This window comes from Elaeis guineensis, chromosome 12 (assembly GCF_000442705.2).
Source record: "Elaeis guineensis isolate ETL-2024a chromosome 12, EG11, whole genome shotgun sequence".
Taxonomy (NCBI): Eukaryota; Viridiplantae; Streptophyta; class Magnoliopsida; order Arecales; family Arecaceae; genus Elaeis; species Elaeis guineensis.
Window position 1 is genome coordinate 20,730,983 of NC_026004.2, and position 72,089 is coordinate 20,803,071.

General features: G+C 36.8%; 2 pseudogenes; one reads left to right on the top strand and one right to left on the bottom strand.

The window, feature by feature from the left end:
• Window positions 1-13,064: 13,064 nt before the first annotated feature.
• Window positions 13,065-45,987, top strand: LOC140852828 (vacuolar cation/proton exchanger 5-like; annotated as a pseudogene).
• A 13,235-nt stretch (window positions 45,988-59,222) lies between these two features.
• On the bottom strand, window positions 59,223-66,127 carry LOC105037805 (cytochrome P450 89A2-like; annotated as a pseudogene).
• Between the last annotated feature and the right edge of the window lie 5,962 nt (window positions 66,128-72,089).

The window sequence follows — 72,089 nt, forward strand, 5'->3', positions numbered from 1 at the left end:
AAAACATAGGAGATGTTCAGGTGGTATAATATGTCACTTTACTTTGCAAAGTTACAATCGTGACATTTTTCTTTTTCTTTCATTCCTTCTTATCATAGCTTCAGCCATGACTTCTTTCAAGAAGCACTAAGATAAGCCTGCAGGCCAACCAATTTCTCGCTGATCTCTGATAAGTGGTATATTTTTATATTTATTGTAGGTATTTTTGATAATTTATGGTGCTAATATTTTTTAAAAATCTTAATTTCATGAATTTATTGAATTTTCTTAAAAAATAAGTGATTTTGAAAAAAATATAAAATTAGATATATTTATAAAAAAATAGATGTTAATTTAATTGAGCAATTTAAACACCAAAATGAAGAAAAATTTTTGAAAAATTTAATGCATATTTTTTTCAATTTTTCAGATGAAAATGGGAGTAAAAACGAAGCTAAAATATCCTAAAAAATAAAGAAAATAGCCTTCGATGTACGGTGGACCGGCCGCTCGTCCACAGAGCCAGGACGCGGTCCACAGAAAACTTCACGCGGTCCACAGGCGCGGTTCACAGCGAGAGAAAGATCCTGGGCGCGATCCAATGGTTGAGATTCAATCCGACTTAGATCCAACGGTTGCTGTTCATTGTCGGTTTATAAGAGGACTCTTTTGTGCGATCCGATGGTCCAAAAGTGATCCATCAAGAGATCCAATGGCTGAGGATGCTTCCGACTTTGAATAGAAGATCAGAAGCGCTGATCGATAGTCCAGATCTCATCTGAAGCGCGATCGGACGGTCAGAATCGAATCTGACCCTGATAAGGAGTAAAAGGCTGATTTTTGGACACATCTGAGCGGTCCAATCCAGATCCGATGGCTAGGAATATTCCTAAGGAGATTAATATAATTTTTAAGGTTTTAGGACTCCTTTTTCTATCAAAAAATTATGAAAAATTTATCTATAAACAGGAGATCTGGGAATAAGCTTTGTGAGCAAAAAAATTGAGTAGAAAGTGTAGAAAAAAATAGAGAAAAAATTAAATAGCTTTAGGGATCCAAGAAAAAGAAGGAGAAAAGCCGGTTCGCTCTACGGAGTACGACGGAAGATGGAGAGGTCATCAACCATCTTTCCGACGAGGCATGGCTGATCAACTTCAAATCCTTGTTATATTTTATTTTATTTTATTTTATTGTTCTTTTAAATTTCTTATACTTGAATTTCAATTTCAATTAATGTAAAATTTATTTTTCCGCACTTTAAATTTCTGTCTTTTATTTTTTGCACGTAAATGTTAGGATCTAATTAGTAGATCTTAGTACCAATTTATTTTTATATTTTTTAAATTTTGTTATTTATTTTTATTGTAAGTAGATGCTAGGATATAGTTAGTAGATCTTAGTATCCGATTTATTTTTCGCACTTTTAATTTTTGTTTTCTGACTTAAATTACTTTCTTCAAACTTTTATTTTTTTTTGTAAAATCAAAGATTTCAAATCAAAATCCTGCGGATTCGACTCTGTGGATTCGACTCGACTCATTACTTTCTACATATTTTTATTTTTATTGAAATTGAAATTTGATTGATAATCACAGTGTTCTAACGATAACATCTTGACCCTATTAAATTTTTGGCGCCGTTGTCGGGGAAGGGACCAATTTTAATGTTTGATTTTTTTGATTTTCTTGTGACTATTGCTTACTAACTTTTTTTATCTTTTTGCAGAAAAAAATTCAAAAATTCAAAAAAAAAGAGAGATAGAAAGCTTCCAAGTTGGTGGATCAATCCTAATCTTAGTCTTAACTATTTTTTTTAGTATTAATTACTATTTTTTTAATTAGCCTAAAATTCATCCATATAAACCTAATAAAAATTGCATGACAAGAGTAGAAACTTAATTTTTAGGAGCATTTATCATTGTAGATTTATTTTTGGTGATTGCTGGAGACAAGGTAAGCTTTCAAGTTTTATTAGTTTCATGCATCTAATTTAGTTGTATAGAACTCTTTGTTTGAAATTGGTTGTGCATATTCATCTCAAATCAATTTAAGGGCAACACCCATAATAAGATAAGGTGGGATTTCATCACCCTCCCTTAGTCCAAAAACAACCAACCAGCATTCCACATTAACCTTAGTCTAACTAAAATCAAGTAAACATTAGCCCTAGTATTAATCGAGTTTAGTTCTGAGTATTGTGGTCAAGTCAAGTGCAAAGTAAGTCCGGACTCACTCCTGAAAGTGGTGTCTAAGGCTAGAGGTTATAAAGGCTCAGCCTAAGTGGATTTGTGGTTATTTTATTAGTTTCGTTAGCTTACCTGGCCAATTCAATTGGTATCTAAGGCAAGCAACAGGAGGATCCCCACGATCTCACCTCTTACCTGGCTAGTTGAAGGAAGTGAGAATAAACCTAATTTGCATTTAAGCTAAGCCACTCTACATTGAACTGTTAGGAATAAGAAATCCATAGGTGTCTAAGTTTAATTGTTTGCTAACTTGATTATAATTAACACTAAACCACAACTAATTCTTCCCACCTTACGTATCTAGGTCTAGGACTCTTTCTTTCTTCTCTCTCCTTTTTCTCTTAAAAAAAAAAAATGAAACAAAAACAAAACTTGAATCATACATTAGGGTTTGCACTGGTATATGCAAGGTAGAAGATCTCTCTATCCTGATCTAGTTGAACCCAATCCTGAGATTGAACGGTTGATTCATATTAAATCTGAAAATTAGATGGCTGGAGATCCTAGAGAACCACCTAGGCAGATGAAGGAATATTTTATTCCTTCCATCTATAACCCATCGACTTGTATCCACTTACCTGATATCTCTGCAAGCCACTATGAGATCAAGTCGATCACAATCCAGATGCTCCCGTCTTTCTATGGGAATACTAATGAAGATTCTTACAAGCATCTGGATGAGTTCTTAGAAATTTGTTCCACGGTGAAAATTTAAAATTTTACTGATGATGCACTTAGATTGACCTTATTCTCCTTCTCACTTAAAGACAAAGCCAAGTACTGACTTGGCACAATAGGGAGACCAATCCAAACTTGGACTGGAATGCAGCATGAGTTTCTTAAGAAATTCTATCCCATAGGTCGAACCAACACTATGAGGCGAGCCATCACTAGATTTGCTCAGTTTCAGGAGAACAAATTCATGAATCATGGGAGAGACTTAAGGAACTTCTTAGAAAATGCCCACACCATGGTCTATCTAAGTGGCAAATTGTTCAAGCTTTTTATGAGGGTTTAGGTGACCAATACAGACAGATGGTAGATGCATCTTGTGGGGGTGCATTCATGAGTAAAAGTAAGGATGAAGCCTACATTTTATTTGAAACTTTGAGTGAAAATTCAATCAATCATGCTTCATTATCCTCTTACGAAAGATCAATTCCTCACCAAAAGCGGACAGAAATTTTTGAGATCAAGCAAACAGACTCTAGTCCTAAAGTCGATCTGAACCTAATAGTCCAAAGATTAGATAAAGTTGACCTTTTTGCCCAGAAATTTGATCAGTTCTTAGCATTAGGTCAACAATCTCCTGCACAATACACACCACCTAATTATCAGGAGATTTGTTCTATCTGTGCTAGTCTGGCCCATCATGTGAGCGAATGTCCCACCGCTGTACAGTGTCCATCTTTCATTCAAGAAGAAGTTCAAGCTGTCCAAGGTTACTCCAAACCTGTCAATGATCCATTCTCTAACACATATAATTCAGGCTGGAGGAACCATCCTAATTTTTCTTGGAGACCCCAACAGACTCAGGTTCAGATCCAAATTCTTCTTTTGCAAAATTTTCAGAGTAGGCCTTTATACCAGAATATGCCTATAATAGAGGTCAGCCTACTCAGCCATCCTGTTACAATTAGCCGTTATACCCACCTCCTCAACAGACCAATCTAGCTGATGATAAGTTTAGCCAACTTCAACAAATGATTATGATCCAACAGCAATCCCTCGTTAGGCTAGAAGCACAAATAGATCAATTAACTGAATTTACAATGAGGAGAGAACTAGGTCAATTGCCAAACGAATCAATACCAAATTTTGAAATAACCCACCTATCCACCAATCACCTAGACCTAGTCATCAATCCAATGTCTAACCTAAGAATCCTCAATTTGAAAATGACAAAGTAATCTTTGAGCTTAGAAGTAATAGGATTTTAAGGATCCATATTCAAATCAGGTGAGAGAGGCTAGTACTAATGCTAGTCAAAATAAAAATTTAGAAAAAGAGGTTAGTACTGAAGCTAACTCAATTGAAGAATCTGAGCCCGAAATTGATATTGAGAAGAGAGCTGATGAGCTATCCGAGATATATCCACCAAAAGTTTCATTTTCTTCAACCCTAGAAGTCAGTTTTTCTTCTTTAGAATCATCATCCCCTTCAAAATTGAAATCGTCCTCAGTCACACTTGAGAATACATGTTTAGAATCAAATGATATCCTTTCAGTGCCTATTTCTTCAAATTTAGTTCCTAACCCAAAAACTCAATTCATGAGCATTTTAGAAGAACAAATAGGAGAAATTCTCGATAAACAAGGGTCTGTGAATGGGTTTGTGAACTATCTTTCTAAAATTAAAAATGGAGATGTGAAATATTTTTTGAAGATTGATAATAAAATATTGAAATTTATCAAAGACCATCTTCTTGAGATTGGCAATCCAAAACCATTAGAATTTATCAATCCAATATTCGACACGGGATAGGTGAGAGAATCGGCATGGTCTGGCTGAAAATGGTAAACTTAGCGCTTTTTGGGAGGCAACCCAGTTTTCAAGTTTTCAATTTTTGTTTTTGTCTTTGCTTTCTTTTGCATTTTGTTTAGGATAATCGAGTCTTGCTTTGTGTCTTTTGTAGGGATCTGAAAATAATTTTAGCTAAGTTGGGGGGAGAATCAGTTTTGAAAAGACGTATGGATCAGGTGATATCTCTCATTTTCTTTCTCTTTGCATGCACCCTTCATTTTTCCTACTCTATTGAGGACAATGTCGATTAAGTTGGGAGGGAGAATAAAATTTTTTTTTTAAGTCCTCAATTAAGTTAGTATTTAGTATTTAGTATTTAAGTATCTGATTACACTTAAGAATCAAGTTAAACCAAGCATTTTTAAAAGAAAATTGATGTACAGATCAGAGAGTTTGTAAGATATTGAGGAATCAAGTATTAAGAAAACTCAATAAAGAGTTAAGTTTAGAACTTAAATAGTTTTCTTTGAACATTTCTAAATTTTTCTACCAGCATCAAAGAAGAGTTTACTTTTTATGGACTTGTGTAAAGTAACTATACATTTCTTCATATATTCAATTTTTTTTTTTTTAAGTACTTCATGCTGAGTAATCGGACCTCTTTGCCTAAGTAAGCATTGAGTTTTGCGTCAAAAAGTATGAAGGACAAAGAAGTTTGTTGTAAAGTTAGTTTTAACTCGTAGCCTGTTTGATTCGAGCAAGTAGGTTCGAGGGGTATTTTATACCTAGTATCCTAAAGCCATCTGGTTTGGGAGTCATTGACCGAAAACTCATTACATGGGTCAAAAAGAAAGCTTAAGGGATTAAGACACTCAATAGCAGTACAACGTTAAAAAAAAAAATCAATCAATAAATGAAGGACGGAAGTAACAATATACTCATCCATATGAAGGTGAATGATTTGAAGATAAAGGTAGGGATAATTTGAAAAAGTTCAGAAAAAAATTAGTGTTCTTAGTTTAACTCTCATATTGACTAGTATTAATACCCCAATGACATATCTCATTCACACTCTACTAAACATTAGTGGTTCTTTTGAAAATTATTTGGTGAAATTTGAAACTTTAAGTTAAACGGTACTTAATTCTAAATTCTTTCTTTACTCGAGGACGAGCAAAGTTCAAGTTGGAGAGTGTGATAAGTGGTATATTTTTACATTTATTGTAGGTATTTTTGATAATTTATGATGCTAATATTTTCTTAAAAATTCTAATTTCATGAATTTATTGAATTTTCTTAAAAAATAAGCGAATTTGAAAAAAAAATGAAATTAGATATATTTATAAAAAAATAGATGTTAATTTAATTGAGCAATTTAAACATCAAAATGAAGAGAAATTTTTGAGAAATTTAATGTATATATTTTTTTAATTTTTCAGGTGAAAATCGAAGCAAAAACGAAGCTAAAATATCCTAAAAAATAAAAAAAATAGCCTTCGGTGTACGGTGGACCGGCCACTCGATCCACAGAGTCAGGGTGCAGTCTACAGGAAACTTCACGCGGTCCACAAGCGCGGTTCACAACAAGAGAAAGATCTTAGGTGCGATCCAATAGCTGAGATTCAATCCGACTTAAATCCAACGGTTGCTGTTCATTGCCGGTTTATAAGAGGACTCTTTTACGCGATCCGACGGTCCAGAAGTGATCCATTAAGAGATCCAACGGCTGAAGACGCTTCCGACTTTGAATAGGAGATCAGAAGCGCTGATCGATGGCCCAGATCTCATCTGAAGCGCGATCGGACGGTCAGAATCAAATCCGACCCTGATAAGGAGTAAAAGGCTGATTTTTGGGCAGATCTGAACGGTCCAATCCAGATCCGACGGTCAGGAATATTCCTAAGGGTTAATATGATTTCTAAGGGTTTTAGGACTCTTTTTCTTACCAAAAAAATTATGAAAAATTCATCTATAAATAGGGGGTCCGGGAATAAGCTTTATGAGCCGAAAAATTGAGTAGAAAGTGTAGAAAAAAATAAAGAAAAAAATTAAATAGCTTTAGGGACCCAAGGAAAAGGAGGAAAAAAATCGGTTCGCTCTACGGAGTATGACGGAAGATGGAGAAGTCATCAACCATCTTTCCGATGAGACTTGGCTGATCAACTTCAGATCTTTATTACAGTTTTATTTTTATTTTATTTTATTGTTCTTTTTAAATTTCTTGTATTTGAATTTCAATTTCAATTAATGTAAAATTTATTTTTCCTACACTTTAAATTCCTGTCTTTTATTTTTTGCACGTAGATGCTAGGATCTAATTAGTAGATCTTAGTACCAATTTATTTTTATACTTTTTAAATTTTTGTTATTTATTTTTATTACAAGTAGATGCTAGGATCTAGTTAGTAGATCTTAGTATCCGATTTATTTTTCGCACTTTTAATTTTTATTTTTCGACTTAAATTATTTTCTCCAAAATTTTATTTTTTTTTGTAAAATCAAAGATTTCAAATCAAAATCCTGTCTTCTCTGTGGATTCGATCCGACTCACTACTTTCTATATGTTTTTAATTTTTATTGAAGTCGGAATTTGATTGATAATCACGGTATCCTAACGACAACATCTTAACCCTATCAATCTCCCACACCCTTCGAGCCTTTTCAGGATTGCTGATAACAATTTGACAGGATGATGGGGGAAGTTAGAGAGAGAAGCTTTGGCAAAGGGTCCAGAGATTTTAGAGAGAGAAACCAATCGACACTAATCACCAACGTCACACTACCGTCTCTGATCTCATCTACTCCATCCCACTATCCTTCGCAGAAAGGGCAACCTCCCATCGGGTTTCAGAGTTTCAGAGGAGAAGGCCTTGGAGTTTCAGAAAGAGAAACTCCTCATCTCTCCCCTTCAATCTGCCATCTGATGAGGCCTCCCAACCCCAACACCCCCCCCCCCCCCCCCCCCTCCCCCACTGGGTTCCTATTCATTCCAACATAGCCGCCCTCTTTACTTGCAACCCAACCTACAACCTTTATAACTACCCTCCCTCTTTCCAGTCTTCAGATCATTCTAAATCTTTTCACTCAAAAATCTGCAACATCTCTCTGATTGGTGCTAACGCCAACCCCCTTGGATGGAGGGTTTGTCTTGGTAATGAGGATGGTATACCGGGGGCAGCACCATTAGAAACTGCCAAAAAAAGACATCATCTATCTGTTCCCATAACCAATCCATAAAAGTTTGTTCGGCCTCCTCGCCCACCTTCTGACAGAAGTTGGCTTGAAGCCAAACCTTGGATACAACGTCGTCTTCATTCTCTTCCTGGAGAGGATCCTTTTGCTAAGCGTCAGCGGCGTTGGGCTGCATGCGCCTCTGCATATCATTGCAACCTGCCTTCTGCCGTCTACAATACTCAATCCACTGCAGTAGGTAATGCTTTCTAAGACCAACCCACTGCTTCGAGGAACCTACTGGCGTTGGAGCCTACGCAACAAAATGATGCACGGCTTGCCCCTCTATCTAGGACCCTTGTGGAAAGAGTCAGCAAATCTAGTCGTGTTCTCCACACGTCTCCTTCCTCCATATCTTCCAGCTGGTGGTGGAGTCGTGCTTCTGATCTCAAGTTTGATGAGGCTGATCGTAGACATACTAAAAGCTTTTCCTTCTTACCATGCCCAAGCTATGCAGATGTCCTCAAAAGTGAAGGAGATTACTTTAACCTGCAGAGCGGCGCATGCAAGGCAGGCAATCATGAAAATCTCCTCCGAGCCAATGGAAGCTACCAGCTTACCTCCTTCCCTCGGATACAGAATCTCCTTCAGATCCTAGCCAAGCCTTTTAAAAGGGGGGGTTTGCTTCTGATGTGGGAGCTCAGATCACCAAAAGCCTGAGTGTAGAAACCTAGTTAAGCGTTTCCTTTGCTACAGGTTTGGGCATTCTATGAGATCCTGCAGGTTTAACCTCCGTGTTCAACAACATCCCTCCAGACCTGACAAAGCAGAAATCAGTTTTAAAATGCAGACAAGCCATAGCCCTCCACCTCCTTCTCCAAGCTTTCACTCTATCATAAAGGTCTTCCTCCTTCCTGTGAATTGGAGGACATAAATATCTACCTCAGGCGAGGGGCTTTTGTGCATGCTTTTGGGAGGCCGATCAAGACCAACAATGTATCCTCAACTCTAGCCCGCAAAGCAAACCATCCTGGGTCCTGGTTTGCTAAAACTCTATCTCAGAATGTCTTTTATGTTTCATGTCCGGATCTCGAGACTGTGCAAAACCTTATGGCCCTCGATCACATACGTGGAGATGGTTTCATCTTGCTCGTCAACCACTGGGATAGTTACAGGGATGCTATTCAGCATCGGTTGAAGTACAAGGTCCATGCATCACTATTAATCTTCCTCTATAGTACTGGATGGCAGATGCTATACGGATGATCATCTCTAGTTTCGGCTTTAGCTTCCATTGGGAGGATCTATCCAGCTTTGATATCTACTACTGTGAGGAATTTGAGCATGTTCCGGAAGTCATTGAGGTAAATATTGGCCAGCACATTTTTAAGGTTACCGTGTTGTTAAATTTGTTTCGGAGCGGGAACCTATTTTCGACGAGTTCGAGATGAGATCTGAACCGGAAGATGATGAGGACGAAGGGTGGGAGTTTTGGCTAAATGATGATGTTCAATCCCCTCAGAACAGTCCCAGACATTCTCAACAGAATCAGGAGGATAATGATGATGACACTCCAATGTCTCCTAATAACTCTGATGGGAGGCCGAGAGGCGTCTCCAACTCTTCAGCTTCCCAATACTGTAGGTCTCAAAGTGGTTGAGCAAACCCGGCCTGTTGGACCAACTCAATTTGGATTCTTGCAGCAACTGAACTCGACCACTTGTACAATTCTCTTGGAGACTCTTAACCGCATAATGACCTCCATGCTCCTAAACAGGCCTATGGTTCCTATCAAGTGGACTCTCTCAACTCAAATTTCAGACTCATTCTCAACAGACCACGCTCCAAATCTGACAGAAGACAAGACAATACCATGTGCAAAAGATGGCAAGGTAATTAAGGAAATCTCAGATTTAATGGCTACATTGGTCTCAGTCAAAAGTGTGTTTGAAAACATCCGGACTGTGCTCCCACTCACGCCATCACCTGCAATGGCTAATAATCAAAAATCTCTGTAAGATGGAAGTTTGGGAAAGAAAAGCACCCAAACAGGAAAGCTAAGCACTACAACAACCAAGAGAAGCGCAAGATTGAGAGAAAAAAAGGTCAAAATGCTTGATCTGTAGGAGGTTTTCTTACGGCTAGAGGACATCTTTACCATTAACATCCTCACAGCAAATGATATTAGGAACATAGGTTCGAAATGTGGGCTTATCTTTCCCTTAAATGATGATGAACCTATTCAGAAGCTCAAGCAGCTCGAGCTTGCAAGATGCCAGTTCATTGCAGACAAGGTTGCAGGTTAATAAGCGTCTCAGCTCATTTTCTTTCGGATAGAAAATGTTTACTCATTCTGGAAGATGATCAAACCTGAACTTCATTTTCTTTTTTTGGGTTTGGTTCCTAGTAGTTTTCAGTTCATTGTCCTTTTCTTTTATGACACCATTAGATGTAATTCTAGATCTCATCAGTCTGCATTGTAATGCATTAGTTATCAGCAAAATGAAATCAATTAGGATTTGTAGTTTGCTGAATCTTCTGAGGGTTATCCTTCCTTTTATTTGATGGCATTAGTCTACTGGAATGTACATGGCTTGGGCACTTCGGAGAAACATCGATTAGTAAAGGATACAATCATTACATCGAAATGCATGATTGCCTGTCTTCAAGAAACTAAAGTTAACAATGTTATCGACAGATTTCTTTCCTCAGTTTGTGGCAGTCAACTAAGTATCAGAAGCGTGGTGGCTCTAATTGAAACTTCTGGAGGTCTTCTCATATGTTGGAACCCTTGTTTCATAGGAGGGTCAACAAAGCGGCGAGGACAATTCTCCCTTTCCACAATTCATCATCTTATTGCTTCCCCTTCAACTGAGTGAATGCTGACAAATGTGTATGGTCCAACGAATAGAAAATTAAAGGATGAATTCTTGGCAGAACTATATCAAATCCGAAACAGCTGGTCAGGGCCGTGGATTATAGTAGGGGATTTCAACCTCATCAGATACCCCTTGGATGCAACAGGAAGCAAGACTCAATCACCATACTCTTCAAACTTTAAGTCCTTCATTGACTCGTTGATGTTGACAGAAATCAATCTGAACAATCTTAACTTTATCTAGTCGAATCATCGAGACAACCCTACATTATCAAAGCTAGATCGATGCATTGTCTCCCTTGAATGGCTCACTCTTTTTCCAAATATCATTCTCACACCACTGGCCAAGACTACCTCTGACCACACCCCAATCAAACTGGTTTTCAAGCAAAATCTCTCCAATCAAACTGGTTTTCAAGCAAAATCTCTAGAGGAATAAAAGATTCAATTTTGAAGATTTCTGGTATGCAGCCCCTGGCTTTGACGACATGGTGAAACAATGGTGGAACACCACCTTCAAAAATCATGATGCAGCTTCAAACCTGGTTGGCAAATTGAGGTCGCTTAGAGCTAGACTAAAATAATAAAATCGATCAGCAAATGGAAACATCATCAAAAAAAAGGATGAGATCAAGAATCAAATTCAGCAACTCGACATCAAGGAGGACAGCAAAGATTTCTCAAACGAGGAGAAGAGCCAAAGAGACAAGCTTAAGTTGGAATTAGAGCAAGTTCTCGATCAAGAAAAGATTCTCTAGAAGCAGAGATCTAGAGCAAATTGGTTAAAATAGGGGACAAAAATATCAATTTTTTTTATATAACAGCAAGTGCCAGAAAAAAAAAAAAAAAGATCGCTTGGATAGAGGACCAAGGGAGAATCATCGACAATCAACACCAAATTAAAGATACCTCTTTGAAAGACTATTCAAGTTTACTCGACACTGAAAAAAAATCTCTCATTCAACTGAACTGGGAAGCATTATACCTTGAACCTGTTGAGAACCTAAGCGATCTTGAAGCTTCGTTCTCTCAAACAAAAATTAAAAATGCCCTTTTCAGTTTGGCAAAGGACAAATTGCCAGGATAGGAGGGATTTCCAATATCATTTTACCTGCACTTTTGGGACACAATCAAGGTAGATCTGAGCAGATTTTTTTCAGATGTATACAGTAATAAAACAAATTTGCGTAGATTGAACTACTCCTATACTATCTTGGTCCCAAAAAAATCTGAATGCGAATAAGTAAGTGATTATAGACCTATCAATCTACTTCACGGATTTTCACCAAAACTCTAGCGAACAGATTGTCAAAATTTTTAAATCATCTCGTGGACTCTTAAGCAATGTTCATTAGGGGTCGACAAATTTTAGAATGTTACCTAATTGCGATGGAGATCATTTCTCACTGTTGCAAATCTAACTAGAAAGGCTTAGTCTTGAAGATAGACTTCAAAAAGGCATTTGATAAAATCAACTGGTCCTTTCTTATCTCATTGCTAAAATTCAGAGGATTTGGTCCAAAGTGGATATTCTGGATTGAAAATCTTTTGAACTCTTTCAAGACGACTCTCCTCATAAATGGAGAACCGACACATTGGATTCAAACCAGAAGAGGGTTACACCAAGGTGACCCGCTATCCCCGATGCTTTTCATATTGGCTACAGATGCTCTAAGTCAATTGACTAATCTTACGGCATCAAACAACCTCATCTTAGGGATCGGAACAAATGAAATTACCAAAAGAATTATGTGCATTCAATATGTGGATGACACCTTTCTCTTATGCAATGCAAGTCGACAACATGCCTCCACTCTGAAATTTGTTCTCTACTCCTTTGAGCTTGCATCAGCGTTAAACATCAATTTCAAAAAAAGTAATCTCTTCACCCTGAAAACTTTAGAAGGAGAAAGTGATATTATTGTGCAAATTAAGTATTAGTTGTAAGCTAACAATACTGCCCACTACTTACCTGGGACTTCTACTTATCCACCGCAAATTAGCTGTGAGCGACTGGAAATTTCTTGAAGAAAAGATTGAGAGGAGGCTGGCTGCTTTGAAAGGTAAAGTTTTATCTCTAGGGGGTCGTCTAACTCTTGTTAATCATGTTCTCAGTAGTATACCAATATATTGGATGTCTTCCTTACTAATCCCTCAAGAAGTCATTGACAAAATAGATAGAAAAAGGAGGAGCTTTCTATGGAGGGGAGACAACCACTGCAAAGGTATACACCATCTAGTCAATTGGAGACAGGTGTGTAGACCAAAACTCTTTGGGGGCCTGGGGATCTTAAATCTCAAGTTCCTGAACTTGTATCTGTTACGAAAATGATGGTGGAGATTTTACCAAGAACACAGTGCGACATGGAGAATCCTCATTCGCAGCCTACACTATCACAACAGATTGCCAAACAGAATGGAAGGAAGGGCTCCAAAACAGGCCTCTGTAGCCTAGAAAAATGTGATGAAAACAGGCATGATCTTTCATCAAAGCATTTATTTTAATCTGGGTGATGGAACCAATATCTCATTTTGGCACGACCAATGGTTTGGAAGTGTGCCACTGAAATCCAAATTCTCAATTCTTTTTCATCTTTTCTCCACTTAACTTCGTCTGTTCATGAATTCAAAAGAATTCAGAACATTGAGATGACTTTCAAGGAAGATGTACCTTTGAACATGGAGGAAACCTTTCAAAGTTTCTATAAAAATGTTGTCAGTATAACCCTCTTGGAGACACCAGATAACGCCAATTGAAAATGGAGTGCAAGCAGAAAATTCTCTGTTAGAAAATATTATCAATTCTTCAGCGATGGTGGTATCAGGTCTACTTTTGAAAATCTGATGTACACCTGTTCTAGAAAAAATTAAAATTTTCACTTGGTTGCTGCTAAACAACAAGATCCTTACTGCAGAAACTCTTTAGAGAAGGAATGTTCGGACATCCCATGTATATCCAATGTGCTATTTACACCCAGAATCCACAAGCCATCTTTTCACCACCTGCACCTATGCTGAATCCATTTGGTGGAGAATCACTCAGAAGCTAGGCATTTTGGATACCCCGTCTTCGGTCGAAGATCTTTGGGAAAGCTGGCACGATCATCTTCCAACAAGAATTCATAGACAATCTTGGGACACCATCGCCTCAACCATCTATTGGTTGCTCTGGAAGGAAAAGAATAGAAGGCTATTCAAGTTTGAAGCTCTAACAGCAAAGACCCTGATTCCAAGAATTGTTTAAATGCTCACGAGCTGGTCTGCAATCACTGAGGGTAAGCACAAATTTAGTATTCAAAAAATGATTCAACAGGTTTGGTAGCTGCCCTGAGACCAAAACCTTCGAATAGAGAAACTAAAGATGCAGTTTGAAGGAAAAAAAATTATTTCTTCTCGAAAAATTCAGATCGCATCTAAAATTTTTTTTATTTATCTATATGATTAAAGATCAAATCTTTATCTGATTAGTAGCAAAATCAGAGATCAAATCTTAAATTATTTGATATAAATCTTTATGGAGGCCTAGATGTGCAGACTCTCTACTTCACATGTATGTCAGATATCGCAGGAAAGCAGGATAAACTCCAATCCAATTATCTTTGCAACTCAATCAATCGAGAGATGAGATGTGCTGGTGTGAGGTGGCGACTTCACATGTATGTCAGATATCGCAGGAAAGCAGGATAAACTCCAATCCAATTATCTTTGCAACTCAATCAATCGAGAGATGAGATGTGCTGGTGTGAGGTGACAGCAGATGGGATGCCCAAGATGGATCCACACCCAAGGGAAGAGGGGTGGCAACAAGAGGAGAGGGCAAGAGGGAAGAAGGGACCTCTCTCTCTTCTTACGCCTCTCTCTCTCTTTCTCTCTTCTCTCGATCTGATTTGTTTTCTATGCATCTATAGATAGAGACCCTCTCTATTTATAGATGATTCCTATGACCCAATAAGTATAGGAGTCCTAACTCAAATTTGATTTGAATCAGTCCAATACTCATGAAAGAAGGATTCCTACATGAGATAGAATTACCATCACACATGACAACCAATTTGCACCCACTTCCTCACCCACATGGGACACCCCAAATAAGCAAAGCTCTAGGTGTTGGTCGGCCCATAATAGAGGAGAATCTAGTGCAAGTGGGAATACTCATATCTCATCAAAAATGGATCCAATTCGAAGCTGGTTCGAAACAATTTCGAAAGGCTGTTAATCCCAAACTCTTTAGGACTTTTGTACCAAGTCTAACTTAGATTTTGGATCCAATTAAGACTAATTAACTCAGATCTAATTTAAAATTAATCAGTACTTAAATTCAATCTTTCATATACTCCATAGATCATAGATTAGAAACTGTTCATCCTCGAGATTGAACCTGAACCTCATGTGTAGTGCTAGCTAGACATAGTCAACTCTTCAATCCCTTTTGATCCATAATTTAATTCTCAATCAAGCTAGTTTATATGTTCAATCAAGTCAAGTACTTTCAAATTGGATATATAAACATAAGCTAATTCCTTCCTACTTTGTCTAACTTGTGTGCGTGACTCCATAGGTTCAAACACTAAGTCGGTAGTACGGGAACTAATTCCTGCACTAATCGAGATATTATCTAGCAATGATTCTCGACATCTAGATAGGTCAAATTATCGTAAAAAAATATTTCAGAACCCATACACATGATTACCGCATAATTAATCTTTTTGATCCTGAATGTTCTAGGATGGTCTCAAGTTAACTGTCAACCGAGATTGCTTCATCCACGTTGTATTTCAACCTTTCAAATCAATCTCATGGATTATCCTGGCCAAAGCTTTACTAAATTAAAATACAGCAATACATCAACTTCAATAATCTGAGGGGTCAATCCCATCTTGATTCACACACAGATTTTGCAAGTACTTGACTGTACCCAGCAGCCTTCCGTCACTGCATTAGAAATCCAGATAGTCCGGTACCAAAGCACAGTGAGTTGCTTGCAAGTCACTATGGTGTTCTCAGGTCTGAAGCATACTTATACCCATATATTTTATGAGTAGCTTTTGACGGCAGAATACTCAGCAGGTGAGTCACTTGTTCAGTGATGATGTATCCATACATCTTACTTGTATGCCATACCAATGTCACCATACTTCTTGGTTAAGAGGACAACAAACCTATATGGCACACAACAACCTTCACTCAATAAATATCATCGTCTTGTAATGACGTATCATTTGATCACAAACATGTTTAAGAACTATACGATAAATCCTCTCTTTATCGCACACTAACGTAGTTCTAAGGACTTCATTACAGTACAAGAGTTTAAGAAAGATTTAACTTTGTGATAAAAAATATCAGAATAATTTTTATAAAATAATCAATAATTCATATACAAAGATGAACTCAATCGTCACACGATTGATTTTAGGACACAATTTCCAACAACTTCTACTTGGACTAAAGTCAATCGAGACAGTATCTTATACCCATCTTCCATTTGAAATCATCAAACTCTTTGATCTTAAAAGCTTTAGTGAAGAGGTCGGCTAGGTTTTCCTTTCCGTCGATCTTCTGAAGTTTGACGTCACCACAGTTCACGATCTCTCGCACTAGATGATAGTGGTGCAGAACATTACAGTATCCGATGCAGCAATGCATTCCGCTTCGCATACAAAATCGGTTACAGTATGTTGCTTGAAACTCTTCCAGCAAACAAATCCTCCATTCAGAGTAAATACGTAGCCGACATGCTTCTACTGTCATCACAATCTGACTGAAAACTAGATTCAGTATATCCCATAAGTTTCAGATCAGTGTCTCCATAGATAAGTCATTGGTCTTTAGTATTTCTCAAATACTTAAGAATTGCTTTCACAATCTTCCAATACTTCTCATCCGGATCAGACTGGTACTTACTCACTATTCCTAGTGAATAGGCTATATCTGGCCTCGTATATATCATAGCGTTCATGATAGATCCTACTGTCGAAGCATATGGTATTCTACTCATGCGCTCTCTCTCCTTAGGAGTGTCGGACAATCCTTCTTGGAAAGAGTAATTCTATGGCCTATTAGAAGATGGCCTTTCTTAAAATTATCCATGTTGAACCGCTTCAATAGGATGTCGATGTACATGGTTTGGGACAATCCAAGCAACCTTCTAGATCTATCCCTATAGATCTTTATCCCAAAGATGTAGGATGCTTCTCCCAAGTCCTTTATGGAGAACTGTGATGATAACCACAGCTTCACACTCTGTAAAATCGGGATGTCCTTTCCTAGTAACAGTATGTCATCCACATACAGCACCAGAAAGATAATTACAGAATCGGAAGCTCACTTGTAGATGCAAGGCTCTTCTTCATTCCTAACGAAGTCATACATTTTGATCATCTTATCAAAATGCATGTTCCAACTTCTAGATGCCTGCTTAAGTTCATAAATAGACCTTTTCAGCTTGCACACTTTCGAGTCATCTGTGGATGTGAACCCTTCAGGTTGTATCATATACACCTCTTCTTCCAACTCCTTATTAAGGAAAGCGATTTTGACATCCATCTGTCAGATCTTATAATCTAAGTATGCAGCAATAGCAAGCATAATCCGGATGGACTTGAGCATTGCCACAGAAGAGAACATCTCGTCATAGTCAATACCATAATACTGACGGTATCCCTTGGCAACTAGATGGACTTTATAGGTCTCTATCTTCCCATTCGCTCTTTTTTTTTTTGAAAATTCATTTACATCCTATGGGTTTTATCCCTTCAGATGGATCAACTAGTGTCCATACACCATTTCTGAAAGTCGGGCCTTTGCATGGCCTCCATATAGGTGATCGGATCCTCATCGTTCTCATCAAGTTTGATGGGGTCACCATCGCAGATCAGAGAATCATAGTATTTGTCCAGCTGATGCGGTACTCTATCGGATCTCCTTAATGACGCCTCTACTGGTTCCAAATTCGATTCACCAATCAAATTCAATTATGTGTGTGTCGGTCCTTCTACCTTATGAACTTCATCAAGTTCAATTTTACAAGCATTAGCTCCTTCACCAAGAAATTTTTTTTTCAAAAAGACTGTCTAGTTGCTGACAAACACCTTTTGTTTTACAGCGAGGTAGAAGTAGTACCCTTTAGTTTTCTTTGGGTACCCTATGAACAAACATCTATCGGACTTCGGTCCAAGCTTATCTTATTTTTAAACACTTGACATAAGCTGGACACCCTCAGATCCTAAGGTGTGAGAGCACCGGCTTATGCCCAATCCATATCTCATATGGAGTTTTGTCGACAGACTTGCTAGGCACCTTATTCAAAATATAGCAGGTAGTTTTTAGTGCATATCTCCAAAAGAAGATTGATAGACTCGCAAAGCCCATCATGGATCGACCATGTCTAACAAGGTTCGATTCCTCCTCTCCGACATCTCGTAATGTTGTGGTGTTCCAGGAGAGGTCCATTGTGAGAGAATCTCATTCTCTTCTAGATATGTCAGGAACTCACTGGTGAGGTATTCACCTTCTCGATCTGATCGAAGGGTCTTAATACTCTTTTCAGTTTGTTTCTCTGCTTTAGTATGGAATCATTTGAACATTTCAAATGATTCTGACTTATGCTTTGTAAGATAGACATACCCATACCTCGATAGGTCATTTGTAAATACAATGAAATAGTAATATCCTCTTTTGACACTTATGTTCATAAGCCCACATACATCAGTATGTATTAGACTTAGCACATCGCTGACTCTTTCACCTTTTCCTTTAAAAGGTGACTTAGTCATCTTACCAAGTAGACAGGACTCACAGATAGGTAATGATTCATAATCATCTATCTCAAGGATACGTTCTTTGATCAACCTGTCAATCCTATTCTTGTTCACATGACCAAGCCTATAATGCCAAAGGTAAGATTCACTGATATTATCTAATTTAGGATATTTACTGGGTGTATACATTACACTAACAGATCATGATATTATGAATATGCCATGTTTTAATTGTTCATACATAATTATAGTATCATTCATAATGATATCACAAAAATCATCCTTTATAATAAATTTATAATCAAGTTTGGCCAAAAAGCCTACAAAGATGACATTCATTAAAAAAGAGAGATAATAATGATAATCATTTAACATGACACTATTAGACTCAAAGATAAGCTGCAAAGTTTTCAAAGTCAGAACTGGAATAAGACTTTCATCTCCAATGTTAAGGAACCGCTCGTCCTCTCGAACCTTTCTACTTACCTGCAGTCCTTGCAACAAATTGCATATATTAATAGAATTTTCGGTATCTAATATCCAGGTAGTAGTATCACAAATAGAGAAATTATAAGATGTTATCATATAAGTACCTTGTGAAGTAATCATTTGCTTTTTTCTCTTATTTTTAGGCTTGTTTGGGTCAAGAGTGACTATGTAAGCAGGACAATTCTTTTTCCAATGATCCAGCTTCTTGTAGAAGAAGCACTCTGCCTGGTCCTTGTCAACTTTTGATTGTTTGCTCTGCTTGAGATCGACAGCATGGGATTTCTGCACCTTTTTTTTCTTTTCTTTCCTAAAGGATCGATGCCCTGCAGATGAACCTCCCACTAAATTCACTGGCTCCTTTTGGAGCTGGTGATCCTTCTCAAAAGTTTGCTGTAATCCTAGCAAACCATGGTAGTTTACCGCAGGCATTGTCATTCTATACTGACTGAGAAAGGGTAGGTAGGATTTCGATAGCGAATTGAGGATAGCATCCTTGCATAACAATTCATGCAATGAAAAGTCAAGTTTGCTAAGGGTTCAATCTGAGCAATTATGTACAATACATGATCGATGACTGAAGCTCCCTCTCGTATATAGGCATTGAACACCGCGCAGGAGGTTTTGTGTCTCTCCACATTCTCAGAGGTGTCGAAAGACTCATTCAATATTTGAATGATCTCCTCTGGCTACGCATCCTCGAACTTATGACTAAGTTCGTTGTTCAAGACTGCCCTCATCATGTAATGCACATTCGTGCGGTCATTGAGCCACTTTATGTAAGTATCTCTCATGGCACGAGGAGCATTGGCTGTAGGTTCTTTAGGTGCTTGATCCGTAAGGATGTACAAAATCTTCTCGTGCTCCAAGATGATCTTTAACTTTCGTTACTAGCTATCGAAGTTAGATCCGATGAGCCTGTCACTGTCTAACAGCGTACGGAGAGATAGTGTGTTGGTCATAACTGAAAAAAAAAATATTAGCCTGTTAGTATATGAATTATTTTTGGTTCTAAAGATATGGACTTTAGTTTAAAGGTCCTCCCACTATTTTTATGAATTAATAGCCTCTACCTCCAACTCGAAAAATTACACTAATTCTTTAGTGGGTACTAGAATCCACACGGACTGCATTTGGGTCCGAGTGTGGCTTGGCCAACCCTAGTGCATTCATGGGTAGGTTAATAACTAATTGTTTCTCTAAACAACTTCTAGCAATAAGTTTTGCCTCAGGCTTTCTTTCAGTAGGTGTGTGGCACCTCCACTGAAAATTTTGGTTAGGTCCAACCACTAACATGACACACCAAGTGCATCCAACAAACGGATGTTCAGATCCGAGTGTGGCTCGATCAATCTGAGCATTGATCTGAAGGTACATCATGATAGTTATATGATGAATGATAATTTCAATATATAATAGACACTAGGCATGTGGCGCCTCCAATGTCTATTTGGAATATTAGACTCATTATCATGCACTTTAATAGGAGGCAATGATCAAGTTATCTCATAACTTTATCACTTTATAGACCTAATAATTTAGAGGATTTGATTTTATTGATCTGAGAATAAGAGAAGAAGTCGACCTGTAAGCTGCAAATCCTCTCATTGACTTCACCTAGTCATGTAAAGGATTAGACACAAGCTGGTCTAAAGATATCTAAATCAGTCACACTGATTCACCTTAATGGTTTGGGTCTACACGAATCGACTAGTGATCTAATCAAAGCATAATCTATCATGTTGGCCAGATAAGTGAGATCAGTGGGAGGGATATGCCCTTAACTCACCGTAGACGCATCTAGGTGAATAGCTTCCAATTAAAAACTACTTGATCGAATCTGCCAAACTTACCTTAGACACCAACTGGTTAATTAGTTTTGATTTGGTTTACTAGAAGATTCGGGCTCAACCACGAAGCTATGATCATGGTCCATTTATTAGGGTCAAACACATGGACTTGATCAAACTAGAACTATTGAGATTGATTTAGAAAAATACTGATCTGATCTAATTCAACACTTGATTAGATTTAATCAATTTCTCTACATAGTCTATATATGTTTCTAACCCTAGGTCTAACCTATTAGAAGGACCTGATTCATGTTAATCCTGTGCCCATCATTTTATGTGGTATCTTAATAATTTTTAATTCTCAAATCTAGATCATTCAAAATTTAATTCATAATTAAGTGTGTGAAACATGTATTTCAGTCTATAGAACTATTCTACAAAAATTTTAGGTGAAGTATACCATATGTTTCAATACATGAAAATAAATTTTCATAATATATTTAACAATTAAACATACATAGGTATGATCTAAACTTCATGCATACATCTCATGTATCATGACAATCTTTAGATCAATATCGATTACATCATATATAACATGTAATTCAGATCTAAAATAATTTTATATCTGAACTTTTTTCTATTGTAATGAATTATAAATCACTTTAGATCTAATCTAAACATATTTATAATTAAAATAATATATAAAGATCTATTCACTTTTTTTCTTCCTGAAATCGGATCGCAATGACATCCATACACATCATAAGAGAACCCATCGAATAGACAAAAGAGAGATTAATCTCTTTAATCTCCTATGATCAGATGGTCTGGTGATCTTATCAATCCGAGTACTAGGCTACTAAGATCTAAAATCTAATTTCATATATAATTACATTAACATGCAATTATTGATAAAACTATTTTATGTCATGAACATATCCTTGATCTTATTGATTATGTTCTTCATCTAATTTAATTAGATTTAATATATCATATACATCATATCAGATCTGAAATACATCTTATATTGATTATAAAACATCAATTTCAGATTTGATATCATATAAAAAATTAATTAGATGCAAATATGAATGCATAAGGAATAAATTTTTGGTAAAATCTATTTTTGTGCAGTGCTAAATTTTGAAAGAATTCAGATCTAAATATCTATCAAAATGGATTTAATTTAGATCTAAAATAAATCTCACTTTATAAAAAAAAAATAATATTAAAATTTTATTAAAATAAATTTAAAATAGATTTTAATTTATATTGTTATTCTATCAAAAATTTAGCAACAGCAGAATTTTGTTATAGCAGACTTATAACAACCTCAATCAACTTTTGATTAGGCACATCTAATCCGATCAAAATCAGATAAAAATTATATAAATAAATTTAAATTAAATTTAATGTCTCACAAAAAATTTTAATTACATCTTATGTAATTAATCTCAAAAAATTCTGTTATGCATGCATATATTTCAGATCTGCTCTGATACCAATTGAAGGGAAAGAAACTGTTTCTCTTTGAAAAGCCCATGTTGCACTTAAATTTTTTTTTATTCATCTATATGATTAAGGATCAAATTTTTACCGGATTAGTAGTAGAATAAGAGATCAAATCTTAAATTATCTGATATAAATCTTCGCGGAGACCTGGATATGTAGACCTTCTACTCTGCATGCACGTCAGATGCCGCAGGAAAGTAGGATGAACTCCAATCTAATTGCCTTTGTAACTCAATCAATCAAGAGATGAGATATACTGGTGTGACACCTCACACTAGTAGGTGGGATGCCCAAGATGGATCCACACCCAAGGGAAGAGGGGCGGCAACAAGAGGAGAGGGCAAGGGGGAAGAAGGGACCTCTCTCTCTTCTCACACCTCTCTCTCTTTCTCTCTTCTTTCGATCTGATTTCTTTTCTATGCATCTATAGGTAGAGACACTTTCTATTTATAGATAATTTTTATGATCCAATAAGTATAGGAGTCCTAACTCAAATCTGATTTGAATCAGTCCAATACTCATGAAAGAAGGATTCCTACAAAAGATAGAATTGCCATCATATATGACAACCAATTTGCACCCACTCCTTCACCCACATGGGACACCCCAGAGCAAAGTTTCAGATGTTGGTCAGCCCATAATAGAGAAAAATCCCAGTGTAAGTGAGAATACTCATATCTCATAAAAAACAGATCCGATTCGAATCCAATTCGAAGTTGGTTTGAAATAATTTTGAAAGACTGTCAATCACAAACTCTTTAGGACTTTTGCACCGAGTCTAACTGGAATTTTAAATCCAATTAAGACTAATTAATTCAGATTTAATCTAAAATTAATCAGCACTTAAATTCAATCTTTTATATGCTCCATAGATCATAGATCAGAAACTGTTTATCTTCGGGATCGAACCTGAATCTCATGTGTAGTGCTAGTTAGACATAGTCAACTCTTCAATCTCATTTGGTCTATAACTTAATTCTCAATTAAGCTAGCTTATATGTTCAATCAAGTCAAATACTTCCAAATTGGACATATAAATATAGACCAATTCCTTCCTACTTTGTTTGATTTATGTGCGTGACTCCATAGGTTCAAATACTAAGCTGGTAGTACAAGAATCAATTTTTACACTAATCGAGATACTATCTAGCAATGATTTTCGATATTCAGATAGATCAAATTATCGCAAAAAAAATTTCAGAACCCATACACATGGTTACCATATAATTAATCCTTTTGACCCTAAATGCTCTAGGATAGTCTCAGGTTAATTGTCAACCAAGATTACTTTATTCGCATTGTATTTCAACCTTTCAAATCTATCTCATGGATTATCCTGGCCAAGGCTTTGCTAAATTGAAATACAGTGTACATCAACTTCAATAATCTAGAGGGGTCAATTTCATCTTGATTCATACACAGACTTCGCAAGTATTTGACTGTACCCAGTAGCCTTCCGTTACTACATTAGAAATTTAAATAGTCCGGCACCAAAGCACAGTGAGTTGCTTGCAAGTCATTATGATGATCTGAGGTCTGAAGGATACTTATACCCATATATTTCGCGAGCAGCTCTTGACAGCAGAACGTTCAGCAGGTGAGTCACTTGTTCTGTGATGATGTACCCCTATATCTCATCTGTATGCTATACCAGTGTCACCATACTTTTTAGTTAAGAAGACAATCAACCCATATGGCATACAATGACCTCCACTCGATAAACGTCATCGTCCTATAATGACATATCATTTGGTCGCGAACATGTTTACGAACTATACGATAAATCCTCTCTTTATTGCACATTAGTATAGTTCTAAGGACTTCATCACAGTACAAGAGTTCAAAGAAGATATAACTTTATGATGAAAAATATCAAAATAATTTTTATACAATAATCAATAATTCATATACAAGAATGAACTCAATCATCACATGATAGGTTTTAGAACACAATTTTCAACACTGTTCTCATCCCATTTGGTTCGCTTTTTGATCAGCTGTAAACTATTTTGGTTTACTGAAGTCATGTAAACCTATAAGGCTATTCTGAATTTTTCATCTAAAAACTTGTAAATGACATCTGAAAATCTATAAAACCTATAAACCGCCAACCTAAAACTATGTCCTTTTCTAGTTAAATTTGGTCAACCAACTGCTCTAATCATTAATAGTAATGGGTGGTAATACCTCCCCTTCTATCAAAAAAAAAATGATAAGTCAGCATTCTCTGGCAAATTGATAATTTTGGATGCCCATCGATTTAGTTGGTGGGACTATATGGAGACTTGGTCTGGAAAATGTACTTACTGCTGATCTTCATTCCACTCATATTGGCAAGGATGTAAGGACCTTAAAATGTAATGAAATTACGGTCTAAGAAATTTTTTTATAGATATCCAAAAGCTTTTATATAAATCTAATAAGTTCTATCAAAAACTTATTATACATGTGATTGTGCTTTGGATCTCAAGCTTCTCCATTATATGCAATTGTCATTATCCTTTAATTCTATTTAATTGTCTTCGGAGGCAAGGCAATCTCTTTCTTTTAATGTGAAGTTATAGCTTTTGAGTTTAATAGTGTAGCTGCAATTGCTTTTTCATATATTTTAACTTGTTGTATTTTCCATGATTTATCCTTTACTCATTTTGCAGACTAATTATTTTGATGATGAGGTGTGTGTAAGCATGCAGCCATGTGATGATGTAATCATCCTAGTGCGATGTCCTACTATAAATAATCATTGCTAGCAAATTCTCCTCAATTTTTTATAGTATCAAGGAGCTGGGTTCTTTGCAAACAGGGCCTAAGCGATCATATCTATCCTGATTTGGTGACTTGTGAGGCCTCTCAACTCTACCTTCCTTACATTCCTTATTTTCACGAAAAGAATGTTCGACACATGCATATTGGACCATTAATTAAATACTTAATATCATCTATTAAGGCCCTATGAAAACCTATTTAACCTTGCTTCTATGGTTTGTGATTTCCTTTTTCCTATTTTTGATTATGGTGAAGTTTTTTTTTTTTTAACCATTTCAAAGTTCCCGATATCCACAACTTAACATCCGTTGATTGTGGTACTGACATGTTTTATACTTTGTGCCCATCAGGCCGCTTTCTTTTTAGACTCCTCTCACTCTTTTCAGTGGTTTCCTTCTGATGGCTTTTTTGTAGGGATCCACATACTGGATTTGCTGATCTGCTGAATCTTAGGTTACATTTGATACCCCATTATTACCTTCTTGTGATCTGTAAATGCCCACTTATTCGATTGTCCCAAATTTGGTGACTGATGCTTTTATGACTAGAGTTGTCTGGTTTTGTGTTTTATGGTTATCCTGCTGAATCAATTGCCTGTCTAGTTGTTACAGTTCCAAATATTAATCAGATATCTATTAACTTTATGCTTAGGATATGTAGTTTCTTTTTATTATAGTTTCCTATCATTTAGCTGGTTTTTTACTAATTTATTAGATTTTGATATATGATTTTACTATTAAGGTAACATGATGAAACACATGGAACACAATACTATTTTTACATTGTCAAACATGCAACGGAATTGATAATACCAATCTTTGCACTAAAAAGTGGAATGATACGTGTTGTTCAACAGTCACTTTTGGGATCTATATTGTCAAACATGCTGCTGGTACTTGGGTGTGCACTCTTCAGTGGAGGGATTGTTTTTGTCAAAAAGGAGCAGGTTTTTAATAAGGTATTTACTTTCATATCTGGTGGGCATATTGTGACTTTGTGTCGTAAAGGTTACTGAGTGCTATTTTTATGGAGAGGCAGCTGCTGCAGTGAACTCTGGTTAATTAGTTTCGATTTGGTTTACTAGAAGATTTGGGCTCAACCACGAAGCTATGATCATGGTCCATTTATTAGGGTCAAACACATGGACTTGATCAAACTACAACTATTGAGATTGATTTAGAAAAATACTGATCTGATCTAATTCAACACTTGATTAGATTTAATCAATTTCTCTACATGGTCTACATATATTTCTAACCTTAGGTCTAACCCATTAGAAGGACCTAATTCATTCTAACCCTGTGCCCATCATTTTATGTGGTGTCTTAATGATTTTTAATTCTCAAATCTAGATCATTCAAAACTTAATTCATAATTAAGTGTGTGAAACGTGTATTTCAGTCTGTAGAACTATTCTACAAAGATTTTAGGTGAAGTATACCATATAGTTTAACATATGAAAATAAATTTTTATAATATATTTAACAATTAAATATACATAGGTATGATCTAAACTTCATACATACATCTCATGTATCATGACAATCTTTAGATCAATACCGATTACATCATATATAATATGTAATTCAGATCTAAAATAATTTTATATCTGAATTTTTTTCTATTGTAATGAATTATAAATCACTTTAGATCTAATCTAAACATATTTATAATCAAAATAATACATAAAGATCTATTTGTTTTTTTTTCTTCATAAAATCAGATCGCAATGACATCCATACACATCATAAGAGAACCCATCGAATAGACAAAAGAGAGATTAATCTCTTTAATCTCCTATGACCGAATGGTCTGGTGATCTTATCAATTCGAGTACTAGGCTACTAAGATCTAAAATCTAATTTCATATATAATTACATTAACATGCAATTATTGACAAAACTATTTTATGTCATGAACATATCCTTGATCTTATTGATTATGTTCTTCATCTAATTTAATTAGATTTAATGTATCATATACATCATATCAGATATGAAATACATCTTATATTGATTATAAAACATCAATTTCAGATTTGATATTATATAAAAAATTAATTAGATGTAAATATGAATACATAAGGAATAAATTTTTGGTAAAATCTATTTTCGTGCAGTGCTAAATTTCGAAAGAATTCAGATCTAAATATCTATCAAAACGGATTTAATTTAGATCTAAAATAAATTTTACTTTATAAAAGAAATAATAATATTAAAATTTTATTAAAATAAATTTAAAATAAATTTTAATTCATATTGTTATTCCATCAAAAATTCAGCAATAGCAGAATTCTGTTATAGCAGATTTATAACAACCTCAATCAACTATTGATTAGGCACATCTAATCCGATCAAAATCAGATAAAAAATTTTATATAAATAAATTTAAATCAAATTTAATGTCTCACAAAAAAATTTAATTACATCTTATGTAATTAATCTCAAAAAATTTTGTTATGCATGCATATATTTCAGACCTGCTCTGATACCAATTGAAGGGAAAGAAACTATTTCTCCTTGAAAAGCCCATGTTGCACTTAAAACTTTTTTTATTCATCTACATGATTAAGGATCAAATTTTTATCAGATTAGCAGTAGAACCAGAGATCAAATCTTAAATTATCTGATATAAACCTTCGCAGAGATCTGGATATGCAGACCTTCTACTCTGCATGCACGTCAGATGCCGCAGGAAAGCAGGATGAACTCCAATCTAATTGCCTTTGTAACTCAATCAATCAAGAGATGAGATATACTGGTCTGACACCTCACACCAATAGGTGGGATGCCCAAGATGGATCCACATCCAAGGGAAGAGGGGCGGCAACAAGAGGAGAGGGCAAGGGGGAAGAAGGGACCTCTCTCTCTTCTCACACCTCTCTCTCTTTCTCTCTTCTTTCGATCTGATTTATTTTTTATGCATCCATAGGTAGAGATACTTTCTATTTATAGATAATTTTCATGACCCAATAAGTATAGGAGTCCTAACTCAAATCTGATTTGAATCAGTCCAATACTCATGAAAGAAGGATTCCTACAAAAGATAGAATTGCCATCATATATGACAACCAATTTGTACCCACTCCTTCACCCACATGGGATGCCCCAGAGCAAAGCTCCAGATGTTGGTCAGCCCATAATAGAGGAAAATCCCAGTGTAAGTGAGAATATTCATATCTCATCAAAAACAGATCCGATTCGAATACAATTCGAAGCTGGTTCGAAATAACTTCGAAAGACTGTCAATCACAAACACTTTAGGACTTTTGCACCGAGTCTAACTTAAATTTTAAACTCAATTAAGATTAATTAATTCAGATTTAATCTAAAATTAATCAGCACTTAAATTCAATCTTTTATATGCTCCATAGATCATAGATCAGAAACTGTTCATCTTCAGGATCGAACCTGAATCTCATGTGTAGTGCTAGCTAGACATAGTCAACTCTTCAATCTCATTTGGCCTATAACTTAATTCTCAATTAAGCTAGCTTATATGTTCAATCAAGTCAAATACTTTCAAATTGGACATATAAACATAGGCCAATTCCTTTCTACTTTGTTTGATTTATGTGCGTGACTTCATAGGTTCAAATACTAAGCTGGTAGTACAAGAATCAATTTCTGCACTAATCGAGATACTGTCTAGCAATGATTTTCGACATTCAGATAGATCAAATTATTATAAAAAAATATTTCAGAACCCATACACATGGTTACCATATAATTAATCCTTTTGACCCTAAATGCTCTAGGATGGTCTCAGGTTAATTGTCAACCAAGATTACTTTATTTGCATTGTATTTCAACCTTTCAAATCTATCTCATGGATTATCCTGGTCAAGACTTTACTAAATTGAAATACAGTGATACATCAACTTCAATAATCTAGAGGGGTCAATTCCATCTTGATTCACACACAGACTTCGCAAGTACTTGACTGTACCCAGTAGCCTTCCGTCACTGCATTAGAAATTTAAATAGTCCGACACCAAAGCACAGTGAGTTGCTTGCAAGTCATTATGATGATCTCAGGTCTGAAGGATACTTATACCCATATGTTTCGCGAGCAGCTCTTGACAGCAGAACGCTCAGCAGGTGAGTCACTTGTTCAGTGATGATGTACCTCTATATCTTATCTGTATGCCATACCAGTGTCACCATACTTCTTAGTTAAGAAGACAATCAACCCATATGACATACAACGATCTCCACTCGATAAACGTCATCGTCCTATAATGACATATCATTTGGTCGCGAACATGTTTACGAACTATACGATAAATTCTCTCTTTATTGCACACTAGCATAGTTCTAAGGACTTCATCACAGTATAAGAGTTCAAAGAAGATATAACTTTGTGATGAAAAATATCAAAATAACTTTTATTCAATAATCAATAATTCATATACAAGAATGAACTCAATCATCACATGATTGATTTTAGAACACAATTCCCAACACTATTCTCATCCCATTTGATTCACTTTTTGATAAGCTGTAAACTATTTTGGTTTACTGAAGTCATGTAAACCTATAAGGCTATTCTGAATTTTTCATCTAAAAACTTGTAAATGACATATGAAAATCTGAAAATCTGTAAAACCTATAAACCGCCAGCCTAAAACTATGTCCTTTTCTAGTTAAATTTGGTCAACCAACTGCTCTAATCATTAATAGTAATGGGTGGTAATACCTCCCCTTCTATCAAAAAAAAAAAAAAAATGATAAGTCAGCATTCTCTGGCAAATTGATAATTTTGGATGCCCATCGATTTAGTTGGTGGGACTATATGGAGACTTGGTCTGGAAAATGTACTTACTGCTGATCTTAATTCCACTCATATTGGCAAGGATGTAAGGACCTTAAAATGTAATGAAATTACAGTCTAAGAAATTTTTTTATAGATATCCAAAAGCTTTTATATAAATCTAATAAGTTCTATCAAAAACTTATTATACATGTGATTGTGCTTTGGATCTCAAGCTTCTCCATTATATGCAATTGTCATTATCCTTTAATTCTATTTAATTGTCTTTGGAGGCAAGGCAATCTCTTTCTTTTAATGTGAAGTTATAGCTTTTGAGTTTAATAGTGTAGCTGCAATTGCTTTTTCATATATTTTAACTTGTTGTATTTTCCATGATTTGTCCTTTACTCATTTTGCAGACTAATTATTTTGATGATGAGGTGTGTGTAAGCATGCAGCCATGTGATGATGTAATCATCCTAGTGCGATGTCCTACTATAAATAATCATTACTAGCAAATTCTCCTCAATTTTTTATAGTATCAAGGAGCTGGGTTCTTTGCAAACAGGGCCTAAGCGATCATATCTATCCTGATTTGGTGACTTGTGAGGCCTCTCAACTCTTCCTTCCTTACATTCCTTATTTTCACGAAAAGAATGTTCGACACATGCATATTGGACCATTAATTAAATACTTAATATCATCTATTAAGGCCCTATGAAAACCTATTTAACCTTGCTTCTATGGTTTGTGATTTCCTTTTTCCTATTTTTGATTATGGTGAAGTTTTTTTTTTTTAACCATTTCAAAGTTCCCGATATCCACAACTTAACATCCGTTGATTGTGGTACTGACATGTTTTATACTTTGTGCCCATCAGGCCGCTTTCTTTTTAGACTCCTCTCACTCATTTCAGTGGTTTCCTTCTGATGGCTTTTTTGTAGGGATCCACATACTGGATTTGCTGATCTGCTGAATCTTAGGTTACATTTGATACCCCATTATTACCTTCTTGTGATCTGTAAATGCCCACTTATTCGATTGTCCCAAATTTGGTGACTGATGCTTTTATGACTAGAGTTGTCTGGTTTTGTGTTTTATGGTTATCCTGCTGAATCAACTGCCTGTCTAGTTGTTACAGTTCCAAATATTAATCAGATATCTATTAACTTTATGCTTAGGATATGTAGTTTCTTTTTATTATAGTTTCCTATCATTTAGCTGGTTTTTTACTAATTCATTAAATTTTGATATATGATTTTACTATTAAGGTAACATGATGAAACGCATGGAACACAGTACTATTTTTACATTGTCAAACATGCAACGGAATTGATAATACCAATCTTTGCACTAAAAAGTGGAATAATACGTGTTGTTCAACAGTCACTTTCGGGATCTATATTGTCAAACATGCTGCTGGTACTTGGGTGTGCACTCTTCAGTGGAGGGATTGTTTTTGTCAAAAAGCAGGGGCGGCTCAATATATTTGGAGGTCTAATGTGGAGCATGCAGGCGGGATCGAAACCGGGACAGCGGGACGCTGGACGGCCGGAAGTGGAGGCATGGAGGCGGAGGCTGGACCGCGACTGGACTTGGAGGCGGGACCGGGATGCCGGAGACGAGATCGGGACGTCGGGATGTGGTCACTGATGGAGCGTGGAGGGCCTGGAGGCGGGACCGGGACGCTGGAGGCGGAGGCGGAGGCTGGACGGCGATGCCGGATGCGAGCGAGCGGGGGGCCTCCTGGGGGCGGAGGCCTAAGGCAAGGGCTTCGGTGGCCTTACCCTTCAGCTGCCCCTGTCAAAAAGGGGCAGGTTTTTAATAAGGTATTTACTTTCTGTTGCCCAGCTATGCAACCCAAGAGGGGGGGTGAATTGGGTTTCTAAAAATTTTAAGCCCAATTGATTACTTATGAAGAACAAAACAAAGACTTTAAATCAATATTAATTACCTAAAGCAGTATTGCAAGGATATAATAAAGAAATAAGATAAAGCGATAAAGCACACCACAAACACAAGAATTTATAGTGGTTCGGTGCTAACCTTGCACCTACATCCACTCCCCAAGATCCTACTTGGGAATTTCAATCCACTATCCTTTGTATTCAACCCGAATACAAAACGTCGGAAACTCCGACACTAGCTATCCCAAGCTAGATCACTTGTTTTCCGGGTACAAGTAAACCCAAAACACTCCGATTTCAGGTTCGGATCAACCTTTCCTTGTTTTGGAAATCCTCCAAAAACAAGAACAAAAACTCACAAAGAGTTAGAAAATTTTGAGCACAAATTAATACAATAACAGCTCCTTTAAATGAGCGAATATAACAATAAAAGCTTTACTCAAATGAAGAACCCCTTTTTCGGAATTTCTCAAAGTGGATGAACGCTTGAATGCTTGAGAAGAGGTTGATTGTTGATTGAAGATCTCTTGAAAGCTTTGAACGATCTCTAGATCAAGGTTGAAACAATAGGCGTGAAGAATTCTCTCCTTGAAAGATCTTGCTTTTCTCTTTCACAATCTCTCTGGTATATTGTGGATCCTCTCTCTTTTTCTTTTTGGATTTTTCGTTGATCTCAGGCTTTTTCTTGCAAATTTCGGATCCTTTCTTCTATTCTTCTCTCTTTCTCTTCTTTTTTTTCTTTTTGATTTCACGTTTGATCCGCTATTTAATCTGTAATTTCTTTCACCATTTAAAGCATTTTGTAGCATTAGAAGCAAGAGAAAACAATTTAGGTAGATAAAGAGCCGTTAGAGGATTTTTAGGAAGCATAAATGGCAATTAAAACGGACAAAAAAATAGCCGTTGCTGACATTTCCCGTCGCAGGGGTCGACTCATGAGTCGACTCATGCTTCAGGGGTCGACTCATGAGTCAACCTCTGTTGCAAAAACCAGAGAATACTTTTCTGAAAATTCTTGGCTCAAATTAGCAGGGGTCGACTCATGAGGGTCGACTCACAGGGTGTGCCAATCAGCTCATTGTGCCATGAGTTGACTCACGGGTTGACTCATGATTTTCAAACATGCATAACTTTCAAAATACAAGTCCAAAATCAATAAAATTTTTACCATTGGATCACAAATCTTTTGTTCTACCAAATGATACTATCAAATCAGGATTTTAGTGAAATTACGATTTTGCCCTTGAAGAGCATAAGGACTTTTTCATTTTAAAATTATTTGTATCCCTTCAATCTGCTTTGTAATCATCAAAATCAATCTAGGAGCAACAATCTCCCCCTTTTTGATGATGACAAAATATTTGAACAAAAATATTTATGTTAATGCATTAATTTCAAAAAAATCCATTATAGGTGTATATGCTTGAAAAGAGTATGATTCTTTTGGCATGTAATATAAATACAAAAATAGTTTGTCCATTTTCTTAAAGATTTGAAAAGGGTATTAGATCATTTTGAGTTTAAGATATATCAGAGCAAGAGAAGAGAAATAAATTTTGCAATGTATCAGAGCAAGAAAAATAATTTTTTTACAATGTTATCAGAAAAGATTTTACAATGTATCGGAGCAAGAAAATTTTATAATATATCAGAGAAAATTTCACACTGTATTAGAGCAAATGTCAGAGAAAATTTCACACTGTATCAGAGCAAATGTTATAATTTATTAGAGAAACCTTCACACTGTATCAGATTAAATTTTATCATGTATCAGAGCAAGTTAAAAGAAATTTTAGGGTGTATCAGAGTAAAACAAATTTCTTAAGATGTATCAAGGTGAATAAAATTTCAAAAGATGTATCAGAGCAAGTTTGAATTTTGAAATATATCAGAGCATATAAAAAAATACTTATTTGCATTGTACTTATGATTTTGCTTTTGATGGATGGCTTTTTGTTTAAGTTCTGTCTGATACCAAATTTCGATACCAAATTTCTCAAAGTTTTGTTTAATTTCTCCAATATTTGTTTCTCAATAATTTTTTTTAATCTTCCAATTTTTGTTTAATTTCTCAAGTTTGGTTTAATTTCTCAAGTTTGGTTTAATCTTCCAATTCTTGTTTTTGTTTAATTTCTCAAGTTTGGTTTAATTTCTCAAGTTTGGTTTAATCTTCCAATTCTTGTTTTTGTTTAATTTCTCCCCCTTTTTCTCATAATTTAGGGTTTTGTTTTTTTTAATTTCAATTTTTGTTTTTGTTTAATTTCTCCCCTTTTTTGACATCATCAAACATAGTTAACTCTTCCTTTTTCTGAAACATTCTTTAATTTCTTCCCCTTTAGAGTTTTTCACAGATGTTTGCTCCCCCTTAATATAGCAATTATCAACAGCAAACAACAACAAGGAGAAGACAATATTTCCACAAGAAGAAAATATATAACCAAAATATGATCATTACAAAGAGGTAGAAATATAGGTAAAAGATGATTCCATTAATATCATAATTGTTTCAATAAAATTCAACCAGCTAATTGTCAATACATGGCCCCGAGGTATAGATCCTAGAACAAGATACTAACTCCTAGGACCTAGTAAAGATCAAGATAAGTCCATGATCGGAGTCATCAGATATAGGGTGAGGAGATGATGGATCAGAAGTGTGTCCTCTACCCCGTCTGCCTCTGCCATGAGTAGGAGAGCGAGATGAACTGGGTGGCTGAGAATGCTGAGATGCTAGGGACTGAACAGAAAGGGTGAGTCTAATAGAATCAAGTACGTTCAGTGCTCTGAAAATAGATTGAAGTAGAGCAGTGAACTGGGTGGTAGCATGCTCACTCGATCCTCGGATCTCTTTCCTCAGTAGCTCATATCCACCTTCTAGTGCTCCTCTGAGCCTGCCAGCCTCTGCAGTGAGGTCTGTGACCTCAATAGTAGACTCCTATGGCTGGGGATGGGCCAATGCAAGGACTTGCCCTTGCAAGTCAAGAACTCTGCCAGTCAGTCTCCAGACTGTGTCCTCAAGCTGCTGTATCCTGACGGACTGATCTGAAATCATCTGAAATATAGTAGAGATGTGGGGAGTAATGGTCTGATCAGAAGAGGTAGCTCCAGATGCAAAAGAAGTACTACTCCATTGGCTAGACAGCAAAGAAGCCACACGCTGTGAAATATGCTCGATCTGATCGTCAGCCAGTCTGAACTCTGAATGAGGTACTCTGCTCTCTGGCTGATACACTGGTGTGGGCATCCTAGTAAACTCAGAAGGGCCAGCCTCAGTATCAGGAATGAACTGGGTATCTGGTGAAGCTGCCCTGAAATCATGTACAGGAGAAGATGGACCTTCTTCTTCTACTCTGCCTTCAGTTCTGTCTTCAGCTCTTTCCTCAGCTCTCTCCTCAGCTCTTTCTTCAGAGCCCTTGATCCAACCACCAACAGTCTTTGTAATTTCCATTCGGTGCAGGCTGTGTTGGTTGAAAGTGTCCATATGTGAGAGCTTGGTAGCAGCCTCCCCTTCACAACTAACTCCAAACCTCCTAAATACTCTAGTAAGGGCCATACCATAAGGCAAGTGTGCCTTGGATCTGTTCAAAGTTTCTCTCATGGCCTCTATCATAAGTGCAGGGAGGTTTAGGGGGGTCTGAGTGATGACATGAAACATGACACAAATATCTCTGCCAGATAGTAGATCATGCCTACCACTCCTAGGAAAGAAGAGTTTTGTTACAATCTGATGCAGGACCCTCATCTCAATGGATAATAGCTTTGCTTCCAATTTGTTTAAATTTCCTGAAAAAGCTTCTCCTAAGATAATTCTGATCCCTTCTTCTTTAATTGGGAGTTCCATATATGAAAATCCTTCACTAGGCAACTGAAGTATTTCTCCCAATATCCTAGAATCCAAGCATATATCAATTTCCTTTACAGTTGAAGTCACTGACCCGTTTCCATAATTTAGGTTCTGGTAGAACTCTCTAACTAGATCAACATAGGTGACTTCCTTAAGAGAGCAATAAAGTTTCCATCCTTGATTTTTGATCTTGGTAGCAAAAGTAAAGCCTTCTTTCTCAAAGAATCGAAAATCTATGTTTTTCCCGGTTTCTACTTTTCTATCAGAAAGAGGATTTACACTGGGGCTTATGGAGGATTGAGAGGGACATTGAGCAGGTCCTGAAACTGAAGTGGGAACACTGGAAGATTGAGCATGCCTTTTCTTTCGGACAACTTCTTCAGGCTCACGGATTGATTTCCTTCTTTGGGGAAGTTTCATCTTTGGAGCCATATCCAATAAAATAGCAGACAAGAAGACTTGAATTGAGAGGAGGAGGGATCACAAGAGAGTGAAGAAGGATTTTGGTGGAGAAAAGAAGTGGATTTTGAATGAACGTTGAAGTTCTAGGGCACGTTCCACCCGCGCCGAGCAATGCGAGAAAGCACGAGAAATCTCTTTTCCAAGGAGGCGATTTTTGATGGAGAGTAGGAGGGAGAATTGCCTCGAGATAAATCCTTGGTTTTGGAGCAAGAAAGAGTTGGAAAGAACGGCTTTCGGAAGGAAGACGATGAGAAGATGAGTCGTCTCACAAACAGGGTTCCCGTTTAAAAACAATGAGCCCGTGGGAAGTTTGTGAGATTTACAAGTTTGCCATTGAGTCGACTCATGGGGGTCGACTCATGAAGTTCAGAAATTCAGCAAAAATGCAAATAAATTCCAGAAAAATTCGAAATTTTGGGAGAAGGAATTTTGCTCAATGATAAATTTTTAGAGTGATAAATCTGAGCTTTTGAGACCAGGATAGATGTTGAAAATTGAGCTCTAATCAATTCTTTGAAAATTGAGAAATTTTAGGCAAATAGATCTAGAATTCCTAGATTTCTCCTAATTTCACAGAATCTATCCTCACTAAGGGCCTTTATAAAGATATCGGCTAATTGATTTTCAGTGCAAACATATTCAAGAATTACATTTTTGTTTTGAACATGTTCTCTTATAAAATGATGTCTTATTTCAATATGTTTGGATCTTGAGTGTTGTATTGGATTTTTAGATAGATTTATGGCACTTGTATTATCACATTTTATTGGTGTTTCATTAAGTTTGATTCCAAAATCTTCGAGTTGTTGCTTAATCCACAAGATTTGAGCACAACAACTTCCGGCTGTAATGTATTCGGCCTCAGCCGTAGACAGTGCCACCGAATTTTGTTTCTTGCTAAACCATGAGATTAGGTTAACTCCAAAAAATTGGCAAGTTCCACTTGTGCTTTTTCTATCTAATTTACATCCAGCAAAATCAGCATCTGAATATCCTAACAAATTAATTTGTGAGTCCTTAGAGTACCATAACCCTATAGTTTGTATACCATTTAAGTATCTAAGGATTCTTTTAACAGCATTCAAATGAGATTCCTTAGGATTAGATTGATATCTAGCACATAAGCAAACACTAAACATGATATCAGGCCTACTTGCAGTTAAATATAATAATGAGCCAATCATACCTCTATAGTATTTTAAGTCTACGCTTTTACCTTCATCATCCTTGTCAAGCTTACATGAGGGACTCATTGGTGTGCCAATTGGTTTGCAGTTCTCCATTCCAAATCTTTTGAGTAGTTCCTTGGTGTACTTGCTTTGGGTGATGGAGATTCTCTCTTTTGATTGTTTGATTTGGAGTCCGAGGAAGAAGGTGAGTTCTCCCATCATGCTCATCTCGAACTCTCCCTGCATAAGCTTAGCAAAGTCTTGACAAAGGGATTCATTAGTAGACCCAAAAATTATGTCATCAACATAAATTTGTATAATTAGCATATCATTTTGGTTTCTTTTAATAAATAGGGTTGTATCTACATTGCCTCTTGAGAAATCATTATTTAGTAGAAATTTGCTTAGCCTTTCATACCATGCTCTAGGTGCTTGTTTTAGACCATATAAAGCTTTATTTAATCTAAAGACATGATTGGAAAAAGCATGATTTTCAAATCCAGGGGGTTGTTCTACATATACTTCTTCAGAAATATATCCATTTAAAAATGCACTTTTAACATCCATTTGAAATAGTTTGAATTTCATAAAGCAAGCATAAGCAAGTAGAAGTCTAATGGCTTCTAATCTAGCAACAGGTGCAAAGGTTTCATCAAAATCAATTCCTTCTTCTTGATTATATCCCTTAGCAACCAGTCTTGCTTTATTTCTAATTACATTTCCATGCTCATCTAATTTGTTTCTAAAGACCCATTTTGTGCCAATTATTGAATAATCTTTAGGTCTTGTTACTAAGGTCCAAACATTATTTCTTTCAAATTGATTAAGTTCTTCTTGCATAGCATTAATCCAGTTATGATCATTTTCAGCTTCTTCAAAAGTTTTAGGTTCAAGTTGAGATACAAATGCACAATGATTAAGTACATCTCTGAGTGAAGAACGGGTTTTTACCCCATGCATAGGATCACCAATTATTAACTCCTTAGGGTGGTTGTGAACATACCTCCATTCCTTGGGTAGGTCATTTGTACCTTGAGGTTGTTCTTGAATTTCTTCACCTTTCTCATTTTGTTCGTCTTCTTGATCCTTGTCTTCTGGAGTTGCTGAATCTTTCAGAGTGATCTCCTTTATACCTTCTATTAGTGGATCTGCATCATCAACACCCTCATTCTTCCTTGAAGGAAGATCGTTAGATTCATCAAAGACAACATGTATGGACTCCTCAACTACTAAAGTTCTTTTGTTGAACACTCTAAATGTTTTACTAGTGGAGGAGTAACCTAGAAAGATTGCTTCATCTGTTTTTGCATCAAATTTACCAAGTTTTTCTTTGCCATTATTTAATACAAAACATCGGCAACCAAAAACATGAAAATATGCAATATTTGGTTTTCTTCCTTTCCAAAGTTCATAGGGGGTTTTCTTTAAAAATTGTCTAATTAAAGCACGATTTAAAATGTAACATGCTGTGTTAATAGCTTCTGCCCAAAAATATCTTGGAAGGTTGCTTTCACAAAGCATGGTACGGGCCATTTCTTCTAAGGTTCTGTTTTTCCATTCAACTATCCCATTCTGTTGGGGTGTCCTAGGAGCAGAGAAGTTATGGCCAATTCCATTTTCATCACAAAAATTTTCAAAGTCATGATTTTCAAATTCTGTTCCATGATCACTTCTAATATTTTGAATTGAAAACCCTTTTTCATTAGTGACTTTTCGATGAAATTTCGTGAAAATTTGAAAAGTTTCATTTTTGTGAGCTAAAAAGAAAATCCAAGTAAAACGAGAATAATCATCTATAATTACAAAGCCATATCGTTTTCCTCCTAGACTGGTGGTTCTTGTTGGTCCAAATAAATCCATATGTAAGAGCTCTAAAGGTCTAGAAGTTGAAACAGTGTTTTTGTGTTTAAATGATACTCTAGTTTGTTTACCTAATTGGCATGCATCACAAATTCTATCCTTTTCAAAATTCAATTTTGGCAAACTGAGAACTAAATCCTTTTTAATTAATTTTGAGAGAGAATGCATGCTAATGTGTGCAAGTCTACGATGCCACATCCAACTAGTCTCATTTATTTTAGCATTTAAGGAAACTAGGCATTGCATGTCTAATTTAGTTAAATCATTCAAGTCTACCATATAAACATTGCCATGCCTATGTCCTATAAATTTAATGCCATCGTTAATAGGACTCGTCACAATGCAAACAGATGATTCAAAACTTACTTTATATCCTTTATCACAGAATTGACTAATGCTAAGTAAGTTATGCTTTAAACCTTTAACTAATAAAACATTCTCAATGTATTTGGAGGGAGTAATACCAATGTTACCTATCCCGATGATCTTTCCTTTGCCATTATCTCCAAAGGTGACCATCCCTCCATCCTTAGCATCAAGCGTGATGAATTGTGATTCATCACCAGTCATGTGTCTCGAGCATCCGCTGTCAAGATACCATTTCCTGTTTTCTTCTTGGGATGCTAGACACACCTGCAAGCAAAGGTCACGTTTCTGTCTTAGGTACCCAAGCTTTCTTGGGTCCTTTCAGGTTAGTCAGAATGGTTCCTTTTGGAACCCATATTTTCTTTGTGTTTGCATATTTGTTAATAAGACATGTGTATGATTTATGTCCTATTCTTCCACATTTAAAATAAGTAATATTTGTAGACTTGTTACTTGAATAATTTACATAAATATCTTTCAGAAATTTTTGTTTCTTCAGGGGTTTATAACCAAGTCCAGCCTTATCATATATAGCTTTCTGATTTTCAAGGATCATATTTAGTTTGTTTGAACTTAAGGTGAACTTATCTACTATAGATTTCAGCTTGTTCATTTCATCCTTTAAGTTTTGATTTTCTTGAATCAAGGTGAATTTTTCAATTGAAAGATTTTCAGCTTGTTTCACTAAGGACTGATTTTCCAATTTCAGCTCTTTGTTTTTCTTCCCTAGTTTCTTTAATTCATCAATTGAATCATAGAATGCTTCATGCAATTCTTCAAAAGTAAATTCACTAGTAGATTCAGAAGTTACCTCATTTTCGTGTGCCATTAGGCACAGGTTGGCTTGTTCTGTTGAGGTTTCCTCGTCGGAGCTTGAGTCATCACTCGCACTCCAGGTCGCCATCATTGTCTTCTTTTTGAACTTCTTTGGACCTTTCTTCAATTGTGGACATTCGGATCTGAAATGTCCTGGCTTCTTGCACTCGTAGCATATAGGGGGTTGATCTTTCTCCTTTTCTTTGCTTTGATCCCCTTTTGTGAATTTCTTTCTCATCCCCTGTTTCCTTTTTCTTAGAAACTTTTTAAATTTTCGGGTGATGAGAGCTATCTCTTCATCCTGATCTTCATCTTCAGAGTCATCCGTTTCATAATCAGGCGAAGTTGTGGATTTGAGGGCAATGATTCTTTTCTTTTTGACTTCATCCTCTTGATGTTGCTTCATGCTAAGTTCATGAGTCATCAAGGATCCAAGAAGCTCTTCTAGAGGTAGAGTGTTCAAGTCCTTTGCTTCTTGGATGGCAGTCACCTTGGCTTCTCAAGTTCTTGGCAGTGACCTGAGAATCTTCCTTACAAGTTCACTGTTAGTATAAGATTTGCCAAGACTCTTTAAACCATTGATTATATCAGTAAAACGAGTAAACATAGCAGTTATGGACTCATCATGCTCTATTTTGAACAATTCATATTTATGTACAAGCATGTTTATTTTAGACTCTTTTACTTGATTTGTTCCCTCATGGGTTACTTATAACCTATTCCATATTTCTTTAGCAGATGCACAAGTAGAAATGCGATTAAATTCACTAGCATCTAGTGCACAATAAAGAACATTCATGGCTTTGGCATTTAATTGTGCCAATTTCTTGTCAACCTCATCCCATTCTTTCTCGGATTTGGTTGACTCCTCACCATCTATAATCTTGGTGGGTGTGTGAGGACCATTCACTATGATACTCCACATATCATAGTCGAGTGCTTGAATGAAAATCTTCATCCGAGCTTTCCAATAGGTGTAATTAGACCCATTGAAAAGTGGAGGTCGGTTTGTTGATTGCCCCTCGGCTAGAGAAGTTCCAACATGGGTTGCCATAGATCTTTGGCTCTTTGATTGTTAGATCAAAGAAGGGCTAGAGCACCGGCTCTGATACCACTTGTTGTCCAGCTATGCAACCCAAGAGGGGGGGTGAATTGGGTTTCTAAAAATTTTAAGCCCAACTGATTACTTATGAAGAACAAAACAAAGACTTTAAATCAATATTAATTATCTAAAGCAGTATTGCAAGGATATAATAAAGAAATAAGATAAAGCGATAAAGCACACCACAAACACAAGAATTTATAGTGGTTCGGTGCTAACCTTGCACCTACATCCACTACCCAAGATCCTACTTGGGAATTTCAATCCACTATCCTTTGTATTCAACCCGAATACAAAATGTCGGAAACTCCGACACTAGCTATCCCAAGCTAGATCACTTGTTTCTCGGGTACAAGTAAACCCAAAACACTCCGATTTCAGGTTCGGATCAACCTTTCCTTGTTTTGGAAATCCTCCAAAAATAAGAACAAAAACTCACAAAGAGTTAGAAAATTTTGAGCACAAATTAATACAATAACAGCTCCTTTAAATGAGCGAATATAACAATAAAAGCTTTACTCAAATGAAGAACCCCTTTTTCGGAATTTCTCAAAGTGGATGAACGCTTGAATGCTTGAGAAGAGGTTGATTGTTGATTGAAGATCTCTTGAAAGCTTTGAACGATCTCTAGATCAAGGTTGAAACAATAGGCGTGAAGAATTCTCTCCTTGAAAGATCTTGCTTTTCTCTTTCACAATCTCTCTGGTATATTGTGGATCCTCTCTCTTTTTTTTTTTTGATTTTTCGTTGATCTCAGGCTTTTTCTTGCAAATTTCGGATCCTTTCTTCTATTCTTCTCTCTTTCTCTTCTTTTTTTTCTTTTTGATTTCACGTTTGATCCGCTATTTAATCTGCAATTTCTTTCACCATTTAAAGCATTTTGTAGCATTAGAAGCAAGAGAAAACAATTTAGGTAGATAAAGAGCCGTTAGAGGATTTTTAGGAAGCATAAATGGTAATTAAAACGGGCAAAAAAATAGCCGTTGCTGACATTTCCCGTCGCAGGGGTCGACTCATGAGTCGACTCATGCTTTAGGGGTCGACTCATGAGTCGACCTCTGTTGCAAAAACCAGAGAATACTTTTCTGGAAATTCTTGGCTCAAATTAGCAGGGGTCGACTCATGAGGGTCGACTCACAGGGTGTGCCAATCAGCTCATTGTGCCATGAGTTGACTCACGGGTTGACTCATGATTTTCAAACATGCATAACTTTCAAAATACAAGTCCAAAATCAATGAAATTTTCACCATTGGATCACAAATCTTTTGTTCTACCAAATGATACTATCAAATCAGGATTTTAGTGAAATTACGATTTTGTCCTTGAAGAGCATAAGGACTTTTTCATTTTAAAATTATTTGTATCCCTTCAATCTGCTTTGTAATCATCAAAATCAATCTAGGAGCAACACTTTCATATCTGGTGGGCATATTGTGACTTTGTGTCGTAAAGGTTACTGAGTGCTATTTTTATGGAGAGGCAGCTGCTGTAGTGAACTCTGGATTGCTTTTACTGGCGGTCATGGGCTTAGCGTTTCCTGCTGTGCTCCACCACACCATACTAAAGTACAATATGGCATGTCGGAATTAGTCCTTTCAGGATTTTTTTTGGTGATAGATATTATGAAAAAATTAATTAATTTTTTTATTAATCAATTTATTTATATATATTTTTTTATTTTTCAAGATACATAAATTATTTTTCTATGAATAGTATTTATCAATGAAATGAGAAAAAAATTTTATCTATGTAGAACGTGGCTGAATCATTTTTTTATCAGCTAGTAAAGTAGATATTTAATTTTATTTTTAAGATGTTCCATCTTTATTTTCAATACTTGCATCATTCAATGCCTAATAATTCAATTGTTCATTTTTTATATCTAAAAAATATAAAAAATATTATAAAAAATATAAATAAATTTTAATAATTTATTCAAAAAAATAATAATACAAAAGAACATAAATAATATACTTTGAAATTATTTTTTATATATAAAAAAATATAAAAAAATTATTTTTTTAAATATTATATAAAAAATATTTATTTAAAAAATATAAATTTTTAACCTACAAAGAATGAATGCTCAAAATTGAGCAGCTGCATCGTACTCGTGGCGTGTGCTGCCTATCTCTTATTCTAGTTAAAAAATAGAAATATGTATGACCCAATTCACGAGGTTGGTCCTTATACATTATTGCAAACATTTAAGTGTAAATCACATGCTGGATTCTTATCGCATTTAATATATAGCTTTGTAGGATAAAGAATTCCATTTATGTGGATAGTTTTATAATGTTGATCGGACTGTTAAAATGAAGGTTAAATTGTAAATTGTCATTTATTGATGTTCTGGTGATTCTTTTTCTTAAACTACTTGATTTTACATGTTGGCTAATTTTTTATCCTTATAGCTTTCTTACTTTAGATAATTTCTTAATGAGTTGGACAGTGATAACCTTCTTTATAGTGGAAATGAATGTTATCATACAGTACCAGCCTGTTGACCAATCTGACATCTGGGCCAATAGTAGAACTAGCAAATTCTTATCCATTTACAGCCATTGAGGAGGGGGAAAACACTTGTCCATAGTTTTCCTTTTTATCTCTCTTTTAGGTTATAAAGGTAACTTAGATGATGAGGAAGTCGCTGAGATTTCTCAATGGGAGGCGATCATCTGTCTTGCAATTTTGACCGCTTGGATTTCACTCCTCTTTGAATACTTAGTTGATGCCTTACAGGTAATTTATCTGGAAATTATGATGTTATCTTTCTCGTTCATCCTTTTTTTTTTGGTTTTTGGTCTCATTTATTGTCATATCGAGTGTTCAGCTTTATAGTTCTTGTCTAATGACTAAATGAAACAACTATTTATACGGAGATACTTAGGGATTGCTTAATAGTCAAGGACATCATCAGATAACATCCACAAACTATATTCCATGCCACTCTTTTTTTTAGTGAACTGTTCAACAAAATAAATGTGCAGCAAATTCAAATGGATTTCTTTTATTTCTATTTATTAGAAATATGTATGCAATGCACTAGCCATGGTTAAATGATTTTAGTTTCATATATGACAAGAGTACCATTTTCTTAAATTCCTCGAGTTGCCCTTATTTATTTCTTTCTTGCCAATATAATCTGTCTTTCTATCATTGTTTCATTTATAATCCCTTTAGTTTGTGTTTGAATTTCACAGGAAGCTTCAATTGCATGGAGAATTCCTGTTTCTTTTAAAAGTGTTGTTTTGCTCCCAATCGTGGAGAATGCTACTGAACATGCAAGTGCCATTATATTTGCCATGAAGGATAAACTCGTTAGTTTCTTAACTCTAAATTTTCCTTCGCAGTCATACAAAATTGATTTTTTTCTTTTTAATTTCCTTAAGCAGGATATTCCCCCTGGAGTTGCAATAGGATACACAAATATCCATGTTTGGGGTAACCGTACCAGTACAACTTCTTGTACCTTTGTCACCACTAAAGTTATTTTGTATAATATCTAAGAGTTGTTAAAAAATGTACCAAGATGTAGCTAAGTGTAAAGAATGCACCTTTTTATAGAGTTGTATGCTTGGAACAATGGTTACTCCAAAATTCAATAGATTCTGCTTCGAGCTTTGTTGATAGTTGTTGATGATATTCTCTCATCTGCATAGTCTATGTGCCTAACGCCTTTTGCTATAGCGTTGATCCCATTCTGCATGGTAATAGGGTGGACTATGGGACAGCCAATGGACTTAAATTTTCAAGTTTTCGAGACAGCAACTCTCTTTATTACACTATTAGTTGTAGCCTTCATGTTGCAGGTACTCATGCAAATTAGGACAAAGTATTATTTTCTTCTAGAAATTGAGAATTATTTCATGGAAATTGAAATGATAGCTTTTCTTTTGTACAGAAACATAAATGATATTTGTATTTCATTTATATATGAGTTATATATCTCTCTCTCTTCTTTAAGGTGATAATGATATTTTTATCTCTCTCTCTCTCTCTTCTTTTTTTTTAATAACAGTTGTTTATTCTTTTGTTTAAAAATAATTGGTGATGCTTTAGAGCATCGCAAAGGGCAGAGCTTTTAACGGTGCTTTCGTAATAACCCATCCAGATGAGGGAAAATAAATAAATAAATCTCATGCATTGAGCGCGTGAGGTGGAAGAAGAGGACTCCCAAAGGAGTTCTTCTTCTCTTCAATTTCGATTGAAAAAGAGAGTCTAGGATGGATGAAAATCTAGCAAAGATCTAAGATCTCCCATCTATAAATCCCCCCTCCCATCCTCTTCAGTGCATCACCCAAATCCCCAGTCAATTGTCGGTGAAATCATGGGTTACAAGGGTTTTTTTTGTCAATTAATTTCTGACGAGCCACCACTGATTCACCATCAGAGTTGAGGTATTGATCTGCTCTTTTCCTACCTCCTCTCTTTTGCGAACCACATGAGACTTTTGATGGCTAGATTTAGACATCGGCTGTTGAATTTCAAAGGGATCCGGATTTTCCTTGTTTGCTCTTTTTCCTTCCCCGTCGGAGCAACTATCGTCGCCAGATGACCTTGATTGCCGAGGGTCCGAGGCTGTCAAAGGTCCACCACCATCAGAAGCTGTCACTTGTTGGGGGCCACAGCTAGGGAGGTGGCTAGCCTAAGCCATCATCCCCTTCCCTTGTTCCAATGAGCAAGAAAGAAGAAAACCAAAAAAGAAAGGAGAAAAAGAAAAAAAAGAAAAGAAAAGAAAGAAAATAAAAAAAAATTCTCTCTCCTTTGTCTACTATCTCTCTCTACTTTCTCTCTCAACTAGTTTCTTTCCCTATTTTGTCTCTTTACTTTCTTTCTCTAGAATTTTCTCTCTTCATGGATTTATCTCTTTAAAAATCCTATGGCTCAGATAGTGGTCCAGATGTCTAAAGATACTTGGATTGATCAGTTAGTCTTGGTATGGGTTTTGAATTTACAGTGTTAGGGTCGTTTAACATAATTTTCTGTTGTCCCTAATTATCTATAATTTTTATATTTGATTCTGATCATATACAAATGTGACTGTCTGCATAAAGTGTTGAGTAGAACACCATACTTTTGAGTTCGTAGATTGAAAAATTCATTGATTTTTGTATTGAGTCAATCATCGATAAAGATAAGGATTTTTCAACATGATCTCTTGTATGTTTATAGAAATTAAATCTATATGATTGATATATATATATATATCAGTATATGTATTACATGTTGTTGGATTGATATTGCTTGAATCATAATTAATTGATGCTTAATAATTATTGAGTAAGAAAAATATGATTTAACATAATTGATGGGATGGGCGACATCTAGGTCAATCAGTCATGCAAGAAACATGATATATATGCTGGGTCAATCTCAGACTGGGATGAGGCTTGGCCTACCGCAGGCGGAGCATGAGTATAACTAATCTAATATCAAAATTAGATTATGACTTTAATAATATGGATAGGGCATAGATGATATTTGGAATATTTGATATGCAAGAAATATGGTGTGTGTGCTGGACAACCTTGGGTTGGAACACAGCATTGTACTTGATCGACTATGGGCTGGAGCATGATTGTAATTAGTCCAATACCGAAAAGATAAATATAAAGTATGAAAAAGAGGAGCATGTGGATAGTCGGCTATATATGAAATGTGGTGTATCAGCTACGGGCTGAGATGTTTGGCTTGCCATGGGTTGGAGTATGGTTGTGACTAGTCCAATGCTGAAATCAAATCAAAATGATGAACCATGTTTAATTGAAGTGTATTTGGGCTAGCCATCATGTGTGAAACATAGTATTGTGATGTCAGCCATGGGCTGAGATATGGTTGCCATTCACGGACAGAAATGTGGTGGCCTGCCACGGACAGAAACGTGGTGTGAGCTGGTCTAGTCTAATACCAAAATATAATAATATTGTTTGGATCAGAACTGTGTTAACCATATTAGGATAAGTAATTTTTCTAAAAGACTACTGAATAGAATTGTTAATTAGTAACATGTGGCATGTTGAACAGAATTTAGATGATATTATTCAACTATCATATTGATGATATACGAATCTTATTACTTTTCTATCAGTTATGTATATTTGTTAAAAGATGTTTCATATTCATGTTGGTGTGAGTATGAGAATTCTTATTGTGCTGTAAAGCTCACAATCCTTCCTTCTTTCTTTTTTTTAGAGTTGCAGGATATATAGTTTCGAATGGATCTAATCTGGAGTTTGAGTAAAGGAGTGATTTTATAGGCCTTGCATAATTTTTAGGACTTGTTCTAGGAAGATCCGACCATCACATATCCAACCTGGGTGCTGGATTCAGGGCATGACAGAGTGATATTAGAGCTTTGGTTTAAGGTCGCTAGGGACTGTAACATAAGTAATATCAAAACTTTGGGTTATAATTAATAGAGTGTGACAGAATGGTATCAAAACCTAAGTTATGATCATTTGGGACTATGACATAAGTGATTAGGATGTGACAGAATGGTATTAGAGCTTAAGGTTATGATCTCTATGGATTATGATTTAAGGGGTATTTGATCATAAGGTTATGATTACTAAGGATGTGATAGAATAGTATCAAAGCTTAGGTTATGATTACTAGAGACTATGACTTAAGTGGTATTTGAGTATAAGATTATAATCACTAGATATGACCGACGTAGTAGAAAATATTCAAAGTTTGGATTTCGAATCAATAGGTATTGTGATGAAATTTATGCATAAGTGGCTATATAATATGTATAATAGAACTAATGAGTTATGTCTTACATTTCAATAAATAGGATTCGATTTAAGTATGAAATGTGTTGACCCTAGAATAAAATAGGATATATTGATATGTTGTATTGAGTATAATTATTTAATTATTATTTAAATAATTTTAAAATTCTAAACTTGATAAGGGAGAAGATCACGAGGATTTTTCTAATTTTGATGTTAATTGATCATTACAATTTCGGATTTATCAGAAGGAGATTATTCAGAATATGACCTCAGAAAGAATTGCATTATACAAGAGAGAAATATTTTTTTTATTTTCAAACATTGAAGCTATAAGAGGATTATATATGAAACTTGTATATAAATGAAAAATATATTTGGTCCTATTGATGGATTAGATTTTATTGTGAGAGCATGATAAACACAACTTAATAAAATTTTTAGTTATTTAAATTATCATATTTGGATCTGATTATTTGATTTTAGAGATTTTTGAGTTGTGATTACTAGAGATTGTGATCGAGGTGATTTATAGGGATTGAATGAATAATTTATATCTTGGGTTATAATTTGAGGAATTGATAAATTATGATTTTATTGATTCAGAAGTTAAAAAGCAAATTCGAGATAATTTGATAAATTTAGATCAGAGTGAGCAGCGAAAGTGTGGTAATTTAAGTTATTTAAATTTGATTGAAAAGATTGATTCTAACTCAGAGGGTATTATGGTAGAGGATTAGAATTTTTTTTCAAGAGAAGATAGCTACCTAGAAGCTTGAGGATAAGATAAGAAGTTTGTACCCTTGAGGTTTTGACTTTATAGTATGCTAATTTTGAGGGTAAAATTATTTTTAATGGAGAGAGAATGTAATAACCCAACTTGAAGAACAAAAAAAAAAAAAAAATCTCATGCATTGAGCATGTGAGGTAGAAGAAGAGGACTCCCAAAGGAGTCCTCTTCGATTTTGATTAGGAAAGGGAGTCTAGGGCGGATTATGGGGGTTCTTTTTGTCGGTTAATTTTCGATGAGCTACCATCGATTCACCATCGGAGTTAAGGTATTGATCTTTTCTTTTCCTTCCTCGTCTCTTTTTCGAACCACATGAGACTTTTGATGTCTGGATTCAACCGCCAACAATCAGATTTCAAAGGGATCCAGATATCTCCTGTTTGCTCCTTTTCCTTCACCATCAGACTAGCTGTCATCGTCGGATGACCTTGGTCACCAGGGGTCTGGCGCTATCGATGGTCCGCCACTATTAAAAGCCATCACTTGTCAGGTGCCGCCGCTAGGGAGGTGGCCGGCCTAAGCCATTGTCCCCTTCCCCTATTCCAAGGAACAAGGAAGAAGAAAACCAAAAAAAAAGGGGAAAAGGAAAGAAAAGAAAAAAAAAAATTCTCTCCTCTCTCTACTATCTCTCTCTATTTTCTCTCTCTATCAATTTCTTTATCTATTTTTCTCTCTACTTTCTCTCTCTAATTTTTTTTCTTTCTTCATGGATTTTTCTCTAGAAATCTTATGGACTAGATGGGGGTCCAGATGTCTAAAGATACTTGGATTGATTAGTTAATCTTGGTACGTGTCTTGAATCTGCAGTGTTAGAATTGTTTATCATAATTTTCTGCTATCTTTAATTATCTATAATTTTTATGTTTGATCCTGATCATGTAGAAGTGTAACTGTATGCACAAGATGTTGAGTGGAATACCTTGCTTCTGAGTCCATAGATTGAGAGGTTTATCGATTTCTGTATTGAGTTAATCATCGATAAAGATAAGGATTCCTTAACATGATCACTTATGTGTTTATAAAAATTAAATCTATATGATTGATGTACATTCTATATCTATCGGTATATGTATTACATATTGTCGAATTGACATTACTTTAATCATAATTAATTGGTGCTTAAAGATTACTAAGTAAGAAAAATATGATTTAACATGATGGGATGGGCGATATCAGGCTAGCTGATCATGCAAAAAATATGGTATATATGTCAGATCAGTCTCAGACTGGGATGCGGCTTGGCCTATCATGGGCTGAAGCATGACTATAACTAATCTAATATTGAAAATCAGATTATGACTTTAATAATATGGATGGGGCATGGGTGATGTTTGGACTATTTATCATGTAAGAATGTGGTGTGTGTACTGGACAGCCTTAGATTGGGGTGCAGTATTGTGTTTGACTGACCATGGACTGGAGAATGGTTGTAATTAGCCCAATATTGGAAAGACAAATATAAAGCATAGGAAAGAGGAGCATGTGGATAGTCGGCCATGTGTGAAATGTGTCATATTGTCCATGGACTGAAATGTTTGGCCTATCACAGGCTAAAGCATGGTTGTGACTAGTCCAATGCCGAAATCAAATCAGATGATGAACCATGTTTAATTGAAGTGTATCTAGGCTAGCTGGCACATGTGAAATATGGTATTGTGATGTCAGCCGCAGGCTAAGATATGATTGTTGGCCATGAGCGAAAATATGGTAGCCTATCATGGGCTGATGTGTGAGCAGATCTAGTCCAATATCGAAATATAATAATATTATTTGGATCGAAACTATGTTAACCAAATTATGAAAAGTAATTTCTCTGAAAGACTACTAAATAAAATTGCTAACTAGTAACATGTGACGTGTTGAATAGAATTTTGATGATATTATTCAATTATCATATTGATGATGTATGAATTTTCTTACTTTCCTATCAGTTATGTATGTTTGTTAAAAAATATTTTATATTCATGCTGGTGTGAGTATAGAAAATTTTTATGGGGCTATAAAGCTCACAATCTTTCTTTCTTTCTTTTTTCAAAGTTACAGGATATATAGTTTTGGATGGATCTGATCTAGAGTTCGAGCAATGGAGTGATTTTTCAGGCTTGTATATTCTTTAGGGCTCATCCCAGGAGTATATGATTATCACGTATCTGACCCAAGTGCTGGCATGGGTTCGGGGCATGATAACTTTAATGCATCATTAGATGATGATGCTTAAAAGCATCGTTACATTAGTTACTTAACAACACTTTTTTAAGCATCATTATCTGGCAATGTTTATAAACACCATTTAATTAAAGTTAAATGATGCTTATAAGCATCATTATCTCTTGCGTTTATGATGTTTATAAGCGTCATTGTTTAGTGATGCTTTTTGTGGGCTTTGTGGGAGTGGCAATGCTTTTTAGCATCGATAAAGGCCAAAAATTGCATCGGCAATTTTTTTCTATCGTAACCATTCGATTTTATTTATTATTTTATCTAATTTTATATAGCATTTATGAACTTTTAAAAAAATATATAATCACATTAGCATCCTATTAATTTGATTTACTATCCATTTAGTAATATGTTTAATTTTGTGATCGTAAAGTTTAGTTATCTGACTTATATCCATAATTATATGATACTTTCAGTATCGGACTTATATCTATATCTGTTTAAAATAAATATGAATATAAATTTTACATTCGATTAGTATTTGTATCCATATATCCTCTATGTATTATCCATGGTCATGCTTTTCCTATATTCATTTCTGAAATAGATGCTTAATATCTATTGTCAGATCATCCTTAAATTTTTATTTTTTTCTTTATTTTTTTCTGTTTTTAGATAGGCTAACAAAAGTATTCTACGAGCCATTTAAATTTTACTTTTATCAAGTACTATTTCCTCCTAGCTTTACTCAAAAAAAAAAAAAAATCCTCCTAGTTCATATGCACTTGTGTCATGTGTGTTCCCACCCATGAATGCAAGTCATGCTCAATCCATTCATCAACGGCATGCAATTTTCATCCTTATATCCAATATGTCTTCTTTTAATCTTTCTATACACGAAAGGAAAGTTCAGAGCTCCCTTTTCGCAATACTTATCACAATCCTGAGAGGCTGAACTCCTCTTTTATCAAAGCAATAATAATAATAATAATTTATTATCTGTATCATCTGATCTCATCACTTTTATACGTCCATTTAAGCTTCTCTTTGCCAAACCCAAAAAAAAATCCACTCTATCATCCATCACATCCCATCTCTATCACTTGTACTCAAAAAAAAAAAAAAATCAATCCATTACATCCAATCAGATCCCGTCAAGATGTAAAAGTTATTAAAAAAAATAAATTAGAGCATGGATGGCCATTATTAAATCTCACACATTAATAAAGATGAAGAGAAAAAAAAATTATGTACAATAAAATATGTGAGGGAACAAAATAAAAAGAGAATAGTGAAAGTGAGAGAAATATAATAGACAGTATTTGTACGGTGACATCATTAAATTTAATAGAGAAAAAAAAATTATTTGTTGATCTTTTCTATCATTTTCATCTTAATGTGCTCTTTCTGCACTTATATTTTTTATTTTTGAATAATTTTTTTTAAAAAAATTATATTGTCATTTTGTCTATAAATTGTATGATCATTTTTTTAAAATAATTAAAAAAAATGAGATTATTTGTTGGTCTTTTCTATTATTTCCATCTTAATGTGTTCTTTTTGCACTTCTATTTTTTATTTTTGAACAAATCTTTTTAAAAAAATTATGTTGTCATTTTTTCTATAAATTGTATGATAATTTTTTTTTAAATAATTATGTAATTATACAAAAATTAGCATTTAGTTCATGCCTTTATTTCTTTACATGGAGCCTAGTTGGATAGATTGTATTGAGTATAAGGCTCTTAAGAAAAAGATAAAAATTTTTATGATATTCATACTCCATACTCCATAGGATTAGACTTAACTATGAAATGAGTTTCAAATTTCTTTTCCACAAAGAGAGAAGATAGATATCAAGTGGAAGGGATTCATGCAATGCACCGATAGACGAATGAACCTCAGGAACCACTAACATATCCTTACTCCAGTCATTTTTCTCACTTCACCTCTTTTTCTTGGACTTCTCTTCACCTCCTCCCTCTTCTCTTATCCTCCGAATTGAGGTTACAAAAATTTAGTGAGATATGATTGAGAAGTACATGTGATCAATTTTATGTTATTTTTTTTAATATTTTATACAATCTCAACGGGTAGCATGGGTTCTATAATAGTGAAACATGATGGTTGCTATTGGAACCGATGATTCAACAAGTAAGACCTTATCAACATAATTCATGCCGCTTCTACTCTAACAAAAACATAATAATGAGAAGTTAATTATAAGATATATTTTCTATTTTTATTTTTTCTTAAAAATACTTTTTAATAATATTATCAAACATTTACTTAAAAATAATTTTTGCTTTGAAGTCATAAATTTCTTAGAGCAATGCTAGGTACTTCCTTAATCATGATTTGGGATACCACTTCCTTATATTAAAAGAATATGTTATTCTATTTGGTGATGAAGTCTATGCTTTATGGATATTGAAAATGACATCTCGTTTATATTGCTTTTTGAGGCTAGACTAAGCAAGTTCATGTTCATTCACTATATTGAATTCTCCCAGCGAAGAATTTACTGCACTTTTAAGGCAATGAACACATCCTTAGGATAGGAATGCATGTTATATTATAATTTACTTCTCTTTCTCCTCTCATTAATTTAAATCAGAATTCGACCATATATTCTTTGTTTTGACCGAAAGTTACATGGGTGACGTGATGAACTTGACTGAGGACAGAGGAGATATCTCTAGGTGATTTCAATATCTTTGGTGGCCCTTGATGTCTATTTTCTCATTGGAAGCTCTCCATGACCACCGATCGCTCCACCACTAGGCTTCATGTCGTTTTTGAACTTGATGATAGAAGGACCCATGGCGGATAGGGATGAAAAGCTTGAGGCGGGAGGGTTGGACAATCTTGATATTATGGCCAGCATTATTGAGGATGCGACCAGATATTAAATAAAATGAATAGTTCTTGAACGACTCTTTTGTCACCATTCCTACCATTCAAGTGTCATAATTAATTGGAAAAGCCCCCATTCCACTTTCTTTAAATTTCCTCTATCTCCTATCACAAGATTATTCACCATCCATCCCATATCTTCCATGCCACCCCATGGTCGTCTCCTCCTCCTCCTCCACTACCCTGAAACCCTTTTATGTATAATCAATATTTTAAAAAATAAATTGCTAAACTGTTAAACCTCTGTTTACCTGTTGTGGATTTCCTTTTGGAACACACACATATATGCTCGATCTATGTAGAGGTAATTTACTAGGTTATTAGCTCACTCTTTCTTTTCATGATCTTCTTCAGATATTGAAGAGTAGTGCGAATTGAGTTACAGGATGTGTACTGAAGGATTAAAACTTGGTTTGGTTTCTATGTTAGATCAATTATGTGTTTTGGAAAAGCTGTGGTGTATGAACTTTAGAATATTCCAATAGCAGTACCTTAGTTTCTTTAAATTAATATTATAAAATGCTAGAATTCTTTTATTAAAAGTATCTATGCTCCAAATGATACCGTTGCCTTTTGATGATTGTATGATGGATCTGGTTTTGAATTTTAAAATTCTCAGACAGACCTTGCATAGTTTTCTTTTCACAAACTTGTCACAACATAAGCATGAGTTCTCTGCAAATAGGATCTCTTAACATCCAGAAAACTTGCATTGCCAAACTTACAGCTAATCTGTCTAATAAGAATTGGGTTTATATGAAGATTTCTTGAGGAGGCCAGTCTAAGATTGCCTGATGGATGCACCAAGATGGAGATTGGTTGGGTATAATGCACGCATTTGAGGGTCCAATATCTTCTAGTATACTAAAGCTTCTGCTTCTCTGGTGATTCTACATGTAGAGATTATAACAACAAGAGAAGCACTTTTCTTTGGATTTGAATATGGGAGTCTCAATAAGAACCTTTTAGAATAAGATTTCACAAGTTTGATTATCTTCTAGAAGAGATACTTTAAATGCAAATATGAAAACAGAGAATGTTAAGACGCTGAACAACATCATTTTTGGCATTATATATAGATAGCTATAATATATGAATAACATATCATTATAAATATAAACATGTTGCATACGGACTGTACATGTATCGCAAAATGATATTCTCAGAAAAGAATTTGAGCACATCTAAGTATTTTATTACTATTCTGAGGCATATGACAGCCAGCCAACTCCAGAAGATCCAGGCGTTCACACTCCGTGCTTCCAGTGGTTCCATGCTTGCATACTCTAAACAAAGTAGAGATGACCAACATTATCTAAACGTGTCTTTCTACGACAGTGATACCGTATCAAATTTATAATAATCCAATCAAAATTTAAAAATTGATAGAATACTATGAAAATTGATAAAATATATAGTAATTAATAAAATATAAATATTTTTATTAGATTATGATAAATTTGACGTGATATCACTATTTTAATAAAATTTTTCTCATATTATACTGTATGTAGGGGGGTAGAAAATATCATTATCTACTCTTTCTCGAACTTAGAATTAAAAAATATACTCTTTGAAAATCTGAAGAAAAAAAATGTAGGTCTTCTGGTGCATACGTGATCCATGCCTTACCCATCCGTAGATGAGTCAAAGAGAGGTGGCCTTTCTCCTCACTCTAATCATCTATCCATTAAAATGTACTCTGGTATTAAAAGTGTATTCAATACCGAGCTTGCCTTTTATTCAAGTCCCTGCATATAATATTACATAGTAGCTTGCAATACTTCACATTACGTCCGCACCTATATATATATGACTTCATTAACTTGAACGAATGACAAGATTGATTTTTCACTCACTTCTTTTCGAAAGTGTTAGGATTTGATGCCTCAAGATTCAGCCCACATTGAACCCACAGCGAGGTTCGCGGCGAAAAATGGAGTCCAATGAGATCAAGATCATCCAAAACGGAGCTCAGACGGAGAAGATACGAGCTTTTGAAGTCGGCACGAGACCCGAGGCTGCGGAGGACCGCCGGCGGCGGGCCGGCGGAGCGGCGGCGGCGCAGCTACAGGCGGCGGCACGCGGCCCAGGCGGGGCCAACGCACGGGACACACGGCCCAGGCGGGCGCACGGCCCAGCCCATGCGCGGGCCCGCACGCGGGCGCGGCCCTGGCCCAGGCACCCTGCCTGGGCCTGTACCCCAGTCTACCGTGGATCGGGCAGTCCATGGGTGGGCCTGTGGACCGCGTGGGCATTTCTCACGTGTTTCTCATGGTCCACGGCACTATTTTGTAGACCGAAGCACGATCGGAGGGCCCAGAGATGTCCCGATCTTGATCCGATGGTCCAGGGGGTTATTTGGCTTTGTTTAGCACTCCTAATCCCTCTCTAATCAGATTTAAGCCCTTTAAATAGGGCTGATCGGTGAAACAGAAAGTGAGTGGTCTGGTTTCTGCCATACGAAGCCATACGGACCCGTGAAGGAGAGAGAGAAAGCTGTATGCTATGAGAGAAAGAGCAGGAGGCTCCTGGACAGCAGACGCCGGACACTTCAGGGGTTCAGGGGGTCTTCCCAGAGAGAGAAAGCTTTTGAGAGGGGAACTTCTAGAGAGAGAAAATTGGGTGTATAAGGATTGAGGGTGAGGTCTCCTCTTATAAAATTTTCTTTTTCATAGTGAAGTTTGCATGCCCCGTGGAGGCGAGCCCTTTTATAGCTAATCCACGTATTTTGATTGTTTTGCTTTGTTTCTTTTTTCTTCCTACTGCATCACGTGGTACTGAAAAGGTCTTGGGAGGTGGTGTCCTGGCCAGACATCCACCCAACAAGTGGTATCAGAGCAAGGCGGTACAAGGACGCAGATTGCAGCGGTAGTGAGCAAGACTGAAAATGGAGAAGATAGGAACAATCAAGATGGAGATCAACAAGTTCGATGGTAAGAGCAATTTCTCCTTGTGGCAGACAAGGGTGAAGGACGTGCTCATCCAACAGGGGTTGATCGATGCTCTCTTGTGCGATGAGAAGCCGACCACCATGGAGGTGCGGGATTGGAAACGGCTATAGATGCAGGCGGTGAGCACCATCCGCATGTACCTGAGGGATGAGGTGGTGATCCATGTGCTGAGCGAGATTTTTCCGACGGTGCGGTGGTCGAAGCTCGAGGAGTTGTACATGGTGAAGTCTCTCACCAACACTCTTTTCCTTTGGAGGCAGTTCTACCAACTGCGGATGATTGAGGGACAGAGCGTGCAGGAGCATCTCAGCCACTTTCAAAAGATCCTCACCGACTTCCTCAGTGTTGGTGAGAATGTTGAGGAGAAGACCAGAGTGCTGGTTTTGCAGGCGTCGCTTCCCCTTCGTACGAGTTCTTGGTGACTGCTCTTCTAGTAGAGAAGAGCACCATCAAGATGGATGAGATCACCGCGGCGATACTCTAGAACGAGGTTCTCAAGAGGGAGAACCCAGCTTCGAGCTCAGGTGGTGGTAGCTCAGCTTTGGTGGTTTCTGGAGGAGCAGAAGGCGGTAGACGGAGCGACAAGAGATCGCAACGAGGGCGGTCCAAATCCAGGAGGGACTTGAGCAAAACCAAGTGTTACCGGTGTGAGGAGCTGGGGCATCTAGCCAGAGATTGCCCTCAACTCAAAAATAGGACGGTGGCTGCTTTAGCGATGGCCGACAGCTATTCAGATGAAGATGTCCTGGAGATATCTGACGAGATATCTACTTCTTTCCAGCAATGGATATTAGATTCTGCATGCCCCTATCATATATGTTGCAGAGAGGACCAGTTTGACTCCATGGAGAACAGTGAGGGCACTGTATATCTGCTGGATGGATCAAGCTGTACGATCAGAGGCATTGGGATGGTCAGTTGGAGGACACATGACGGTATAGTGAGGAGATTGGGAGAGGTCCGATACATACTCGATTTCAGGCGAAATCTTATCTCACTTAGCAAACTGGATTTGAGAGGCTACAGGACGGTAGCTGGTGGAGGAATCCTAAGGGTGCTACGCGGCGATAGGATTGTACTGGAGGGGAAGAAGGAGAGCAGAGGATATTATTACCTGACGGAGAGCCCAGTGCGAGGTGGAGCTTCGGGAGCCAGGTGGAGCCCAAAGCAAGGTGGAGCTCCAGGAGGTGGATCGGGCACGAGACAAGAGACTCGGGAGGATGAGAGGCGACTTCGCAAGGTAAGATTCCTATTACCGCAGGATGATGCCCCGAGTAGGTCTCAGGTCAAAAGGAGCACAGCATACGATGGAGATGGGATCGAGCAGCCTAGCTCGACTCCCATGCTTGCCCATCTATGATCAGCAGGAGATTGTCCCAGGACATGGGGGCGAGGAGATCCAGAGGCTCTCAGAGTTTGAAGGAGGCCGAATATCGAGTCGAGATAGAGATTATTAGGATTTGATACCTCAAGATTCAGCCTACATTGAGCTCACAGCGAGGTTCGCGATGAAAAACGAAGTCCAACGCGATCAAGATCATCCAAAACGGAGCTCGGATGGAGAAGATACGAGCTTTTGAAGTCGGCACGAGACCCGAAGCGGTGGAGGACCGCCGACGGCGGTGCGCGGCCCAGGCGGGGCCAACGCACGGGATGCGTGACCCAGGCTCGCGGCCCAGGCGGGCGGGCGGCCCAGGCAGGCGCGCAGCCAAGCCCATGCGTGGGCCCACGCATGGGCACGGCCCAGGCCCAGGCGCCCTGCCTGGGCCTGTACCCCGGTCCACCGTGGATCGGGCAGTCCACGGGTGGGCCTGTGGACCGCATGGGCGTTTCTCGCGGTCCACGGTACTATTTCGTAGACCGGAGCATGATCGAAGGGCTCAGAGATATTCCGGTCTTGATCCGACGGTTCAGAGGGTTATTTGGCTTTGTTTAGGACTCCTAATCCCTCTCTAATCCGGTTTAAGCCCTTTAAATAAGGCTAATCAGTGAAATAAAGAGTGAGTGGTCTGGTTTTTGCCGTACGGAGCCATACGGACCTGTGAAGGAGAGAGAGAAAGCCGTATGCTGTGAGAGAAGGAGCAGGAGGTTCCTGGACAGCGGACGCTGGACACTTTAGGGGTTCAGGGGGTCTTCCAAGAAAGATAGAGCTTTTGAGAGGGGAGCTTCTAAAGAGAGAGAATTGGGTGTACAAGTGTTGAGGATGAAGTCTCCTCTTGTAAAATTTTTTTTTTCATAGTGAAGTTTGCATGCCTCGTGAAGGCGAGTCTTTTTATGGCTGATTCATGTATTTTGATTATTTTATTTTTTTTTTTTTTCTTCTTGCTACATCACGTGGTACTGAAAATGTCTTGAAAAATGATGTCCTGATCAAACATCCATCCAACTGGAAGAATTCGAGCTCGAAGAGGATTCTTCATCACAACAGCGAGATCGAGCTTCTCATAAAGGTCCACTTCTCCTTCCGCAGCCTTCCATTCGAACTCTTTCACCAAATTGGCCACAAAGTACTCAAGATGTAGCATGGCTAGCCCGAGCCCCGGGCAAATCCTCCTCCCCACCCCAAATGGTATCATATTGATCTCCTTGCTCCCGGTTACGTCCACCCCCTCCCCTGAACCCCCGGCCAAGAACCTCTCCGGCCTGAACTCCATCGGCTCCTCCCACACCTTCCCATCCCACCCCATCTCCACCACCGTAACATTAATTTCCGCCCCCTTCAGGATCAAATACCCATTCAAGGTCACATCTTCCGTGACCGCGTAAGGCACCAAAAAGTGAGCGGGCGGGTGCCGCCTCAGCCCTTCCAAGATCACTGCCTTAAGATACGGCATCCTCTGCAAGTTCTCTTCCCTAATCTCCTCCGCATCACTCCCCACCACTCCTTCAATCTCTTCCAACAACTTTGTTTGTACGTCCTGATGCTTTACGAGGTTCGCCATGACCCACTGCAAGGCTGTGGTGGTGGTGTCTAAGCCTGCACCCATGAACTCCGAGCATAGGGTCACTATCTCACCCTCACTGAGCTGCCGCCCTCCCTCCTCGGGAAGTCGTAGATCAAGAAGGGAATCAACGTATGAGTAAGCAAAGCTGCCTTGTCCGTGCTGCTGTTGCTGCTTCCGCTCTTTGCGTGCTCTTATCAGAGGGACGAATTGTCCCTCTAGCTTCTTGCGCAGTACTAGCATTAAATTCCATCTTTCTCGGAAAACAATCTTGGTGAGTTTGGGAAGGAAGGCAAAGACATTGAACTTGGTAAAGGACGAGAGCAAATGCCTCTGGATGGCTCGGATGTCATCGGTGGTCTTCTCGTCCAATGTCTCGCCAAAGCACATGAGGAACAGCAGGCGGAAAATGGCGTACTGGAAGCTCTCCATGACCACCACCGCTCCACCAGCGGCATCGGCCTCGGCTTTGAGCTTGCTGAAGAGTATCTGGAGGACCCAGCGACGAATTGGAGCGAAGAGCTTGAGGCGGGAGGGGTGGATGATCTCAACGTTGAGGTTGCGGCGGAGGAGGCGCCAGAGGGGTCCGTACGGGGCGAAGCTGATGTTGTGGCAGTTGCTGCTGAGGATGCGGTTGGACTCAGTGACGGGGGGGCGGTCGGTGAAGGCGGCACCGGCCTTGACGAGGACCTGGTGAGCGAGGGTGTGGTCCGTGATGAAGATGGTCGTGCTGGAAGTGATGTGGAGGGTGAAAAATGGGGCCGTACTTGGCGCGGAGGGATCTGAGGACGGGCTTGAAGTCAAAGGAGGTCAGTGGAACCATAGGGGAGGACTGAGAATGGGTATAAATCTTGAGCCTGGAGAAGGTGTCAGGTTGACTCGACCAACAGAGCAGTCTCCTCTTTCCATTTTTGTCTACGATTTTAGTTGGGCCTCTCTTTTGGCAATGCAGCAGAATTTTCTTTTCAGCGAGATTTTCTTTCCCCACACGCGGGTCTCTCTTTTGGCAATGCAACGGGATTTTCTTCTTTTTTGATTCTTTCAAGAGATATTCTTCCTCTCATTCTGCTAATATATTTTTCACGAGAGAAAGAATTAAAAGGAGAGAAAGAGAGAGAGATTAAAAAAGCTTCTCTTTTGATGTACTATTGATTCTTACATAGTGAAAATTTCTCGCCTCCGCCCGTGGACGTAGGAGTATCTTTTTGATCTCCGAACCACGTAAATCTGTGTGTTCTTCTTCTTCTTCCCTATATTTTTTTCTTTCGTTCTGCGTTGAAGGTGCGATTCTGATGTCCATTTGTACCAGTGGCATTATTATTTGTGTTTGTGTGCGAGTTTATCCCAACAAACTGATATCAGAGCCTGGTTATCAGATCGCTCGTTCTGTCTGCACACAAGCTCCGTTTGCTACTTTGTGAAGGATTCCAGATGGCTGCGAAGTTCGAAATCGAGAAGTTCGACCGGAATATTAGTTTCGGTATTTGGCAAGTTAAGATGCGTGCGATCTTGACGCAGCAGGGGTTGCAGAAGGCGTTACTTAGAAAGGAGAAGATGCCGGCCACATTATCTGAAGAAGAGAAACAAGAGATGGATGAGAAAGCTCTGGCTGCGATTCAGTTGTGCTTGTCGAACAAAGTTCTGCGGAAAGTCATCCATGAGAAGTCAGCGGCTGCTTTGTGGTTCAAGTTAGAGTCGTTGTACATGACAAAGTCCCTCACCAGCAAGCTACATTTGAAGCAGCGTCTCTTTATGTTGAAGATGGTTGAAGGTACATCTGTAAAAATCCATCTTGATGAATTTAATTCTATTCTTATGGATCTAGAGAATTTAGAAGTCAAGATTGAAGATGAGGACCAAGCCCTTTTATTGCTCTGCTCTTTACCACCATCATTTAAACACTTTAGAGAAACTCTACTTTATGGTAGAGATTCTATTTCTATTGAAGATGTGAAATCATCCCTATTTTCAAAAGAGTTGATGGATAGGGACTTAACTGGTGGTAACAATGAAGGAGTTTCTGAAGGCCTTGTGGCCAGAGGCCGGTCTCAAGAGAGAACTTTTGAGAAAAAGAAGGAAGAGCGCAGATCAAAGTCAAGAAACAAGTCTAAAGTCTGCAATTACTGTAAGAAAAAGAGACACATCAAAATTGATTGTTACAAGTTGAAAAATAAACAGAAAAGAGAAGCAGAAAAATCTGAGAATGCAGCAGAGGTTGGAGTTGCAAAAGATGAGTCCTATGATTATGTTTTATCTATTAATATTGACAGATCCAAGGATGAATGGATTTTAGATTCGGGTTGCTCCTACCACATGTGTCCTTACAGGGACTGGTTCTACACCTATGAGCAGATCGATGGTGGAGTTGTCTTGATGGGGAACAATGCCCCATGCAAGACTGTTGGGATAGGTTCAATTCGAATTAAAATGCAAGATGGCATAGTGAGGATATTGACACAGGTTAGACATGTTCCTGACTTGAAGAAGAATCTCATCTCCCTAGGCACCCTTGAAGCCAATGGGTGCAAGTATTCAGCTGAAGGTGGAGTTCTCAGAGTTTGTAGAGGTGCTCTTGTTTTGATGAAAGCCAAAAGGTCCAGTACTTTGTACACTTTGATGGGCACTACAGTTACAGGTGCAGCAGCTGCTGCATCCCCTTCTATGTCAGAATCAGAAGTCACTAAACTTTGGCATATGAGACTGGGACATATGAGTGAAAAGGGCATGACTATGTTGAGCAAGAGAGGCTTGCTTTGTGGTCAGAGTACAGGTAAGATGGATTTTTGTGAGCATTGTATCTTTGGGAAGCAGAAGAAAGTCAGCTTTCAAACAGCAATTCACAGAACCAAGGCTACTCTGGATTATATTCATTCTGATCTTTGGGGTCCTGCCCGTGTTCCTTCTAAAGGTGGTGCCAGGTATTTTCTAACTTTTATTGATGATTATTGTAGAAAAATTTGGGTGTTTATGCTTAAACATAAAGATGAAGTGTTCAGGCAATTCAAACAGTGGAAGGTTTTGATTGAAAAACAAACTGGGAAGAAAATTAAAAGGCTGAGGACAGATAATGGGCTTGAATTTTGCTTTGGTGAGTTTAATGAGTTTTGTAAAAATGAAGGTATTGTCAGGCACCGTACAGTGAAATACACTCCACAGCAAAATGGAGTGGCAGAGAGGATGAACAGAACTCTTTTAGAAAGAGCCCGTTGTATATTGTCAAATGCAGGTCTTAGCAAAGACTTTTGGGCAGAGGCAGCGTCTACAGCTTGTTATTTAGTGAACCGTTCTCCAGCTACAGCCATTGCATGCAAGACTCCAGAAGAGATGTGGTCAGGTGATCCTCCTGATTATTCTGATTTGAAAATTTTTGGATGTCCTGCTTATGTTCATGTTAATGATGGTAAATTAAATCCAAAAGCTAAAAAGTGCATTTTTCTTGGTTATGCATCAGGGGTGAAAGGATACAGGTTTTGGTGTCCTGATCCTAAATCTTCTAAATTTTTGATTGAGAGAAATGTTATTTTTGATGAATCTGCAATGTTATCTCCTAGAGAGGAGAAAGTTGTTTCATCTGATGCAGGTCCTTCAGGTAATAGCATGAAACAGGTGGAGTTTGAAAGCGGTGGTTCTACTATTGTGAAGCATTCTTCTCAGCAACAACAGCAGATGACAGATTCAGCTCAGGTAGAGGAAACTCCACAAATGCAGCAGTTTTCTCTAGTTAGAGATAGGCAGAGAAGAGATATTAGACTACCTCAGAGATATGCAGATATGGTTGCTTATGCATTGTCAATTGCAGAGGAAACACTTGATGCTAATGAGCCTTCTGGGTATTCAGAGGCTATATCTCGTGAGGATTCAGCTCAGTGGATAGTTGCTATGCAGGAAGAGATTGAGTCTCTCCTGAGAAATAAAACTTGGGAGTTAGTGAAGGCTCCTAAAAGAAAGAAGATAGTTGGCTGCAAATGGGTCTTCAAGAAGAAAGAACGTACTCCAGGTGTTGAAGATGCTAGATTCAAAGCACGGTTGGTTGCAAAGGGCTACAGTCAAGTAGAAGGTATTGATTATAATAATATCTTCTCACCTGTTGTGAAACATAATTCTATTCGTATTTTACTAGCATTAGTTGCTTCTCATAACTTGGAGTTAGAGCAAATGGATGTAAAAACAGCCTTTCTGCATGGTGAACTTGAAGAGCAGATTTATATGCAGCAACCTGAAGGTTTCCAAGTTGAAGAAAAAGAGGACCATGTTTGTTTACTAAAAAAATCATTATATGGTTTGAAGCAATCTCCTAGACAATGGTATAGGAGATTTGATACCTTTATGACACAACATGGATACTCTAGGAGCAATTTTGACAGTTGTGTCTACTTCAGAAAACTGTCAGGTAATTCTGTTATTTATCTGTTGTTATATGTTGATGATATGTTGATTGCAGCAGCAGATATTTTTGAGATCAATCAGCTGAAAGCTTTACTCAGCAGTGAGTTTGAAATGAAAGACTTAGGAGCAGCAAAGAAAATTCTTGGGATGGAGATCCAGAGGAACAGAGGTGCAGGTAAATTATTTCTGACACAGACCAGTTATGTTCAGAAAGTTCTTCAGAGGTTTGACATGTGGGATGCCAAATCAGTTTCTACACCACTTGCTGCTCACTTCAAACTTTCAGCTTCTTTATCACCTCAGTCCACAGATGAAAAGGTGTATATGTCACGTGTTCCATACTCCAGTGCAGTTGGCTCTTTGATGTATGCTATGGTCTGTACCAGACCAGATATTTCACAAGCAATCAGTGTTGTGAGTAGATATATGTCAAATCCTGGTAAAGTACATTGGCAGGCAGTGAAATGGATTTTCAGGTATTTGAAAGGTACTGTTAACACTTGTTTGGAGTTTGGCAGGAACGGTGATGTTTTGTCTGGATATGTTGATTCAGACTTTGCAGGAGATCTTGATAGAAGGAGATCTCTTACTGGTTATGTTTTCTCAGTTGGTGGTTGTGCTGTTAGTTGGAAAGCTACACTTCAGCCTACAGTTGCATTATCTACTACAGAAGCAGAGTTTATGGCAGCAACGGAGGCAGTGAAGGAAGCTATGTGGTTAAGAGGCTTATTTGGAGAACTTAGTTTGGAATAGAAAGAGACTATTATATACTGTGATAGTCAGAGTGCTATTCATCTCACTAAAGATCAGATGTTTTATGAGAGAACGAAGCACATTGATGTAAGGTACCATTTCATTCGAGAAGTCATTGCACAGGGCAATATTGTTGTGAAGAAAATTGGTACCGAAGACAATCCAGCTGACATGCTGACAAAACCTCTTCCAGTGGCTAAGTTCAAATATTGCTTGGACTTGGTTGGAGTCTACAGCACTTGAGAATATCCTTCGGGATTTTGGAGGAGATGAGAATTTTCTACTATTATTTTTGTGAGAATTTAAGTTTGAGGAGATCGATCAACATTGTGGAGAACATTCGTATTGACCAAGCCAAAGGTGGAGATTTGTCAGGTTGACTCGGCCAACAGAGCAGTCTCCCCTTTCCGTTTCTGCCCACGATTTTGGTTGTCAGGTTGACTCGGCCAACAGAGCAGTCTCCCCTTTCTGTTTCTGCCCATGATTTTGGTTGGGCCTCTCTTTTGGCAATGCAGCGGGATTTCCTTTTCAGCGAGATTTTCTTTCCCCACACGCGGGTCTCTCTTTTGGCAATGCAACGGGATTTCCTTCTTTTTTGATTCTTTCAAGAGATATTCTTCCTCTCATTCTGCTAATATATTTTTCACGAGAGAAAGAATTAAAAGGAGAGAAAGAGAGAGAGATTTAAAAAGCTTCTCTTTTGATGTACTATTGATTCTTACATAGTGAAAATTTCTCGCCTCCGCCCGTGGACGTAGGAGTATCTTTTTGATCTCCGAACCACGTAAATCTGTGTGTTCTTCTTCTTCTTCCCTATATTTTTTTCTTTCGTTCTGCGTTGAAGGTGCGATTCTGGTATCCATTTGTACCAGTGGCATTATTATTTGTGTTTGTGTGCGAGTTTATCCCAACAAAAGGCTTGGCTTCTTGTGGGTAGTATTTGCTAGGTTTGAGAGGAGGATTATGAGAGCTATGCAGACCGTGATGCCGAGGAGAGAAAACACCCAATCATCCATTGCTACCGTTACCATGGCACAGGCTCCGGCTGCTGCCACCATTATTTATGGCTGGCTGATATCCCATCCGTATCTTAATTTTTGCCTGCCTGGTTTGTAACTCAGAAGATGTGGCGTGGCTTGTTACGTAAAGATTCTCTGACATTTAATTTAAAATTAATTTATAACCCCACGTGGTGCATGAAATATATATATTTTTAAAAATATTATATTTTATTATATTTTATCTATATATATTTTAAAAATAATTAAAATAATAAAAAATTATATTTTATATATAATATAGATTATAAATTATTAGATAAATTTTGTAAAGATTGGATTATCCTGAATACATGAAACCCTTTCTAAAGCTATCATTTCATATTTTTAAAGAAAAAAATATTTCATGGGCATACGGCGGATGAAGATTTTGCTAATACGGAGAACTTCTATTTTAATGTGTATATATATATATATATATATTAAGATATATTAGATTACAAAAAAAATGATAATATACTCCAATTCTCTAATATTAGGTTACTAACTCAAAATCACGAATAGTTAAAAGTTGCAAAAATCCTTATGATTCATGGTGCTTAATTATAAATATATTAATTGATTGCTAAATCAGGAATACCAAGAGATAAACACATGCTTCCAAAAAAGAGGTCAAAAAATAAATTACGAAATCCTCAGCTAAGTTACCAAATGTCCCAAAATCTGGTCTTTTGGCCAGAAGTGGCAACCCTGCAAAAAAAAGACAATAACGTCTTGGTTGAGAGAGAAGTATAAGGGAGAAAAGAAAAGAATGAAAGAAAAAAATATTATTTTTTTTTTTGAATTTTTTTTTATAAAAAAAAAAAAGAGAGAAATGGAAGAAATATAATTCTCTTCAAATGTACAATCTTTTTCTCCTCCAAATCAAGCAGAATTATAAAAAAAAGAATTGAAAGTTAATAAATCTTTTATAATTTCCATCTTATCTTTTTAATGATAAAGAATAAAATTAATATTACATTTCAATTTTAAAACTTATTTCAAGCATCCTACCTAAGCCTCCCATCCGATTAAGACTCCGTGAATAGAAAAAATCAACAAAAATAAAAAAAAAATAAAAAAATTCAAAAATAAGATCTTTTCTTTATTTTTTTTTGAATTTGTTGGATCATTTTTAAGGATATAATAGTAAAAGAAGATTAAAATATTTTTTTTTTTTTTTGCTTTCAATTAAAAAAGAAAGAAATTATTTTTTTTTTCTTTAAACTCTACTTACTTTTTTTTTTTTTTTTTCTCTCTCTTTTTATTATTTTTTTTTTTTTCTTTTCCTTTCTTCCCTGAACTCCCAACCAGAGCGTAAAAGAGGAGAGAAGAGAAGAAAGCACATGCAAAGGAAAGAAGAACCAACCCTGCAGTTGGTGTTGATCATAGTCCGAACGAACCTGTTGTGGATGTTGATGAACTGGTCGATTTTGTCGATGTAGGCATCGACACTGTCCGAGAACATGATCCCGCCATCGGGGAACCAAAACTTGTCTCCATCGACCTGGATCTAGTTATAGACCGCCTTCTCCAATGTGAGCTCCTTATGTGGCATGTTCGCGAACCACACCACCTCATGGCTTTCTAGCCACGGGAATGGGTTCTGATAGCCCACCAGCACCGGGATCAAATACCAGAGCTCCTCCCCCTTCATTGGGCAGTGCCGCTCTCGGTAGATTAGTAAATCCCAGGGAAACTCGAGCAATTGGGCCATGTCCTTGCACAACATGTACTCTGAGTACTTTGCGTTGCATGCTGGAAAGTCCTACCTCGCCCAGGGGAAGGGATATAAATGGTGGTCAAAGATCGAATCGTGGAGAGAATGGTGACGAATTCCAAGGTGGTCCATGATTTTTTCTTTTTTGGTCCTTTTTTTTCGTGCTTTCAAAATCATGATCTCAGAGCGAAGTGCGTGCTGACGGTTGTGGGAGAAGTAGGCGGTGGAGATCTGTGATCCGAATGGGATGAGAGCGTGCCGATGAAAGTGGGAGAAGTGGGCAGTGGAGATCCATGATCCGATGAATGGGGCGAGTGTGTCGGTGCCACGAGACATCGCGCATCATTTTTTTTATTTTTCCGAACACGTGGCATGAAAAACAAGCCATACACATGGCGGATGGAGGCTAATGCCTTCGTTTATTTATATATACTAGTATATAACCCATGCTATGCATGGGGATATATTTTTTTTTTATTTAAAAAATATATCATCTAGGTCTCCTGAGTAAATGATGTTATTTTACAATATAAAAAGGATCTCTTATCCTATAAAGGTGTCTTAGGCAAGGGATGAGCAAAAATATAAGGCCCGTCGAGAATCACATGAGCTAATAAATTCATATTGTACTATAGATGCTTTCTGCCTCAACAGTGTAATGATGTAGATTTATGCCTTAGCCGCAATTTAATTAGATGTCTGGATATACATCACACAGATCTGTTATCCTACAACATCTCAGTTGGTGCTGCCATCCTGAATTAAAATCTTAATCAGGATAAACTTTGATGGATTGGTGAAAGAGATTTGGAATACCATATGACAGTGCACCATACTTATCATGCATTTTGAATCTTATGGTCTCCATTCATCAATCATGTATTTTAGATTTTATTAGCTCCATTCATTATGCCCTCTTCTTAGATTATCACCACACCTTGCGGGCTCTAACAACGCATTATTTAGCTGATTAAAATTTTATTTTTCAAAAAAATTTTACTATATGTTGAGACATATTATTATTTTAACTATGCCTGAGATTACTAATCAGCATCAAATCTAGCTGTAGGAAATTTCTGTAATCAGAATTTGTGGTAAATATCTCATTAGAGGTGGGTGCAAAACTGTTAATAATTCCAATTTTTCAAAAACTCATATGATTGAGGTGTTTGCAAAATTATTATTTATTGTAATCAATTTAGTAAAAGATTAATTTTTTTATAAAAATGAAATTCACCAAATTTCATGTACCGGCGATCAAAATCTATCCTATCACAGTCATCGTGTCGTATATATGGCTGTGATGAACGGAATCCAAACTTTTTTCTATACGAAATAACTCAAGGTATAATTAACAAAAAAGTTTCTCATGTTAAAGCATGTATAAAGCTCCAAAGTACAGTCTTAAACCTGAACCAACGTCTACATTCGCATATTAGTATTTGTTTTGGCCAATCTCGGTTTGGTTTGCATTTGCTAGAAATGATTACCATGTTTGTTTAAGTTGTACCATGTATAATTCATCAAACGACATGCATGGTTACGTATGTGTGATGAATTTTCATTGCACTGTCCCGTGAACCCTCATTTTGTACTGTTTTTCTTCTGAAACATGTATTTCAACTTCAGGGTGACAATCCTCTATATTCTTCTCCTTCCTTCACAATATGCAGGCACTATAAGAATATTAAATATTAATAATAATAAAAAAAATTTATCACTAATAATACTTGTTAACCATCACAAAATCGATCAAAAATTTTACCGTCGCTAATAGTATTAGCGACGGTAATTTAATTATTAGCGACAGCAAAAGTCGATACTAAAAATATTTAAATTTTTATAATTTTTTTAATATTTAAATATAAAATAATTATTAACGACGGTGAATTAGAGTTATTAGCAATGAAAATCTTGCCATCGCTAATAATTTTTAAAAAAATTTAAATAATAATTTAAAAAAATAAATTTTTTAAAAATATTATTAGCGACAGAATTAACGACGGTGATATTTTTCCATCGCTAATAATCCAAAAAAATATTCGAATCCAATTGGAATCCGATTCGAATCCAATTCAAAATCCTGTCAAACTTAATTCAATTAGACTTTGAATCCAAGTCCTACTTGGATTATAAAACCCAATTAGCTTCAAATTAAATCAAGCCTAATTAAACTAAATCTGATTTAAATCAATTAGGACTTGATTCATAATTCAATTTAAATCCGATTTGAATCCAATTCGAATCCGATTTGAATCCAATTCGAAATCTTATCAAATCTAATTCAATTAGATTTTGAATTCAAGTCCTACGTAGATTATAAAATTTAATTAGCCTCAAATTAAATCAAATCTAATTAAATTAAATCTAATTTAAATCAATTAAGATTTAATCTATGATTCAATTCGAATCCAATTCGAATCTGATTTGAATCGAATTCGAAATCTTGTCAAATCTAATTCAATTAGACTTTGAATCCAACTCCTACTTAGATTATAAAATCTAAATAGCCTCGTTAAGTCAAACCAAATTAAGTTAAATCTAATTTAAATCAATTAGGATTTGATCTATCATTCAATTCGAATCCAATTCGAACTCGATTCGAAACCAATTCAAAATCCTGTCAAACCTAATTCAATGAGGCTTTGTATCCAAGTCCTACTTGGATTATAAAACCTAATTAACCTCAAATTAAGTTAAGCCTAATTAAATTAAATCTGATTTAAGTCAATTAGAACTTGATCCATGATTCAATTCGAATCCAATTCGAATCCGATTTGAATCCAATTCGAAATCTTGTCAAACCTAATTCAATTAGGTTTTGAATCCAAATCCTATTTGCATTATAAAATCCATTAGCCTTAAATTAAGTCAAACCTGATTAAATTAAATTTGATTTAAATCAATTAGGATTTAATCCATGATTCAAATCGAATCTAATTCGAATCTTATTTGAATCTAATTCAAAATCTTGTCAAACCTAATTCAATTAAGCTTTGAATCCAAATCTTACTTGGATTATAAAACCCAAATAGTCTCAAATTAAATCAAGCCTAATTAAGTTAAATCTGATTTAAATTAATTAGGACTTGATCTACGATTCAATTTGAATCCAATTCGAAATCGATTTACATCCAATTCAAAATTCTGTCGAACCTAATTTAATTAGACTTTGAATCTAAGTCCTACTTAGAATATTAAAATCTAATTAGCTTCAAATTAAGTTAAATATAATTAAATTAAATTTGATTTAAATCAAATAGGACTTGATTCATAAATTAATTAAGTCCAAAAATTTAATAAAATCTAATAATGATTTTTAACCACCCAAAAAATGATCAAAGAAAAAAAAATTAATATTAAAATTTAATATTAAAAAGTATTAGAGATGGCATTTGCGATGGAATAATTTCTCGTCACTAATAATTTTTTAAAAAATATTATTTTAATTTTTTTTAAAAAAATAATATTAAAATTTAATATTTAAAAAAAATTAAAAGTATTAGCAACGGTGAATGCGTATTAGCCGATGAAAAGGCTGTCACTAATACCCTTATTGTATTACTGACTGCTGCCTTTGCTGTCGGTAAAAGTTTGGTTAAAAAATACCACCAGTCTGTCGGAGGAAAAAAAATTCCGTGCTCGTTCTCCTCCTTTCTGACTTTTTCCCACCTTGCTATTCTTCCTCCTGACTGACGGTGAACCCCCTCCCCGATGCATCCTTCCCGACGTTCTCCACTCCTCGCACGTCCTCCTTCCCGACGTCTCGACCCTGCAGGCGCCTCCTATGTCACGGCCCCAAGCCAGCTACCCCGACCCCTCCTCACCAGTGGCCTCCTCGACCCCACTGGCACCTCCTATGCCACGGCCTCGAGCTCGCCACCCTGGCCTCGCCTCGCTCGTGGCTGCCCTGACCCCACCAACCCCTCCTACGCCACGGCCCCCAGCTAGCCGCCGTGGACCCACCTCGCCCACGGCCGCCTCAACCCTGCAGCACCTCCTACGTCGAGGCCCCAAGCCAGCCGCCCTGGCCTCGCCTCGCTCGTGGCCACCCCGACCCCATTGGTCGGACCCTATGGCTCCTGCCCCGTCGGCCTCCCCGTGGCTCCATCCTTGTCGGCCTGACCACGCGGCCTCTGCCTCGCCACCCCCAGCCCGCGGCCCCGACCATGCGGCCCCTGCCCCATAGCCTCATCCCCATGCTAGCGTGCCTATTATTGTGAGTATTAGCGACGGTATTAGCGACAACTAGTGTTGTCTCATGGTTAAAGGTGCAGAGGAACTTGCAATGCCTTATTTTTCAATGGCTATATTCTTATGATTGCCTTCTTATTTTTCCTGATGATGATCCAAACTAAA